At 47.9% G+C, this 71,903-nt stretch overlaps 3 protein-coding genes across 3 annotated transcripts; 2 read left to right on the forward strand and 1 right to left on the reverse strand.

The window, feature by feature from the left end:
* Positions 1-3,338: 3,338 nt before the first annotated feature.
* On the reverse strand, positions 3,339-14,051 carry LOC124700741 (actin-related protein 7-like). The gene is made up of 8 exons (XM_047232820.1): positions 13,974-14,051; positions 13,672-13,890; positions 8,036-8,177; positions 5,281-5,525; positions 4,887-5,070; positions 3,856-3,923; positions 3,599-3,768; positions 3,339-3,496 (listed from the first exon to the last, which is right to left on the reverse strand). Exons 1-7 carry the CDS (start codon positions 14,049-14,051, stop codon positions 3,616-3,618), a joined length of 1,089 nt encoding a protein of 362 aa, XP_047088776.1. The 3' UTR covers positions 3,339-3,496; positions 3,599-3,615.
* A 5,950-nt stretch (positions 14,052-20,001) lies between these two features.
* LOC124697604 (pentatricopeptide repeat-containing protein At5g14080-like) lies at positions 20,002-44,509 on the forward strand. The gene is made up of 3 exons (XM_047230170.1): positions 20,002-21,556; positions 21,643-22,037; positions 44,453-44,509. The coding sequence occupies exons 1-2, from the start codon at positions 20,002-20,004 to the stop codon at positions 21,948-21,950; spliced, it is 1,863 nt and encodes a 620-aa protein (XP_047086126.1). The 3' UTR covers positions 21,951-22,037; positions 44,453-44,509.
* Positions 25,424-44,508, forward strand: LOC124697605 (pentatricopeptide repeat-containing protein At5g14080-like). Its single transcript, XM_047230171.1, has 5 exons — positions 25,424-25,476; positions 25,858-26,069; positions 42,335-43,657; positions 43,745-44,139; positions 44,453-44,508. The coding sequence occupies exons 1-4, from the start codon at positions 25,424-25,426 to the stop codon at positions 44,050-44,052; spliced, it is 1,896 nt and encodes a 631-aa protein (XP_047086127.1). The 3' UTR covers positions 44,053-44,139; positions 44,453-44,508.
* Positions 44,510-71,903: the final 27,394 nt, after the last annotated feature.

The raw sequence follows: 71,903 nt of genomic DNA on the forward strand, positions 1-71,903 counted from the left end.
TCACATACAATGAAAATGGAGAAACAGAAAGAAAAAAATGGTTTTTGGAGTGTTACATTCGGCAAAGAGCCCAGCTTGAAACGAAACAAGGGCGAGAAAATGGTAGGAGGGAAAACAAGAAAAAAAGTTTCAAATCTTTGCCGATTGACCGTTCTGGGACACTCGACGAAGCCAACTCTCCGTCACACGGTGGCATTATCTGCGGCCACGGCGACCAGATGTCCATAAGGTTTGCCAAGTATTCAATTTGACCGAGTGTATTTTCATAGTTACCGTGTATTTTTTGTTTGCCCAGTGTTTTCGGAAAGTGTTGCCAAGTGTCTTATGTTTGCCGAGTATTATCTATAACTTCGCCAAATATGGATCGTTTGGTGAGTGTGTTCTATTTGACACTCGGCAAAGCAGTTGTTTGCTGAGTTTCTAACAAGCTGTTTGGCATGGTGATCCCCCTGACGCTATTAGAGCGGTTATTGCAAATGATGTAACGATTATGTAATGAACTGGCAGCAAGTTTTTTTCGCACTCTTTTTCTTTCCAGGGTACCTAAGGGGACTGGAAGGTTTTTAATGAGGCGGCTTGCTTGTCATATATATAATGAAAGTGTTAATTTCAAAAAAAAAAAACACTCGCCAAACAGCTGCATACCCAGCAAAAACCGTTTTTCGTGTAGTGTCGCATGTCAGGTAGTTGCACTCCACTCCAGAGAATAGGCACTTCAAGAATTATGGTTGACCAAAATTAATCCATGCAAAGAAATATTTAATATAAAATGTGTATGATTAGAACGTGTTTTTAAGGGCCTATTTGATTCGCGGGATAGGAAAAAACGTCGGAATGCAATGGCATGCCCACTAAAATCGTACGGAAATTCATAGGAACCAAAGTTCATTTAACTCCACCACAGTAAAGATATAGGATTCTCAGAAAAGATGTATGAGTGAATGAGTGCAAAGTATTGCTTAGGAGAAATTCCCACGGAATCAATTCTAGAAATGAAAAAACATCATAGGAAATTCTATAGGATTTAATCCTATAAATTTCTTATGCAAATTATTTGAATCAAACAGGCCTCAATATGAATCTAACAATGTCAACTGTGTCATGTCTAATCGAGATATTGATGCTCAGTCTTTTGGTCAAAGTTTGACATGAAATAAAGTGTATATTTTAGAGAATGAATGAAAACGATAAATCGTGTATGAGTATGTTAGCTTGCCGGTAGTACTGTCTGGATGTCCTCGTGCGCACTTAGCGTTAGCCCGACAACGACTAAGACAGGTCTGGTTGATAGGACAAAACCCCACATTAGTGGCCATTCTTACCACGACGGCGAGCTAGCTGGCCAGAGCCAGATCGAGCAGCCTAAACGTACCGCGAAACCGCGCTAGCAGCTCCCACCAGAGACAAGATCGACGACTTCCATTGGCCGCACCTCCCTAATCTGCAGCCGCGCGCATTAGCAGAGGAAGCCAATAATCTGGGTAGACCGCGTGCAGCTTTTGCTGGACAACAATGCCAGATCGGCCACTGTTTGTTCATGCAACCACGAGACCAAGATCAAATCCAGATGGCGATGGACATACATGGCGGCATGTCATGTCGCTGTCGGAGGTTCATCAGTGGATGGTTGGCATCAGGATTCAGGAACTGCTCATTATGGGGTTTAGCATAGTGTTAACTTCTTTCTTTCTAGAGTCGGACAGTCACACAGACAGACACTGGTGGGGTTCCAATTGATTGAAGCCACAGCACGTACGGTGCTGCCAGGTAAGTAAAACTGAATAATTTCCTCTCTTGTCTTGAGAGAGCTGCATCATTTGCTGACACGAAGCAGATCGATTGGTGAAGGCACTGTAGTAAAATTTGGCGCTTTTCCTTTGGACGGGGGAAGAGATAAAGGGGCGGCCAGTTTGAGCATGATACTGTAGGAAACATTTACTATAGCTTACGAATGGCAGAGGATGTCCGGGGGCCGGATGTCGTAGATCGGACCTGGATATCAATTGACAACAACTCCAGCACCAAGTAAAACATTGACCGTCCACCATGAACCACCTGGCTCCTGGGATCTCAGTCCTGCCAACGCCAATGCGCACGTCTAGAGACTCTCCGTTTCATCAAACTTGTCTAAGATTTGTTAGATATAGCTAGTTGTTATTTAATGTCTAGATACATTTGAATTTAGATAAATGTTAGACAATTTTCATAAGACAGAGGGAGTATATTGTAAAATTTGTTAAAATTTAGATGTATCTAGTTGTTATTTAATGTCTAGATACATCCAGAAAAATCTCAGAGAACTTTCATGAGACGGAGAAAGTACATGACTACATCGCTATTTGGTGTCTAGATATATCCGAATTTAGACAAATCTTAGACAATTTTTATGAGACAGAGAGAAGTACATCGAGGCAAACATCCGACACCCGTTGTGGTGCTGTTGTTTGAAACATGAGATGCGCGGTGTAGTCGTGTAAATACATGCAAATCTTTGAGTCACTTCTTTCTAGACAGATAAAGTACTGTAAACAGAACAGGCGTATTTTTCCACAGGCTTCATTGTAACGGATAAACAGCAGAACGTAGCTTACGCAACTTACCATTGAGATGCACCTCACTAACTTTTCTCTCCCCTTGTACGACAGGTACAAATTGGCCTAACAATAAATCGACGCCAATCTTAGATTCTACTGCAATCTGAATAGCTAGCTAGCTAGTTTTTTAGATAAAGGAGCAATAGCTCCAGCCTCTGCATCAATTGATGCACACGGCACTTTATTAAATATCACGAAGTATCGAGTATGAGAACAAAAATAAAAAAAGAGAAATTACATTCAAGGATCCGACAAGGTTGCGACATGAATCAACCAACGGAAACAACGACACCTAAATAGGCTAGCCATACTCTATCCTATTACTGTGTCGCCACCCAGTACCCCGGTAATAGAAATCCTGCGTAACCATCAGCAGCTTGTTGCAGCCAATATCCATATCCTTGCGCTGATCCTCCGGTAGCAGGAAAGCCCATAACTGTATCCAATGCACAGCTCGATGAATAACCTGCAAAAAGTTAGTATTCTTCGGATTATTAAAAATCATATCATTTCTAGTATTCCATACTGTCCAGCATATAGCAGAAATACCAATCCTAATTTTATTTTTATCTTTCTTCGGAACTCCATACAACCAGTTCCCAAACATATTATTGATACTCATTGGTGGCGGAATGTTATAAGCAAAGTAGATCATCCTCCAAATGATAGTAGTAAAAGGACAAAGAAGGAACAAATGCTCAACAGTTTCATTTGCATCACAGAAGCAACACTTTTGAATAGCTAGCTAGTAGCAACAACACATCTAAACCAGAGGCCATGAATAGCTCAGAGCCGCCCTCAGCACCAGAGGACGAAGGGCACCACTGCACCAGTATCGAGAGTTGGACTAAGCACAGGCCCCTACAGGGCAACCTGCAGATTCGAGCGTACGCAGCAGCAGCCTGCAGCAAAACCAACTTCATGTTTCAGTTGCCATCACGTACAATGTACACGGTACACACATCAGTCATCTGGTGGCTTCAGTAAAGAGCGTGGAAACCTACCTTGCGAGTTGCGGCTCTCAGAAGCACTTTTTGTGGACGATGGATGGACCTGTCTCGTCGTAGTCGCCCTTGGTGATGTGCTGGTTCTGGGGGAAGACGACCTTGGCAAGTATCGCGCCGCCCAGCCAGGCCGAGTGCCTTGGTAGGTTCTCAGGCATGTATTCTGGGGGCTGGATGAGTGCAGATCGGGTTAGTAACGGACACGCAGATCGTTAGTGACACTAGGAGCGAACACTGGAGTGTAGGGAGGGAGTTACCTTTACAAGAGATGGGCGGATTGCTGAAGCAGACAAATTTGCCTCTCTCTGAAACCTGTCCTCGAAACCTTGAGAAAAGAAAGCAAAGTGCTTAGTTGTCCACTGTGAACATTGGTTATTAATCTCAAAAGGTTTTAGCTAGTAATTGATGGATTTCAAATGGTTAGAAACATGTTAAATGAGAAACTTCGTTACAATAAATAAATGTGTATGCGTGTAAGCAATGCAAAATAATGCAAGGCAGCAGTTGTCCCATTCAGCGAAGCTGTGTTTGCAAGTAACAATTACCTGAACTTCTGAGTGTCTAGCCATAAATTCTGGAAAAAAAGAACCTAACTGTAACCAGTTTGCGACATTCTAAGTATTCTAACCAACACCACACATACAGCACAATATTGATTGCGTTATCTGCTTGTCAGCTTATCCTCAGGGAGGTAACTAACAGGAGTACATGATATTCTCAAGACTTGGATAAGATTCTGATTCCCATCCAACAAAATGAAATTCTCAGGTCCCAAAGACATGGCCCCATTTCTTTTGTCCTGGCATATAGCATAGAAGCAAACAAGACTGCTGCTGCATAGGTCATACACCACTAGCATTTAGGTAATCACTTCATATAGCATGCAATTTTCATAACGGTGGTCAATATTTTTTTAATACAGGATGTAATTCCTCAATTGGGATGATGCCATGTTCCACAGGAAGCATATATTATCATCCATGACCCAATGACATAGCCCTGTTTCTTCCATTCTGGCATATAGCATAGAAGCAAACTACACTGCTGCTGCAATGGCCATACACCACTAGAATTCAGATTAATCGCTTCATGCACCACACTTTTCATGACTGGAGTTAATATCGGTTTTATACAGAATGTATTTTGTGGATGATGCCATGTTCCACAGGAATTTCGCATTATCATTCATGAACAGTAAAGAGTGGCAGTTACTAGTATTTATAGCCATCATACACCAAGAGTTCTAACAGAGAAAAAAGACATCTAGCAGAGGAAAACGAGAACTAACCAGTCATAGATGCAGTACCACCGCATAACATGGTGTTTTCAAGCAGTTGCCTATGGTACTCTGTTGCGACGTTTGAAACACTGGTAACTAACTGATGAACAATGCCATAATCTTCTAGGCCCAAAATACTTGGTTGAAACAAAGCTTCACCAACAATATAACGCTCTTTTTCAATTGTTATAACCTGGAGGAAAAAAGAAGAAGTGTTTAGAGAAAACCAGTTGCATAGATTCAGGATAATAAATAGACACCAATGCCTTTAATCAATCTAATGAGGTTCATAATCATCAAGAATTTAAGAAGATAGAAATTGCACATTAAGATACATGTAACAGGAACAAGGTGAGTGCTTGGGGAACATTTGCACCAAAGCTAACATAAGTGAATAACCAACCTGTCCATCTGGAAGAGTGTGCTTTTCTGGCTGGCATGAGGTCCCTATATCTTCAAAGGCCAACTGGTCTTCTGTGCAGCATGCATACTGCTCTTTCAGCCTTTCGACATCAGAAATATCAATGTTTACTGATGGGTTGGACTTCTTTAGTTCTTGGGCAAACAGGTTTGTCAAGTCAGTTCCTCCTATCTCAAATCTCTTTGATGCTACATGTTGAACAGCACCTTCACAAACTGGAGCAATATCTGGTAACATACAAGTGTCAGTACACCTGAAGCTCTGATTGCAATCATGTTTGACCACCAGTACACACAGAAATAATACTTGTTCCAGTTAATGTAGTAAAACATGCACTGGGCGGTCAATATTATGCCTTACATCTCGATTGCTGAATAAATAAACTATAGGTGGATTTTTTTTTAATAAAAATAGCTATCAGATTCAGAGCACTACTATTCACTCACAGGCCCATGAGTAATTCCAACTTTTTTCTCCTGGAGTAAGCTCTTGGTTAATGAAGTTATTTTGTTCTTACTGATGGCAAAGAAAAAAAATTACTTCAGTTCCCACTTTGTGAAAACCCTACTTGGTTACAAGAACAGAAGAAGATGAACACATTGTTCGAGTAAACAAAGATTATTCCTAAACAGCACATTTGCAGAAAAATGGTAAATAATCTGAAGAGGAATGAAACATGACACGATATGTACAACATACAGAACAGAAGATAACACTGAATGTTTATGTATACTATATTAATAATTTACAAGCGGCATGGTCATAAGGAAAGAATACTTTTTAACATAAGAATCATTGGAGTTCAATTTTCAAGAATTTGTGTCATCCTTATATGATGTTCTTGCATGTGCTTAAAGATCACTAGGTGAAAATTGTGTTGGACAATCACTAGGTGACATCAAACCTGCAAGCCTTCGATATGTGCTGGTTTGCATCATGGCTAGTCTAGAATCTTTACCTACTAATAAAGGAAGTAAGGTTTCTCCCCAAAATTTTCGTCCGTTTTTTATTTACCCATATTTTGCACATGAATTTACAACCAATACCACCGCTTAGTCACGAGAACTGTTCGGTTCGATCGATATGTTCAGGCTGCCTACATCGGAAGAACCTTCTTCGTACTCAGGCCACACACGGGCCTTCCTCTTGGGCCTAACCGACAGTACTTGCAGGCAAAGAGCACATAGCTTCGATTTTCTGAGTAGAATAGTCCCACATCGTTTCCTTATAATAACTTCCACCGATTTATATACTTTCGAATTTCGCTGGAATATCAGCAAGGTGAATCCAACAAAAAGTAGCTCCATTGATTAGTCTGAGATTCGCTTCATGTATGAACAAAAGGAGGGTGTTGCCTGCATCAAATGCAATTGTGGACATAACCGGAAAAAATAAGCGCTTGGCCGCCTGGATGCCGAAATGAGTTTGCCTGGAGCTGCTCGCGCTCACACCACGCTGATGAAGAGAGGATGTCGGGGGGACGAGGTCGCGCGGAGGGGCCGAGACAGAGGCAGCGCTCCGGGGTAGGAGAGAAGGCCGGGTGAGGAGATCGATTAATGGAGATGGTCGGGTGACCGACTGACCGCGGACAGGCTAGGGTTGGTGGCCGGCTGGGCTTTTTTTGTGTGGCTTGCCCGGTTGCTGGGCTGCTCTCTCTCACGCACTAAACAAGTCTTTTTCTTTTCAACGGAATTATGAGCTTCATTGCCTGCCAGCATAGTACACATAAAAGAAGCACGTGAGTAGACTACTGTTTCATCACAAAATTGAAATACATGTTATGGCACGCTAAAATCAAATAATATTTTTAAAAAAATTCCTTTTCAAAATATAAGAGTGACCACGAGGAGATGAGGGGAGGTGCAGAACCGGCTATGGTCGGTATAGATGAATGATAATGAAACACTCAAAAACAAATAATACCCAAATGCTGCCCATGTTGGGGTTGTAGGATGCGGACAAAGAAGGGAGGGCGGGCAGGGCGACAGCCGGAGAAGGAAGGGTCGGGGCGACGGCCAGAGAGAGGGAGGGCTGGGGCGGCCACCGGTGGCCGGTGGTGGTTGCTGCCTACTAGAGTTGCGTGCGAGAAAAAGATGGAGAATTAGCAGGAAAAAACAGAAAAAAAAAACACAAGGAAAAAAATAAAATACACTGTCATGTGGCAAAAATTTGTGTGTCATTTTTCCGAGTATTCACTGTGTAAAGATGCCCTATTTTTACCTATCTCCTAGAGACCATCTTATGGCTCCCATATCTTCTTCACAATAAAATATAAACATGCATGCATATACATGCAAAGAAATTGAACTGCTTCACTTAGCCTATCTAAACTTTTAATTCGTACAAAAAAAACTTCGTATATTGCAAGCTATATATCTTCAAGCATAGGGGTACCATGTGTAAAGACCTGCGCTAACTAGCACATGTTTATGAAGAATATATCCGTTCCTCGTTGATGTATCGGAACTTGGCGACATTTGTGTATGCAACATGCTCAATTTAAACCAAAATTATTGTTGACTACATGGAACGGTATTTATCCAAGTATGTTTCGTATTTTACTCCGCCGCAACGCGCGGGCATTGTGCTAGTGAATACATAAATCAGAAAACTAACAGAAAATAACGTCTACCGCTTCAGAACAACTATCACATCAAACAGACATTGCACAAAGGCCACATGTAGAATCAACAAGGTTGCAATTGAAGCCAAGGTACAACTGATTTGGTGATATTACCTATTTTTCCATGCCCAATGTCAACCGTACAGCCTGAAATGCGACCAACAGCATAAAGTGACAATACCGCCTGTTCAGAGTCGTAAAAGCCTGACACGTTGAATTTCTCGAACATAAGCTGGACCAATTGCTCCCGGAGAGCCTGCACAGAGCATGAAAGATTTAAAAAATTAGAACAAAGTGCAAGACAACAAAAAGATTGGTACGGCAATGCATTAGGTGCACCAAGAAAATGGACAAAATCAAATGGGAAAGGCTTAGCAAACAAGGGAGCAATCTTATCATGACATTGCCTAGGCTCGCTATTTCATCACTAAGACATCAGGCGGTGTGAGGGGAACACCTTGGAGCAATGCTCGGGAATTCATAGCTAGAAGGACACCCAGAAATTATTGGCAACGCTCAGGCAACCTTGGTGTCACCGTGAGCTGCTTATGTCACTCGCCTAGGGTGGAGTTGCTGGGTGCGACAGAAGACTGAGTCCACTGCAGAAGGGGGTGGGAGGTGCCACAGCCACTCAGAGCATGCCATCACTGCCAAGCTTCAACGCTGCCGCCACTTTGGTGAGCCACCACTTCTTCTCTTCCGCTGCTCCACATATACCTCCACTTTGTCCTCTCTTAACCGCAGAAATTAGGAAAGAGATGCGAAACTACTTAAATAGAGGAAGTTTATTGCCATGCATTGAGATATAGAAGAGGAGGCTGCCGCTGAAGTTTAAAGACGTTGTTCCATCATGCATACAAAATGATTTTATGCCTAAGGATGTGTGTTGGAGTTATGGCATCATCTACCATTGTATTAGTTCACTGTTCTATCGTCCTATGATATATGGACTTGTTAGATGCTACTTGATGCAATGTTATGGAACTTGAGGTGAAGTTATGTTAAAGTTAGCTCAATTTAAGACACAAAATCTACTAATTTGCTACCACATGAGGTGTAACTTCATTTTTTCTGACACATCAAATTTTTTTTGCCCACCGCCTAATTACAACCAAGGCCACCGCCATGTTGCCCCAGGCACGACTCAACCCAGGGATATGAAAACTGTGCAAGCAAGAGAAATTGTATTACAGCTTCAGAATGATGAAAACTTACCTAGGCTCCAGTTGGCATTGCGAAGGTCTGTCAAAAACACTTACAGTTTCTACTAACATCCTCTCATAGCACAAGTAGAATTGGTAAAGACTCCCGTAAACAAATTCCATGGCGCAGCACAACATCCAAAAGCTGGACCTTATGACCTATCATTCAACATCTGCTATGACTACCTCCCATTCTTACAATATTAGTACATGAAAAACAATGGCTCACAATGACCAGTAGGCACTATATATTGGTAATTTCCAAATTATAAAGCTCATAATATGTTGAATCTCTAGTCTAGGCCTGTAAGGGGTATTTCATTTCATGCTTTACCGTGCCAAATCTAACTCTAGTGTGCAGCAGTTTCTTAGGCATGAGTTTGGTTCAAAAACTCAACTGTGGCTTACTGTACTTTTTTAGTACCCCTTGCCCGTGTGTATTAGACTCAATTCCAGGTGTAAGTGTGTAACTTTGCCTAACTTGTGGTGGCCACATTGCCAGCCAAACTTTGTATGGCCAGGTTGGCAACTAACAAAACTTACTTTAAGATTTATAATGCAAATCAGTATTGATCCAAAGATAGAAATGTCTAGTGAGTAGTTCAGCACCAGGATTTGCACTAAAATTCACAAATGGATATGTTCGTCAACTTTCAGAGTGCCTGATCTCAGCACAGATAAGATAAATCCAAGCACACCCATAACATATTTAATCCACTACTCGAACAACAAAAAGTATTTGACACATATTCACCACGTCATCAACCAAAACAGTAGACAGATAACAAAGAGAAGTATGGCACAGACTGAATATTTACAGCTCAGTGTGGTTTAAGTTTAACCAAGACTTTACCAGTCCGGTCAACATAACTGATTTGTTTTAATGGTGTGGCATGCACGTCAGAACAAAGCACTTGTTATGCCATCGAAGGTTGTAAAGGGCCAGGATTGTAACTCCCAACAGTTTAAGAGTTCATGGTTGAGGAGTGGCTTTTTGCATTGACCCACTTTCTTGATAGTTTATAATTTCTTCATTTCGCTTTGTCAATGTCAGGCCCTCTGAAATTTGTAATGGCATGATAGCCTATGCATAAAAGTGATAGCCAATGTCCTTCAGGCTGGTGAAAATTTAGAAGTACATATGCCATCTTAAGGATCAGCTTTTTTGAGGACTCGTACGGATTAGCGATCCGCCTTTCGTCTAAAAATTACATGGATTAGGTTGCTTTGTTCAACATTAATGACCACATTCCAGACAGAGTCCAGACATGGTTAATACAGACACCCAGTATAATTGAACCCCTATTTTTAATTTTGTTTCCCCGCAAAAAAAAAAAAAACCTATTTGTAATCCAGAACATCGAAGTCCAAAATGATTCGAGGCTTGAGGATGTGTGTTGAGTCATGGCATCATCTACCACCATATTAGTTTGCTGTTGTATCCTCGTATGCTAAATGGACTTGCTAGATGCTAATTGCCGTTATGTTTTGTACTTGTGGTGAAGTTATCTTGCTAAATCTCCTGGTTTGCTGTCACATGAGGTATAATTACATATTTCCTGACACAAGATATATTATTTACTACCCCCTCCGATCCATATTACTTGTTGCTGATTTAGTACAAGTGACATGCCTATCTATTTTTGCCCAATGCCTAATTATTGTCATGCCACCCCAGGATTGACTCAAGTAGACTCAGTGACATGCCGACATGAAAACTTTGCGGGAAAGATAGATTGTATTACTCCCTCTGTCCCTATTTACATAGCGCCCTCGTTTTCCCTGATTTAATTTTGACCATCAATTTGACCAATAATACATGAGTGTCACAAAAATTATAGCATTCAATTAGGAATTCAATGTTATAGTTTTTGTAGCATATTACCTATATTTTCTTGGATAAATTGATGACCAAAGTTGAATATTGAAATTCGCGTGCACAATGTAAATGGGGATGGAGGGAGTATAGTTTAATGGAAAACTTTCTTAAGCTCCAGTTGGCATTGTGGGGTGCTTTTCAAAAGCAATTACAAACTCTACTTTTTTGTAAAATAACCATTTCAACCATCCCCTTCTGATAGAACAGGTAGAATTGGTTAAGACTTCTGTAACTGACCAGTTTTTATGGTGCGGTACAACATCCAAAAGCTGGACCTTAAGGGCTATAGAATGCAATATGCTACAAGTTCGTCAAATTCCTACAATAATGAACATATGGAAGAATGGAAAACATTGGACCAGCATGACCACTGCGCACAAAATATTGGTAATTTCCAAATGATACAGCTTATAACATGTTCAAATTCGGATCTAAGGAGGTGTTTGATTTCATATTTAACCGTGCCACGCCTAACTCTAGCTGTGCAACAGTTTCTCAGGTGTGAGTGCGGTTCATCAACACAACTGTGGCTTACTGCACGTTTTAGCCCCCTTGCCAGGGTGTCATAAACTAGATTCTAGCTGCAACTTTGCCTAATTCTAGTGGTCACTTTGTTGATGAAACCTTGTATGGCTAGGTTGGACACAAACTAAACTTCCCGTAAGATTTATAATGCACATCAAAATTGAGGCAAAGTTAGAATTTCCTAGCAAGTAATACAGCATTAGGATTTGCAGTACGTTTTACATGCTGGATATGTTGGGTCACAGTAACCAGAAATTTTTGGTTTTGGAGTCCATGATATCAACGCAGGTAAGATAAATACAACACTTTAGATCAACACAATTAACCCACTAAATACGGAACAATAAAAGGATTTAACGCATACTCACCAAGTAATCACACAGATCAGGTAGAGGTCCGTGTTGTTTTGAACTAGATTCCAGGTGAAACTTTACCTAACTTGTGGTGGCCACTTTGTTTGCCAAACTTTTTATTGCAAGGTTGGCCACTAACTGAACTTCCCATAAGGTATATAATGCACATCAAAACTGAGGCAAAGTTAGAATCGCCTAGTAAGTAATACAGCAATAGGGTTTGCATATTGGATATGTTGGTGACAGCAACCATATAATTTTTTTGAGTCCATGATCTCAACAGAGAAAAGATAAACCCGACCATACAGATAACATATTTGATCCATTAACTACAAAGCAATAAAAGGATATGACACGTACTAAAAATCACCATGTCATCAAACAAATCAGTAGCTCTGGCATTGATCTAAATATGACACGGGATGAATACCTCAGTGTGGTTTTAACTCAAACAAACCAGTCCGGTCAACATAACTGGTTTGTTTGATGACATGGCATGCACAACAGGCCAAAGGACTTGTTAAACCAGGCGAGGTTGTGAAGAAGTGGGATTGTAACTCGAACAGTTTTAGAATTCAGGGTTGAGGGACTTTTTGCACAGCCAACCTTGTTGATATCACGGAAGTAACGCAGAAGATTTGAGCCTATCAACATACCTAGTGTCCTTTTGGCTGGTGGAAATGTAGAATTAGACATGCCATTATGTAGATTTGCTCTTGTTTCATCTAAAATTCATGTGGGCTATTAGTTTGTGGTGTTTGGGACTCAAAATCGCGCCAGACTCGTTCAATACTTACACGCAGTATAATCGAGTCCCCATTTCTAATCCAGCACATTCAAACCCAACCTCCAACATACTCCGACATTACAACCCAACAAGTCCACTAGGCACCACATTCAAATGAGCTTCAGATCAAGCACAGAGCGTAACATCACCTTGGGTGATGGCATTGTTCAGACCGACCCTCTAGATTCGGTAATGGCATTGCTCAGACTGCGCCCCACTCCTGGTAGGGCAAATGAGTGTATCGTGTGGACATATAATGCATAGGATTTGAGCCTATCCACAAAAGGGATAGCTAATGTCCTTCTTTTAGGCTGGTGGAAACGTGGAATTACATACGCCATCATGTGGATTAGGTTGCTTAGCAATCGTTACTATGTTCAGCACTCTAGCTACACTCCCACATCACCCAGATGCAGATAATACTAACATCCAGTAAAACCGAATCCCCATTTCTAATCCAGCACATTCAAACCCAGCCTTGAGCCTGCTCTAAGGGGCTGTTTGATATCATCCTTAGCCGTCCCACAGCTAACTCTAGTTGTGCAACAATTTATCAGGTGTGAGTGTGGTTCATCGACGCAACTGTGGCTTACTGCACTTTTTAGCCCCCTTGCCAGAATGTCGCAAAATTAGATTCCAGCTGCAACTTAGCCTAACTGTGGTGGCGACTTTGTTGGTCAAACTTTCTATGGCAAGGTTGGACACTAACTAAACTTCCTATATTATAATAAACATCAGAACTGAGGCAGATTTAGCACTCAGTATAACCTAATCCCCATTTCTAATCCAGCACATTCAAACCCAACCACGAACCTGCTCCTAAGTCCACTAACTAGGCATCACATTACTATGGTTGCTGTGTTCGACACTCATGGCCACATTACCACGGCGCCCAGTAAAATGGATCCCCAATTTCTAAACCCAACCATGAACCTGCTCTCCTAAGAGTCCACTAACTAGGCAGCACAAACCAAGCATAGAGAGAGGGGCGTACACATCATCACCTTGGGCGTGAACAGCGGCTGGGTGAAGAGGATCTGTCCCTCGTCCCCCATCTCCCACCCGATGTTGCGGTAGAGCACGTAGCTGAGCAGGTCCTCCATGGCGTCCCAGTCCTTGACGAAGCCGCGCACGACGGGGTGCACCTCCTCCACCACGGCCGCGCCGTCGGGCGCCTGGCCCTCCTCCTCCGCCGCCTCGAATTTCATCTTCGAGGGCATCACCTGGAGCGGACCAAAAACGCATCGAATGTTAGAGCGGATCGGCGGGGCGGCGCGGCGCGGCGCGAGGGGATCTGGGTCCTCACCAGCCCGGGCGCCTGGTCGGGCAGCGCGATGCCCGCCTTGAGCAGCTTGGAGCCCGCGTCGACGACCACCGCCTCCATGGCCGGCGCCGGCGGGTGCGGCCCTGCAGGGGGGAAGCTCCGGCTCTGCGGCGGCGGTGCGGGGCGGGGCGGGGCGAGGCTGTAGGGTTTGAGGCGAGAGGAGGGCGGGGGAGAGGGATTTTTGAAGTTTTTTGAGGAGTCGCGGGAAAGGGGAGAGAGGTTTTGGAGGATTTGGAGGGAGGGAGACTGGAGGAAGAAGCTCTGGCGGTAGGATCTTGGAGCAGCGCCGCGGTGCGGAGCGGGTGACTCGTGGGGAGCCGGGAGCGGCGAGAGGTCAATTGCATACTCTTAGATTCCGCCTTCAGTCTGTGAATGTGTACAGTGCTCTGCCTAGGAGGAAATTGCACAACCCAGTAAGTGCATCTCCAGCGGGCCGACGCAAACGGAGGTGAAGCAATGGTTTGCGTTCGCGCGGTCGAAAAATAGGTCTGCACCTTGGCCCAACACCCCGGCGCAAAATAACCGGCATGTCCGCGGGGAGGCAAACGTAGCCCAAATTTGTGCGCGGACGTGTTTCGTGACCGTGTATTCCTTGCCAGTCCCGCACGCCAGAGACAGAAAAATCAAAGAGTGTTCGCTCGCATCACGAGTCGTCCCTTCTATGCAACCCTAGGACGCCTCCGCCACCCCACCGCTGCCGCGTCACATCGCCATTGTCGACCAGGTCTCTTTCTGCCACGCCTCCTCCTCGTTCCAGGCTCTGAGTTACTGTAGTGGAGAGGTCATGCCTGCATCACTCCCGTCCTTGTAGGTTGTGCATCTGCAGGAAACACATGCCGGCCTCGACGCCAAGACATGTTCGATAAATAGCCCTAACTGTTCGCCAAGCCGTGAATGGGGTTTTCAGCAAACTGTACTTGAGAGCCACAACTGTTCAGCACGCTGGACGGTTGTTATCGATCAATGAGGCTAGAGGGTTCCTGGGCATGATGCGGGCGGCACAATGCTACCCACATCATGCTCGGGAACCCTCTAGCCGAGGAGTGCCTTCTCATCCCCATCCCCATTTAACAATCGGGGAGATTTTTCTCCCATCCCCACCCCATCGGGTTCAGGGCAGAGATCGGGTTCCCCATCAAAGGGCAAAAATTCAAATGATCATCTTATAATTTCATGATCTTATATTTTGTACACACAAAAACAAGAAACTTTTTTAATATGTAGTTGGTAAAATGATAAAAAAATTAGTGTCATATATTATATACTACTGAAATATACTACACCAAACACGATATTTCAACGTATTTCATATAAAAATATAGCACCTCATATGCATATACAATTATCGCGGGGAACGGGGATGGGAGGCCTTTTAATCCCATCTTAGATAACGGGATCAAAGTTCCCCATAACCATCCCCTAATACTTCCTATGTTTTTAGAAAAGCTTCCCAATTTTATCTAGATACGGTTATATAAACATATTTTAGCTATAAATTCATCCATATCTAAAAAAAAGTTGCGAAGCTTTTTAAAAAACGGATGGAGTAGATGAATTTCCATGGATTTATGGGGAACGGAACCCCATTGACACCCCTACTAGAGCTCGAGCTAACGACACTTTCGTACCTAGAGTCACTAGTTTTTAGAATTAAACTAGGAAATTTGCGGCGCGGCGCACGCCGCGCCCGTGCTGTCTACGGTGCAGGAGATGTAGTTTACCATGCAGTAAGTTCATTACCAATTGGAGGGATGTTGCAGTTTCAGTAGAGTGGGTTTGTCAGATTCAACTGTGAATTCCTTTCCACCAATATTTATCAACTCTATGCATTTGCCATTCATGCCAAGCCCTAATGGCATCTCAAACATATAATATAGAATTATTCACTTAGTACCATGAAGTGGAAGACATTCAGAAAAGGGCCAATGAGCCTTACCCCACAATAGTGAACACCCACAGATATTCTGCATCAGTGCACCTGACCCGAGATTTAAGAGGAATCTGTTAACAGTATCTGAAAGAAACAAAACTCAGCATTTGGTTAGAAGGGATTTTATAAACTAAAGCCACCTGGATCTAAATGGAATAAATTAAATAGGACTCAATTAATGAGTAAGTAATACGGTGTATATGTGACGTAATGAAGGAAGCGATCATTATGAATGGCGTGGTAAGTAAGCAACTGTTGCAGACACCCGGCTCTTAGTTCAGGTGTAGGGACATATACACAGGCGAACTTCTTTTCTTTAAGTGCCAAAATGAAAAATGAGGTCACTATTACTGCTGCTATTTTTTAACTGATGTTGAAGCCTGTAGTTCCCTTTTTGGTAGCTAAATTTTACAACCATGCTTCAGATATTAGACAATTGTTAATAGCTGACAGTGCATGTAAGAGGCAGAAAATTCAACCATGTCCAACCTCTCAACTGTCTGAACACTACAATGCAAATGTAGTGACAGATCAGGCCTACTCTATTGCTTATCAAAGAAGATGTAAGAGGCAGAAACTTCAAGCATGTCCAGTGGTAGATAAACAGTAAGGCTGATGTTCAGCAAAAACTGTGGGCTCGAATACATTTGCATAGGGGTAGACAAATCTGGAAATCACTATTATCCTATGCCTACAACCATATTTACAGTAAATTTTGGAACCAACACTTGCATTGTTACTTGCGGAAGTAATCAATTAAAATTTTGACCCTTGCAAGGATCTTAGCCTTAAATAAGTTGGCCTCTTGACTGAGGCATAACAGTAGCCATTACCCAGGTTTACACTACTTTACTTTAGCTGATTGATGAGGTAATTATCTTCATCCACAATTTATGAGCCAAAAGTAATAGAAGAAATAACATTACGAATTGGAAGAGTTAACTAATGAATAATGACATTTGCTAAAAAAATGCATGATATCACACAAATTTAGACCAAGTCCACTGCACAGTCTTTTTGAATATGGCTTCCCACCTTAATATCTGATTACCATGTGAAGCATTGCACACTTATGGAGAAGCATGGCTCAAGTAGTACCTCAGAAAAACAGTTAGCCTCTAACTGATCCAGAAAAAAAGAACCACCACTAACTAACAGCATTCGCTGGAAAGCCATAGCATCAGCCACTTTTTTGTTACCACTGAACTGAAACATCAAATACGTACTGGGAGATGAACTTATCGGGGCCACAAGTACCCATAGAATGACGCCCTATTTAACCACACACACTGTCACTCCTCAAATGTAGACTACCAACAGTCGAACACACCAAGAAAAAAGAGGGCAGGGGCACGAAGTGTACATGAGGAAGATGAGAGCAAATACTTTACCAGTAAAACGATGAGGAAAAACCCTATCATACCAAGGGAATATGAAGAGAAGTTCCAATTTTTGCTCCGATTTTGACAGAAGGTAACTACCATGCTACAATGCAATTAAGCCAAAATAAAATCAGTTAGTACACAGTAAGAAGTAAGAACACATCACAACATATGATAATGATAATCCGAGCAAGAAAATATAACTTTGTATTGGAAGTTCCAGTAAGAAGCTTTGCATGTTCACACATTTCTGCTCGCTTTTTGAAGTGATAATTCAGGACGTGCAGCACATCACTGAGACGCATCACATTGCACAAAATGTGCCGGGCTCATCCTGTGGAAACATGGATGTCCACCAATTAAATGTCTGCATTACCACCATAATCTAATGCGAATTATCACTAATTAAAAGTCTCACCAACAGAGACATACCACGTGTGGTTTACAACTTGTATCTGGCTGACCATCTAATGCAGGCATACATTCTGAAGTCTTACCCTTCCTCATTCATGAATCATGATTGACCACAGAAGTTGATGGCAGAGAATGGCAAATCGGTTTAGTGTGCGGCACACATTTAGAGCCAACCCAATATACTGTTAGTAGGCATTTGGTCAAACACATGGCATGCACATACAGAAAAACATCCAGATTGAATAAGCAAACATGGAACGATGTACATCAACAGAGAGAGAGGGGGGGAGAGGGAAACTACAACTCATGGAGGTTCTTGACGTTGCCTGCGGTGTTTATGGCTGGCGCGGAACTTGCGCTAATGTCAAGCCCGACGCATTGCCCATGCCCCATGGACACTGCATCTTTTTGCAGGATGGGCTGTGGTGAAGAGGGAGCAGCACGGGGCAGAAGGAGTGTGGTGCTTGGGCACCTGCTGCGCACGGTCGCAGGGCAGACCCTCACGCGTCGGGCGTGGGGCGACGTGTTGCTCGGTCTCGTCGGCCATTCCGCCGGAGACCCGCAAGAGGTTGGCCCCGCTCGGCGGATCTCACACCATCTTCTCGCTGGAGCGGTCCTCCCAACGGAGCAGGGGACAGCGCCCAGTTCCTCTTCCACCTCGCAGAGCAGCCCAAGGAGGAGAGGAGAGCGGCGAGCTCCTTCATTGCCAGCAGCCGCGTCAATGGCGGCCACACCGGCTGACTCGGCGCCTCTCATAACCGTCCTGCCTCGAGAGGGAGAGGAGGGAGCTGATGACTTTCTCCACGCCGCCGCTTGGGATGGAGAGGAGGTGCCAAATTCCTCCATGCCTGTAGGCATGTCGGGGGGAGAGAAAATTTCCCCGCTCCAAGGGCTGCCTTGGTATATGCGATTAGGGGAGAAAGAAAGTTTGTTGTGCTCCTCGCGTTCTCTCTTGACTCTTCGGTTAAAGCGGCAGGACTAAAAAAGTGTACGTGGCAAATAGCGATTGGGTGGAAAGGAACGTGAACAGTGAACAGTGACCAAAGTAATCTCCTTTCAGCAGATGGGGTCAGCTTTTATATATAGTATATATTAGGGCATGAGCAATGGAGGCAGCTGTCCAACTAGGCTTGGATAAAACTTTTGACATATGCATGCCATGTTATGGTCCCATTAATATGTCTTTCTCTCAAAAGCTGATTTGGTTTTTCTCTTTCTCTCTCACATTTTTCACTTTATGGTCGAAGAGGTTGCCTCACGATGAAGAGGCTACCTCCTCATCCGAACCTACTTTGGACCACCCGAACCTAGATAAAGGTGTGAGGCAACACCCCTAGGGCTATGCATTGGGCATGCCCTTAGAGTGCTTCTTAGGGCAAGGCGTTTTTCACCAGGGAATAGATGCTTCTGTTTTATAAAATGAGTTTTAAACATATTTTAAAATGTTAAAAAAATGGCAAAAAATGTCACATTACATCTCAATGTTCTATATGTTCAAAAATTTGTTTCACAGAAAAATAATATTATTTGTATCATGCGTAAAAAATAAAATCCGGTGCTAAATATCTTTTTTACATAGGACAAAAAACAATGTGGGTTTCCCACTAAATTGGCCGTGCACACCTAAAATATCGACATGTATGCGCAAAATTTTTGTTTGATTTTTAAAAATATTTTAAAATGCTTTTTCGAGTGGCAGGAGCATATGTATCTGAGATCAGAAGTGTATTTCGGCTTATTCAAAAAAAAGTATATTTCTTAGTTGTGCAATAGATAGGGACAGATATTTGGTGCATATGGACACCATTGATCTCGTCTTTTAAATAAATCAAAAATCATATTTTTGAGTTTTAAAAAATTCTGAAAAAAAATCTGCATATAGCCAATAATGTATCCCACAAACATGTAAAATATTAATTTCAAATACTTTATATTTTAAACTACACAAAAAAGATAAAAGTGCAGCTCTGAGTAGTTATTTTCGAATCTCCAAAACATTTCATATTTTGTTATTTTTGTGTAGCAAAAAGTAAAAATAATTTTGGGTTGAGACTTTCCATGATTGCGAGATGTATCACTGATAATCTAGAGAATTATTTTTCATATTTTTTAATAATTAATAAAAAAATTAAAAATTACGAGAACACTGGAGCTCGGAAGGTCAAAAGCACTTTTCGAATAGAGAGTTGCTGTTTTGTGCAGTTTCCTCTCTGCCTTCAGACGATTACTGTGGGTCAGTGAGCCAGCCAGCCGTCGTTCCCGCCATCCCGCCGTCGCTGAAACCATGGCCCCGCCGCCGTCAGCCCCGCGCCTCCTCCTCGCCCGCCTCGCCCGCCTCGCCGCCACGCGCGGCATCTCTGGCCGTGCCCGCCCGCCGCCCTCCGCCCACGCCGCCGCCGCGCCCACCTCCACTCCAGAGGCCTTCCACGCGCACCTCGCGTCGCTCGCCGCGCCCTCCCGCGCCAGCCACCCGGCCACGCTCCCCTCCCTCCTGGCCGCGCTCTCCCGCGCCCGCGCCGCGCGGCTGCCGCTTCTCCCCGCCACCCGCGCGCTCGCGGCCTCCGCTCTCCTCCGCCACGGCCGCCTCCCCGACGCGCTCGCGCACTTCGGCCTCCTCCCGGGCTCCGCCCCGCTCCCCGCGCCGCTCTGCAACTCCCTGCTCGCCGCGCTCGCCTCGACCGGGTCACTCGCCGCCGCGCGCAAGGTGTTCGACAGAATGCTGGTTACCGCCACCGAGCTGGACACAGTCGGCTTCGGGGTGTTCGTCAAGAACGTGGGCAGGAGGGACGGGCTGGACGAGGTCCTGCGGCTGGTGGACACGGTGCACTATCAGGGGGACTCGATCATCAACAGGTCTCTTGTCGCAGCGATGGTCGTCGACGGTTTGTGTCGGGAGGGGAGGATAGAGGATGCTTGGCGGGCTTTAGAGGATATGAGGTTACGTGGATGGAAGCCCGATTTTGTCGCGTACAGGATCGTGTCTGAGGGGTTCAGGATAGCGGAAAGAGCAGAGGAGGAAGGGAGGATTTTGAAGCAGAAGAGGAAGCTCGGCGTCGCGCCAAGGAAGGTGGACTACAGAGAGCTTTTGCTCGCGTTGGTGTCCAACAGGCAGATCTCTGAGGCGAAGGAGATGGCGGAGGCCATTGTATCAGGCGATTTCCCCATTGATGACGATGTGTTGAATGTCTTGGTCTGTTCGGTGTCTGAGGTTGATGCTGATGCTGCCATTATGTTCTGCAAGTTCATGATAGGGCAGGGAAGATTGCCAAGTACCGAGGTGATAGTACAGCTTTGCGAGAGCCTTTGCAGGAATAAGAAGGGTGATGAGATGTGGGAAATGTTTAAGGTGCTTTTGGATAGGGGGTGTTGGACGAGCGAGAAGGACTACCATCTGGTGGTGTCATTCTTGGGCAAGGCAGGAAAGGTGAGAGAGGCGTATGATGTGATCAAGGAGATAAAAAGAAAGAGGCTGGATCCTGGCATTTCGTCATACAATTCTCTCATGGTAACACTCTGTAGAAATGACCTCCTTAGACCAGCTAAGAAGTTGTGGGATGAGATGTTCACCAGTGGGTGTAGTCCAAATCTGCAGACCTACAATATACTTATAACAAAATTTGCAGAGATTGGTGAAACTGGAGAAGTCCAACAGCTGTTCGATCACATGCTCCAGAAAGGAGTGGCCCCTGATGGCGCAACATACACTTCAGTCATTACTATGCTGTGCCAAGAAAACAAATATGAACAGGCTGAGGAAATCTTTAACAAGTCTGTAGTGCAGGATCCTAAACTAGCTAGTTCAGTGTTAACTGTACTTATCCTTGCACTCTGTAAACAAGGTATTTCTTTCCCCGTATTAGTTTCTCTTGCTCTTGTAGTTATTCAAGTAGCTCCTTGTTAATAGTTGTCCTCCAAATATTTTCAGGTAGCTTTAAAGCAGCATTGAGTGTAATGTTCAGTGTTCCATCCAATATTGAGACCTCGAATTCACATGTCATTTTGTTGAAGTTCCTAACAGATGCCGGGGAAATAGAAATGGCCCTTGAACACATAAAATGGATTAAGCGCTGCTGCAGCTCTACGTTTCAGGGCATAATGAACGAACTAATGGCTTCTCTTTCGACTTCTGCTAGTCTTCAACCTGTCACAAAGTTGGTTCGTTATTTACATTCTCAGGGGCTTGTTGACGAAGTTGGCCCATGGATGAAGATGATAGAGAATGTTTATGCTTGAATAACAATTTCAATGGTTACCATATCATGACATCGTATGAGTTATCCATTTTGCTAATCAGGCCAGAAGTGTCTGGGATCATTGGAGGTTAGGCTTCTGTGCATTACTTCTGAAAGAAAAAGTGGTACTCCTTGTGATACATTTACCAAAACATTGCTGAGATCTTTTACAAAGATCTGAGATCGTTGGTGATCTAGTCCGATCACTGTATAAACCTTAAGGCGTCTTTTCTGTAGATCGTTGGCATCCATGTTCTTATGATTATGTGAACTCCTTCATTTTGTTCCATTTTTCGCTTAGAAGTATCAGTATGGCAACTAATCTAATTTTCGGTTCTGCACCACATACTACGGAGAAACGATTAATCTCGGCTTTTTTTATTCGGGTTGCAGGTTTTGTGCTGCTACTCTATGTATATGCTCCTATTCCAACAGAAACCTAGAAACCTGGTGTTATGCTTGGCTGATATGATGTGGCCATGGCTCGGGATGACATTCAGCGAGTGTAATGAATTTACCTTTATCCAGTGAGAACTCATAATAATGATACCGCCGCTATAGGCATAACAGTGACAGGGATGGCAGGTCAGAATGAGTTATATGGCGCTGTAGTGGATTCTCATGCTGACCAGGTCCATTGTGTTATAGAAAGTGAAGGCAATTCTTGTTCATCTCATCTCCTGATCTAGAGGATAAATGAAGTTCTTTGAGGGATGCAGCACTGATCACTGCAATATTTGTCTGGGTGACATTTTCAAGCTTGCGTCCTACATACATTGTATCTAAGGTCCCTGCTGCGGATTCAGCTTGATTTACGTCATGAAGACAAGGGCTTATGCTGCACTCCATTTCAGAATTGTGCGTCAAGTTTCTTTGGTTGGGCGAGATATTCTCTGATCTGATTATGTGTGTTTTTCAATATTTTAGATGGCTCGGTAGTTTGTCCATAAATACTCATAGGTGTGGTTCATGATACCACCCCATCTGTTGTATTCTGGCCCTGATTTTTTTTTGATACTTCTCATGTATCTTTATAGACACAGAATGATAAGAAAGCAGGGTCAATAATTGTAATTCCTACTTACCTTGTACCCTTCTTGCATTACAAATGGCAAAAATTACAGAGAACATCAGAAAAAGGACAGTCATGAGATTATTAAGATGAAGCGTACGGAGTATGAACAAAAACACAGTGCATTTGAGGTGCAGCATATCCCTTGTTTGTACAGGTGCAATTTCCATCAGTTTCAGATGAACACAGTGTTGTCTGACATATACTGGACACAAGATCTGTAAAGTGGCAGTGTATCTATCTATCTAAAATCTAGTCAGAACGAAAACAGCAAATCGCCATGTATTGTGTATCTTCAACGCAGTGGTGATATCAGGTAGAGACTAAGCTCTTCAGACGTCAGGAAGAAGTGACAGAGACAACGAGGTAACTGCTGAAATTTTCACTCTCGAGGAGTTCTGCAAACTCCACCAGAGATTCAGTCAAGGATTCGGAGGAGGCGTTGAGCTCGGTGCCTGCGCTTGAGCGTGAATCTCACGCTCGAGGAACTCTGCAAACGATTCCATAGATTCATCGTCGGAGGTGGCGTCAGCCTTGGCACCTGATGAGGTAGAAGTGTCTGTAGCATCAGATGAGCTAGGAACCTGGGGTTGAGCATCCATGTCCTCCATGTCCATCTCAAGCTCGAGGCGGTTTACAAAGGATCCCATGGAGGAGGAGTCCGAGGCGGCAGCGTCGGCCTTGGCACCTGATGAGGTAGAAGTGTCTGCGGCATCAGATGAGCTAGGAACCTGGGGTTGAGCATCCATGTCCTCCATGTACATCTCAAGCTCGAGGCGGTCTACAAAAGATCCCATGGAAGAGTCGTCGGAGGCGGCGGCGGCCTTGGCACCTGATGAGGTTGAAGTGTCTGCGGCATCAGAAGAGGTCGGAAACTGCGCTTGAGCATCCATGTCCTCCATCACTGGAATCTCAAGCTCGAGGCGGTCTACAAAGGATCTCATGGAAGAGTCGTCGGAGGCGGCGGCCTTGGCACCTGATGACGTAGAAGTGTCTGCAGCATCAGAAGAGCTCGAAACCTGCGCTTGAGCACCCATGTCCTCCATCTTCACCGTGTCGGAGGAGGTGGTGGCGTTGGTACCTGATGAGCTCGTGCCATCACCGGAGGAGCTGGTCTCGGAGGAGTCTTCGCCGGACTGCGACGGTCCGCCTTGACTGGAAGAACCTGAAGAGCCTGTGATATCAACCATGGCATCCTCATCGTCGTCGTCGACGGCGACTGCAGCGCCGTTGGCGGGAGGGGCCTGGGGATGCTCGCGGTCAGAGTCGCCGTTGGCGGCGAAGCTGCTGGCGGGAGAGGCTTGATTGGGCGGCTCGTCAGCAGAATCTGCATTGCTCGAGCCGTAGGACAGTGGAGGTCCGTGGCAATTCGCGGCAGCGGCGGCATTGCCCCGCCGGAGATTCCGGAGACTCTTGCCGTCGGAGCCGGCGATGCTTGAGCCGTTCACGGACGGTGCTCCATTCTCTTCGAAGGATTCGTCGTTGTTCGAGCTGGAGGACGGGATTGGCCCGTTGCCGCCATTGGCCCCGACATCGGAAGCTTCGCCTTGATCGCCTTCGCCGGAAGGTTCTTCTCCCGATCCGTGGTCGATCTCCATAGAATCCCCACCGTGCTCGCTCGAGTCCTGCTCCATCGGATCATCGCTCACAGTGCGGTGATCGGTCGAACCACCGCCATGGCTGCCGTCTCCTGTTGACGCGTAGTCTTCGCTGGAGCCATGGTCCGCTGGACCGCCTCCGTGCTCCCCGGCACCGGTGAGGTCGTCGTCGCTCGAGCCTTGCTCCATCTGATCACCGCCCGTGCTCAGCAGGGTCGCAGCTCGAGCCCTTCTTCGTCGGCGGAGCCTCCTCCCGATACGCGCGGCTCCCAGAATTGCGTTCAGGATCGATTTCGAAATTTTCTTGATTTCTTGCTGCGGGCTTTCTTGGTTTCTTGCAGGTTCCTGGGGACTTTGGTGGGAGGCGATGAAACAGACGAAGAGGAAGAGGAAAACAGACGGGGAAGTTTCAGGAGTTTCAAACGGCCAAACGGGAACGTATGGCTTTACGATTCGTGCGCTGGATGAATCCACGAGAGTGGTTTGGGGGCAGCGCTAGATGGTCCACCTTGTCAGTCAAAGAGGGGCTGCTGCTGTACGGCTAGCAGCAACATTTAACTAGACGCGCACGATTAGAGTCGCACAAACATCCACCGGACTTTTCTTTCCCTCTCGACTCTCTTCCCCAGCCAGCCGCCTCACTCCTGTACAACGACTTTTCCCCACCCAAACCATGGACTCTGTTCCCCAACCCAACACTAAAAACGACCCAGGCACGAGGAGATCCCCCACTTTCGCCGCCACCGCGTCGTCTCGCCGGAGCCAGGGATCCGTGCCAGGCGCTCCGTCGACCTCCGGGACCAGATGGCCGCCAAATTCCTGCCGCAGCGACATCCACGGAATCCCCGCGCCCGACGGTGAGCCACCCCTCCTCTCCAACTCCATCCTTCCCGGAGACCGCAGCAAATCGCCACTTTTTTCTACTGCTCTGCTTTTCGATCCTGGGAGCCAGCCCGCCTTTCTTCGCCATCCTGGGAAATCCCGCAGTAAAGTAGCATCACGATGATTTTTTTCTTCTTATTACTGCACTCCGAGTCTTCAATCCTGTGTACTAGATTCTTTACTGCCTCTACATCTGCTGCAACCGAATGGTTCACAATCTCCCCTACCTATACAGCCCCTAACAATCATCATGTACCAACTGCTTCTATGCCTGTATATATTCAGATTCAGGTCACAAATCACCAAGCTTTTCACGCTACTGCAATTAGTACAAGCTTTTCACCCTGTATCTGCAGGATGCTCCTGCTGCTCCCAGCGTCCGTGTCGCACAACTGCCCCTGCTTTCTTCGACTGTCGCAGATAGGCCGCGACCAGGACGAGATGGCGGCCAAGTTCTCGCCACCACCGGATGCAGCGACCTTCCCCGCGCCCAACGGCCCTGCCCGGAGGGCGCCGCACATCGCCATCTTTTTTACTGCTCTGCTTTCGATCCTGGGAGCCTGCACGCGTTTCTACATTCATTTCCACCGCACTAACATGCTAGCCACTCAACTCCTTAATAAAAATGGTTCAGAATGTCCCCTACTGTATAAAGCTTGTGACAATCAGCCCAAGCAACTACAGCTACGCTTGTTCCGATTTGACCTCACAAATCACCAAGCTTTTCACGCTAGCTACAGCTATGCTTTTTTCAGAATGTCCTGGCTAATTTGGTTACCACCTGAGCTATGTTTTTTTTTCAGAATGTCCTGGCTAATTTGGTTACCACCTGAGCTATGTTTTTTTTTCAGAATGTCCTGGCTAATTTGGTTCTACCACCTGTTGTTGCAGTTTACTACTAGCAACTTCCTGCTCAGTTTTCCTCTACTTGACTTGATCATTACATGCTCTCTCAAGTCTATTGCCTACTGTCTTGCTTTTATCTATAATACATCAAAATCGTTGCTAGGTTGAACCCATATCAGTTGGTAGCATAATATTTTGTTTATTTGCTCAGAGACTAGTAATGGGTTGGTCTTTATTTAGTTGACGGTCATTTCGACTCCATTTGCTTGACTATATGGCTCTGTTTAGTATGCTACTAGCTAGACGTCGTCTATTTGGACTTTCTTCTGAATATTATTGTTTTCTTTTGCTGACCATGTTCTGCTCTTTTTTTGAGGATAACGAGGGGGGCTAAGCGGCAGCGGTGACCTCCTTCTTCGGCTCCATGTGCTTAGGTAATTTTTCTGGTTCCAATCAACCCGATGACGTTACTGTGTTTAGATCCAGCTATATATGGTGGCTGTTTAATTACTACTTGGTCATGTCACTAATAACTTCTGCTGTAATCAGTTCTTTGCTTCATGTTTCAGGTTAATAAGGACTTAAATCAAATCACAGCCTGTTCATGTCAGTTACTTTGATGTAAGGATCAGATTTACATGTCCATGTCCATGTTAATTTCTAGCATTTGTATGCATGCGATTCCTATTCTTGCAAAGATTGGTTAGAACTATATATCATCCATCTTGCTAGCTTTGAACTCGCTTTGCACTTGGGATAAATTCCTTCCCTCTACTGATTTCTTATGTTTTTCACAATGCAAGTCCTACAAGGCTGGGAGGACAGAAGGCTTCTGTCTGATGCAGGACCGGAGGGTGGAAGAACAACAAGGGAAAGCTCAACTCCTCTTTTTTGTGAAACCAGATTTTGAATGGCTGGGTTGTAATTCTTGTGGACTTTTATTTGTCACTCCAAATCTGGAATTTTGGGTGCTAGCTTGTAATACTTCATTCTAACGTCTGTTTGGTTATTTGATTGTGCTGCTGCACTTGTTTTGATTGTTTGAATTGTGATTTGATTATCTTGAAAATCAGGTAGCTCATGTCGATTTTTTTTTTTTGTTGAAAACGTTAACTTCTACTTTCTCACCAAATAGGTCAGAATCGATCGGGGTAGTAGGCCGAGCATGAAGTGGCATAAGTTGGACCTCCTCAAGTACGTTCTTGATGCAGCTAGCTAGCTCACGAGAAGAAAGATAAGATGAAGCTAGCTAGCTCGCCTGCGACTAAGATGGTCTCTGAGTCGCGAGTAGATTGTTGCAGTAGCTCGTACTACTACACTAGCTCTTTCGCCAAGATGCATCGAGGTACTAGCTCTCTCCCGCCAAAGCACTAAAAAACTTGTCCTTCATCAGCTGTCTTCACGTGCGAGAACGGAATCGAGTTCCAGCCACCAAAACCAGGTTACACATATGTACATGGAAGCCCCAGCTGATCCTCCAATAATCTTCTACTTTATTGTGTGTAAAGGCTACACAGATGTACATGGGAGCCCACACGACGCGGATAAGCAGCCGATCTTTTCCCATCTTTTTTTAATTAGGTAAGAGCATCTCCACCCGCGGCTTCCAAAACGTTCCCAAAGAGATTTGGGACGCATCTTCTGCATATGAGCTTCAATGAAGGCAAATACAGAGACATTAGACAACTCGGGGGGGGGGGGTATGTTCTGGTGTTCGCCCACCTATTTTTCGGGGATATGTAGAACACATGTTTGGCATTTTAATGCATGATTTTCCCGCCCAACTTTTCATCCTCGCTGAGACATCATTTCCCGTTCCGGCATGATTTTGTTCTTCGGTTGTTTCCAATATGTTTTTGACAAGATCTATAACATGCCCACTCTCCGGGATTTCCCGCCAAATTTTCGTAGGTGTGCCATTTTTCGAAATGCGATTTACGAGCTGCCAAAGCTGAAGCGCCACCAACACCCGGATCTCCCATCATCCGCTCCTCTCCATCCACATGACCGAAGAGGGAGGGAGAGAGAGAGACCACCTTCCAAGACTGCCGCTCGGCATCTGAGATGTTTCCCACGATGCGCAATGCACCACAACGGCAAGTCAAACAAAGCGGATATGAAAGTTCTCCGCCAACCAACCAGCACTTTGGGCTAGGCGGTGTGCGACCCCGTGGGCCAACGTGATTGTCGGAGCGGCGGCTCCGTTGTTTTGCATTGAGGTGTTAGAGTGTAGGCTTTGGTTGCTCTGGCAATTTGGCCATCGACTTGTGTGTGTTGATGTCGGAGCGGCCGCTCCGAATGTTCGCCTCCGCCGTGTTGCGTCTAGGTGTTTAGGTGTTAGCTTTGGTCGCAAGTGACTTGGTCGTCGACTCAAGTGGGGGCGCGACCTTGGGGCCGGTGTGGTGCATTCTGTGTTGTATGGTTTTTGGCCGGTTTTCCTTAGGGCATCTCCAATGGGGGGCGACGCAAATGGACGCTGAGCGACCGTTTGCGTCTGTCGGGCCGAAAAATGCATCTGGTACCACCTCCAGCAGGGCGACGCAAACCTGGCCCAAATATGCGCCTCGGATGCGTCTCTGTGGATGCTGCGCGGACGCGCAAAGTGTCCGCTCGCGTCTGGCGGACGTTTTGCCTGGCCCGCCTGGCAGTGACCCATCGTCGATGCGTCTTCTCAGCGGCGCCAATTCTGGTGCCGAGGCGTCGCTTCGGCAGTCTGCATCCGCGTAAATGGCGATGCCTCGCGTGGCACGCGACCGTTTCCTACCTCTGCACACGAAGTAATGGTGATGCCACGCGTGCCTCCGACCTATATAAAGGGGTTGAGCATCTCATCTCCTCCCCACTAAACCCTAGCCACCGCACAACCTCCACCGTAGCGCCGCTGCCGCTCAGCCTCCACCAGAGCAAGCATGAGCAGCGCCGGCCGCGGCCAGGCTGCCGCGCCTCCACCTCCCACTCCACCTCCCCCTACCTTGAGCTCCGACGAGTAGTTCAACGATGACGACATCACCGACGACCTCCTCGACCCGATTAGGGACGCCGAGGCCTTGGCTCTCGCGGAGGAGGAAGCAGAGGAGGAGCGGGCGGCCCATGCGGCTTTCGACGCTGAGATGGAACAGCGCAGGGTGGCGGCCGCCGCAGCCGCAGAGGACGACGACTCCGACATCTCATGGTCTTCCGATGACCCCTATGAGCCTACCCCGGAGGAGAAAGCGGCAGAGCAGAGGGCGTTAGTCGAGTCCTTCGAGACGCTCAAGGATGACGCCGCCAACGCGAGGCTGCGCGGCAGTGCCTGCTAGAGGACGCGGCGGTGCACAGAGCCCTAGCGGCCGCACGGGAGGCGGCGGAGAAGCAGACGAGGGAGCGACAAACGACGAGGCCGGCCCATCAGGCAGCAAGTAGTCTAGGCTTCTAGAACTACATTGTATAGTTTGAATGTACTACTTTCTATGCTTTCTAAATATGTTGCAAATCTAAAAATGGATCGCCCCGCTGGGAGCACACCCAGACGCAAACGGACGCGCGGAAAAAATATGTCCACGGGGCGACGGAAACGGACGCTCGCGACCACTTTTAGGCATCCGATATGCGTCGCCCAGCCCTTATAATTTGTCCAAAAGAGACTTAATCAATCAAAGGCATCGCCTAGGTTTTAAAAGTGATGCACCATGCAATACCGTGACGAATATGCACCACGTGGCATGCATACACGTGAGTGTTATTCCTTTAGAAATTAAATGTGCATGTAAAAATTTAACTGATTATCATTACATTTAGGATACTAAAGTTAACATTCATATTGAAAAATATAGAACATAAGAATGAACTCTCATCTGGCATACGCACCCGGGAGTCGAATTGAATTTCCGCTCTCATATACACTACATACAATAAAACTATGCATAAATGTTAACCCCAGGCATCCACGTGAGATGCTTGGCTAGCATGCATCAACATTCAGTGAGGAGAAAACGGCCATGCAAACATAACAAAACAATTATATTTAGTTATATTTATTAGACCACACTATATTTATTTGAACAAAGAAATATACCTCTTGTTTTTTTTTTGCGGTGAAAGAAACTGATATTAACTTGGCAATATTACAGAAAGGTCCACAAAGACAAAAAATACAACCAAGCCCTTCTGCAAGTCGACCACGCCGGCACCACGAAGCCGTCGGTGGCGCGCCTTCGCAGCTGCTTTTCTTGTCGCCTTGGAACGGAAGCAGACCCCCAGCGAACGGGAAGTCGCCGAGCGCCGGTCCCAGAGGACGTACCCCGGAAGCCGCCGTCGTCAACGAGCCAAGAAACACCATCTTCTTCCTCATCTTCATATGCCGGATCCGTCGCCCCAAATCCGGCCAGGGGAGAGCGCGCCCCGGCAGCTCCAGGGAGCTGCGGACATGGGGAGAGCGGCCGCTCCACGTCGGAGCTCCAGAGAACGCCGCCGTCGAAGGGGCTGAGCGCCGCCACCAAACACCACACCGGCCACGCCACCGCTTCCAAAGCGCCGCCGACAGAGGTCCTAACAAACCCTACACTATATACACACAGAGATCCGGCGTTCCCCCACCCTCCCGCTGCCGGAGCAGCTGGCGGAGGAGGAGGAACCACCGGATCTACGGCGGCGAGGTGGGTTGGCTGGGGAGGTTTCAGAAAATCGCCATGTCCTCTAGACGAAGGAGAGGGAACGGTCCAAGGTCTGTCTACTACGGTCAAGAAGCTAAAATTGATCGACCTTGAAATATACCTCGCGTTAATAATCTGAAACTAATCCCGCAATCATTTACCTAGTTATTTAGTGTGCAGCCACAACAAAAGGAAAAATTATGTGAAAACAACATGATGAGTAAACATGATTTCTCCGCGCCACCAACGGACACGATGTTCTAGCTGTCAGCGATCGCTTTTCAGGTGTAGTATTAGACACAATACCGCGAGAAAGTGAAACCCCTCAAGTTTTCCTGCCACCGCCTCGACGTTGGTCCACTCGAAGCAGGAGCACATCTCGCATGTTGACGACGACATATACATCGATGAATGACACCATGATGAGTCTGCGAGCCGGAGTATAGTTCTTATTAGCGTTTATGACATAGTGTCCTGTTTTGGTTCATCTTTTAAGACACTTTCATGCAGCGAGCCCATCATCTTTTAAGACACACTCGGGCGCAGCAGATGAGATGCACATAGCGTACAACTGATACCTATCGTATGCCCATGTATGTAGTATTAATAGAGCATGCAATTAATTATGTAGTACCGGTGAACATACACCGAAGGCAAAACAGGCCACCAACAAGGCCCACATACGATGAAGGCGCCAGCGCCGCCGAGCTCAGCCGCCTCCACCACGAGGAAACGCCTCATTCGTGGTCTGCCGGCCCACCGTGTGAGGAGCCCTCGGTCCATTGTCTTAGTTCTCCACCGTCAGATAGGTATTGCTCGCGCCTCCATCCTCAGGAGGAGGGCTAGGAACTAGGGTTTGGGAGTCCCCCACGCGGAGCGCCAAGACAGAACGAAGAAGTTATCATCGGAGATGCCCCTTCAATTGTTGTGCACCCTTGTAAGCGGCAAGGAACCCGACGAAGATGGGACCCGTGAGGTTTTGATGAGGCCATTGAAGGTGGAACTCCTTCTTGTGGCCGACAACATCCTTGGTAGGTAAAATACCGTTTGGAGGCCATCAACGTGGGTCGAGATGAATGCAAGAAATACTAAGAGATATGATGAATGCAAAAAATACTAAGAGATATGATAACCCATATAAGTTTATCATAGATATAACCATGTATATATATGCGCAAGAATTTAACTGATTATCATTACAAAACAATAATATTTAGTTATATTTATAGACCGCTCTATATTTGTTTGCATCAAATGGTAGAGAGCAGAGAAATATACCTCTCGTTAATAATCTAAAACCAATCCCTCAATCATTCTCAGGAACGAGCGTCTGACGTAGTGATGAAAACTGCAGAGGGACGTAGAGTCTGTAGTCCGTCCGTTTTGGATCTGATGGCAGCAGGTTGAAGGAAAAAACTCACGTCTAAAATTCACTTTTACTCTCCATGGCCGTTCACCGAAGCTTGCCGGCACGCCCAGCTTTGAGCCATGCCAACGCCGCTCTCGACTAGTGCTTAACATCTCCATCCGCGACCCTTAAAGCAGCATTTAAAGAGATTTAGGCGCGTCGGACAAAATTTCATTCCCAACCACGCGGCCTAAAAGCCTTTTCCATCCGGCGCGGTCCAATACGGTGTCCGGCGTGCCCGGAGTGTCCCCTGAGGAGCGGGGATGGGCTCGGGGCACGCCAGACACAACGAAATGCGAGAGATAAGAAGCGGGCCCGACGCGTCAGCGACTCACGAACAAAGTATCGCAACTTTGCCCTAATGGCGACGGAGGGGCAGGCGAGACGTCTCGTTGGCGCCGCGCTGCCTCCACGCGTCGCCGACGTTCGCACGCCACCGCGCGTTCCCGCGCTTTCTTTCCGCGGCTTCTAACCTCTTCACGCGCTATCTTCCCGCCTCTTCTAGCGACACCGACATCTATAAAAGACCTCCCCGCTCAATGGTAGCCACCACAATCGCCGGCAGCCCTTTCTCCGCCTCAAGCACAACCCTCGTCGTATAAACACCACCTGCGTAATAACGAACCGCCCCGGTGCCGGCCAGTTCCCTCCACTACAGTCTCCAGCACCGCAGTTCGACATCGACCCGGAAGCTGCGGAGAGCGAAGCGTGGGAAGAGGTGGCGCTGGCGGACACCATCGCCGGTGTTCGACGCCGCCACGACGGAAGAGGCGCGGCGGCGCCGAGTGGAGGAGATGGGCAAGCGGTGGAGTGCAAATGGAGAAGGACGAGGACAAGGACGAGGACGAGACAGAGGAGGAGGACGACGACGAGGCGGAGGCGGTGGAGGAGGGAGGACAGCGACGACGACTTCGACTGGTCCGACGATGACAAGCCGCACGCGAACGAGGCGACGAATCAACAACAAGCACTTGTCGAGTCTTTCGAGTCGCAGAAGAAGCTGCAGAACGACGGCCATGCCAGCAAAGACGAGCAGATTCGCCGCGCCATCGAACTCTCCCTGAGCAGCACTGAATTTTTTTTGGCAAAACACTGAAATTTTTGATAAAATAGATATTTTTTTAGCAAAAATTACAAGAATTTGGCAAAATGAATACCCAATGAATACCCTAGCATATAATCCTAGCGCCGCCATGGCAAGCTTCCGTGAACGGCCATGGAGAGCGAAAGTGAATCTTAGACGTGAGTTTTTCCCTGAGCAGCAGCGCCGTGTTTTTAGGTGATTCAACCTGCTGCCATCGGATCCAAAACGGACGGACTACAGACTCTACGTCCCTCTGCAGTTTTCATCACTACGTCAGACGATCTCGTTCCCATTCTCAGCACACTTAAAAATAAGCACACCATGTAGCGAGTTATTTTGTGTGCAGCTGCCTGCAAATAAAAAGAGAGATGTTGCAATGTGAAATCAATTCGCATGGTGAATAAACATAGTTTTTTCGTGCCACCAGTGGAGAGTCGGCAAAACATACATTGATGGCACAACAGTTCACCAACTAGGCCTACGGAACAACATGCATCATTGGGTTGGGCCGAATAAGCTAGCCCAAATAAACTACCCAAACTGACTGGACATAAGTTGTAGCATTGCATTGGAATGTTTAGTCCCACCTTGCTACTTTGGAGAGGTGGAGACTAACTTATAAGGAGTGCTCTTCATTGTCTACTAGTTGGTAGTAGCACTAGATGAAGCATGGCTTAATAGCGCGTGCGCTCGCGTGAATATTCGTGACTTAAGACTTTGGACGCTTGGCGACGGTGCTAGCCTACCACAAACTATCTTTTTCTATACAACTTTTTTTTTTGCACGGTAACAAAATGCATTGCTACAATTGCCTGTACTGTGACTTGACATCCAGTGAAGTCTTCAGGGCATAATGAACGAACTAATGACTTCTCTTTCGACTTCTGCTAGTCTTCAACCTGTCACAAAGTATTATGTGTGAACGCGAGTATTAAATTCTAAACTGTGAAATTTGATAGAATGAATAACTTTCATTTTCATGTGAAATCTAGCTGAACATAAACATTGGAAATATTATCATTTAGAATAAAAAGCGTTTGGCTCCTATTCCAACAGAAACCTAGAAACCTGGTGTTATGCTTGGCTAGGCCTAAGCTGGCACATTGAGAACAAATTATTTCTAACATATTTGTCCTAATCAACTTCTGCCATAAATTTTCTGAAATTTCTAGTTTCCACAAACATGAGCATATTCATAAGTTCAAACAGCGAGAGCATATAAATAAGTGGACATGTCTTAATAAAAGTATCATTACCCATCAAAGGCCAAAAATATTGATAAATATTGGTACGTTTCATCTGGGATAAATTAGTTTTGGTTTCCTCTACTGAAAAAGGTTGCCCTAACATGTCTCTATCATTGTCATCTAATAGACAAGGAACTAAATCATCAAAACTAATATTAACATTATTGTCACCTGGATGAAATAAGTTTTTATAAAAGGATGTAGCATCCTAGCCATGAAATAATCACTACAAATCCCATTCCAGAAGATCTTTTTTCTTTAGCCCGCTGAAACCATTTCATCTCTTCCTCTTTATAGATTTTATGCAATAGATTATAGATCATAATATTGCTTCATTAAATATAACTATCTACAGATAAACCAACCACTTCACTAATTTTATCTTCTATTTCTTATGTAGCAAAAAAAAATTGAAATTCCAACCTTAACTGTTTTCCTAATACCTGTGGCTATATTGTGGCACTTAGTTAAGAAATCTTTACCAAAATAAACTATGTTCCATACTTTACAAACCACAAAGTCTAAATCCTCCCTTAAGAACCAGCATAAATCAAATTAAAAAGGCTTCTGTGTTTTAACTAAATCCAGACCCAAATCAAGAACTATATCGGATTTATTAGATATTACTCTATGCAAAGTTTTAATATTTGATAAAGGAAATAAATTTTCAAAACTCATGGACATCAAAAATTCTATCCAATCTGCACAAAGTCGGATCTTTCTTGTTATTAGACCAAGTAAAAATCCTAACATCACTCTCTTCTTCTTTTAAATACCAATTCTCAATAATGGCATTGAATATATGATCCCATTTAGGCAACCTCCTTTTTTATTACAATCACTAGATTTTCTAATTATATTGAAATCGCCACCAACAACAAAAGGGAAAACATTACTACAAAAAACATGAACAAGTTCAATCAGGAAGTCTTGCTTATCCCTAACATGAGCAGCACCGTAAACATTAACAATATTAACCAAAGCATACTTTTCAATATCTTTAACTAGGATTCTCATATGAAACTTCTGTTGACTGCCAAAACCCACCGGCGGGCAGCGGCCTTGTCAACACTGTAGAGCCGGGGGGAGCCTAGAGCTGCGGCTGGCTGAGACCCCTCCGAGCGACGGCCCGCAATGCTCTTACGGTCACACGCGGCGTTGCGAAGTGCAAGGGCGTGCCACCCGACCTATACCCGGTCGGGAAGGTGATGAGGTTGCCTCGCTTAGTTTCTGCGCGGGCATACATGTAAACATTAAATACGAGCCTCGATCGGCTCTCAGGTTATCCCGTGAATCGGCTCAAAGAGCCGATCCACCCATGATCCGTGCGGGGTGCACGAATACTTGGTGGTCCTGCTTGATCAAGATGAAGCTAATGAGATCTACAACGATTTAGGGTTTTCACCGCATAACCGGATCATCCTACTCCAGGTTGGGCCTTGCGGCCACGCCCGGTGCTCGTAAGCCGATCCTAAACAAGGCCAAAAAACCAACATGAAGTTGATCCTAGGAACATCCCGTTTAGGACTTGCGAACGCCACCCTACGTGCCACTGGATCCTCCCCCCCATTGTAAGGCCAAACTATTGCAGATATTAAACTAACCCTTGTAGAACAAGGAGCAATCGTAACGGATCAGATCTACTAAATAATGATCAAGCGGGGTGCCGCCCCCACACCTGAGATAGGCGTGAGGACGGCTAGATATGCAAGGGTTGCACTACGTAAGCATGCTTAAACGAAGAACAATGCTAACCCTAACACATCTAATGATAACTACGTTGCTCGCCATCAAAAACGCTTCGATACGAGCAGCGCATGAACAACGTGGGGCTTGTGCTGCCTAGATCGCAAGATGCGATCTAGGCGACATGTCGCTACCTGATAGAAACCCTCGAGATGAAGGAGTTGGCGATGCGCCGAGATTGGTTTGTTTTTGGGGTTGAACGTGAGTTGTTGTTTATTCCATAAACCCTAGGTACATATTTATAGTCCAGCGGACTTTCTAATGTGGGCGTGCACTAAACCGTGCACGAGATAAAATCTAACTTCTAAACCGATATACAATCTATTATATTAAGATACACGGGCTAACTAGCCCAAATTCTCCGTGCGAGGCCGCTTCATAGTTCTTCCATATGTAATCTCCCAAGCCCATCTTGATCGCGGCCCACCTCCCGTTTTAGCCAAAATCTGGTGATAACACATGCCCCCTGGTTTTGGTAATGATAATTTCAAAACCACTCGTTTTTTCCTCGGAGGGGTCGTGTCACGGCGAGAGCGGAACTGTCGCAGCACGCCTCATCATGACGACTTGCCTTCCCAACTTCTCTCGCACGATTTGACGGTTTTGGCACCATGTCCTCGAGAACTGCTCGGAAATTAAAAACCCCCACCTCCTTTTATTTAGCCGCAACGAACAGTTCTCTTCTTTACCCCTTCCACGGTAGCGCTCCAAAAACCCTCCCCTGCAACCATGTCCTCTTCCCCTTCCTCTTCTTCTTCGTCGGATCCTTCCCACGTGTCTTCTCCCATCCGAGAGTCGACGCCCTCGTGGGGTACACAAGCGGCGTACGACATCCTTGCCCCGACAAAGTGGGACAAAGAGGACCATGACTCCTCCGTCTGGTCCGAGGATGACAAATCCCAAACCGACGGGGAGAGCGACCTCCGCTTCCTTGCTGACGAGGAAGTAGTGGAGGAGAGCGAAGACGACCGCCTCTCTTGGGCGGACTTCACCACCTCCGAGGAGGTGAAGGAGGAGGGAGAGGAGGAGGAGGATGAAGACAGCTCCTCCGACGAGCCGCCGGCCAAACGCCGCCACCTGCGGCCCGGGAACTTCGGCGACGTCGACGGTGACGACGACGCCGACGAAGAGGACGAAGACGACGAGGGTCCTATCGGCGGCCGCCGGAGCGGCGACGACGAGCCGGCGGGGAGCAGCACCGGCGGTGGCGGCGACGGCGGCGACGACGACGACGAGGGCGGCAGCGGCCCCTAGATAGGGTCTTAGCATAGGGCTAGCGATAGCGAGACGGGGCAATGTATCCCCCTGGTCTTCCCTTTTGAGAGCAATCAGCTCTTCTATGTAAGAAATCGGCTTATTAATGAAGAAATTCCCCAACTCGATTTTGCCGATTCTCTTTATGATAATTTAGCCGATTGTCTTTCCTTCTGATTCTGCCGATTGCCAAACTGGACAATGCCCAACAAGCCGATGGTATCGCACCGGTCTCCCACACCAAATTTCAAGATAGATCCACCCAGACCCAAACTCCTTGCCACGCAAGGCCAAGCCTTTACTCGCGCAAATCCGCAGATCTCTCAAGATGGCATGTTGAACCTAATGGCAGAACTCCTGAAATAATGTCAGGTCTTCTTTTCATTTATCCTCTCCGAATTCTGCTCGTTTAGCTCCGGCAGCTTCCTTCTACAATAATCACTGTCTTTTGAACGAGCCGTCACAAAGAGTGGGCCCACTTCGACAGAGTTGGTTAAACTTCGAGGGCGAGCTGCCCCCCGAGCCTCAGCCAAAGCGAGGATAAAGGACAGATCATCACCATTGAGATTTCGGGGCGGGCTCAACCTCGTCCAAGAGAGCTATCCCGCAGGGCCACCAGCCGATCACCTCCCTTCCGTTGAGGGTCCATACAGCCGATCCATCAGGCTATGATAGTTTTGCACCATAAGCACCATTCTCCAGGTAACTTGTGGTGCAGAGTTCAGCCGATCCCAACGAAATCGGCTCCCCGGAGCAGAGACCTTCACGGCGAGCTGCCCCCCGGGCCTTCAAGGTGAGAATAGCAGCGAGCTGATCACGTCAATCATCCTTGATTTCCAACTCGCAACGCCGTATCAACCGATTCAGAACAAATCGGCTCTTCAGAGTGAGGGAATTTCAGGGCGAGCCGCCCTCCCCCGAGCTTCTTTAGTTCAAACCTTGCGCCTTGCTGATCAGATCAGCTCATCATCTTCGGCAGGCTGAAGTAACTTCCGGTGAGAACGTCTTCGTATTTCTGACCTTAAGTCGATATCTGTGCATCGGCTATTCCCGAAAATTTTCGAATTTTTTGGCCGACCTGTGTATCGGCCCCCATACTCCAATATCCACCATTAAAGGATGAGACTCTTCTACTGCATACCCTCGTGTTTCATCCACTTGGCGCCCCCGAGCCGATTCGTCGAGAGATTCGATGACATCGGCTCCGATGGACCGTGAATGTGTTGAACCCGGGCGGTATGGATGGTGAGGATATTCGCGGCCGATTATCGGAATCGGCCTCCACGCTGTTTGCTCGGTGAAGGTTTTGTACTTGCTCCTTCATAGACCCTTGGGACCGATCACAAGGATCGGCCTCGGCAACTTGCACATCGCTTGGCTTCAACTACATGGTCGGGCCGGTGGATAAAACTAGCTTAACCCTTCCCTTTGTCACATCGATGCGCTCGCGATCGTCCAATTTGATGCCTGAGAGGGGTTCTTGGCTCGCTTGCTTCCCATGCGTTCATGCCGGCCGTTGAGACTTCGGCCGAGTCGTCGGCTTGGACGACCTCTACCTCATCACCATCCCACTTGTATTATGCATTGGTGCATCGTGGAGGGAATGCAGCGGTTGGCGTGGATCCAATCTCTTCCTAGCAAAACGAGCATAGCTGCTCGTGCTATCAACGATAAAGAACGCCGTGGGGATGGTTTTTCTTCCTACGGTCGGATCCACATTCAGAACTCCTTGTGCTTCGGACGCTTGGCCGTTGAAGTCGCTCAACGTTACGTTGGTCTTGATTAGATCCGAACTCGAGCGTCCCAGCCGACGTAGCATAGAGTACGGCATGATGTTAATCGCCGCTCCGGTGTCCACCAGCATCCTGTTTACAGGCCTCCCATCAATATACCCTCGTAAGTACAGGGCCTTCAGATGCCTGTAACTCCTGTCTCGTGGCTTCTCAAAGATAACCGGCCGTGGGCCGCAGTCAAGTTGTGCCACGGAGGTCTCGTCTAATCCTGGGGCATTGAACTCCGAAGGGAGGATAAACACCATATTTGTGCCAGCCGATGTTTCATCATCGGCTTTTCTCTGTTCGGGGCGCCACTCTTTTCTTTGTGGCTGACCTTCCTCGTCCGGGGTTCGCAGAATTTTGGCGGCCGGATCAGGCCGTGCCTTCCTTAGCGTGCGCGAGTATAATCTTTCGGTTTCTTCCAACCCTCGCGGACGCTGGCCTCTTTGCTTCGGGAACGGCTGAGCCCATCGGGGCCCCATCCGGGCTGATGATATTTGCACTCTTCGCCACTCGTCCTCCAGCTCCTCGAGATCTTCCATCCGAGGGGACTCGGCCTGCTTGTTCCGATGCGGGAAAGGCCCTAGCCGGCTGAACACGGACACGTTAGCGGCACCCTTCTTCCTTTGTTTGCATTACGGGCAGTCCTCGATTGTTGGCAATCGGCTCATCCTTGAGTCCCAGCAATGTTTGAAGAACGGGCAGTCCCAGTGCCTATCCATGTCACTCAGCCCCCTTGGCTTCCCCTCGGCGCGACGATCGTACCCGCTGTTGCTTCTACCATGTTGGCGGTACCCTCCGACCTCGGCATCAGACCGGAAATTCCTCTCACCGTCGGCGTCGTAGCGCCGACGTCGGTCGTGGTGTTGTTCGTATTTGTTGAGAGGGTGCTTGGAGTGTGGGCGTTGATACCGCATGTTCCCTATTCCCCCTCTTGCCAGGTACCGCCTGTCCTCACTTCGGGGTTGGTCGCGCGGATCGGCTCCCTTTTCATCCTTGCCACGGGAGTGGCTGCTTTCTGTTTCCTCTTTGTCATGGTGGCTTGCAGATCCTGCCACATTGACACCAAAGGAAAACTTTGGCCGATCTATGGGGTGGCTGAGATCCACCGTGTCGACACCGGGACCCGGACGTGGGTTTCTACCAAGCCCGATACCGTGCGGCCGAGTCTTCTCAGCGGAGCCGATGAGTTCGGTTCCAAGGGTTGCCTTGATCCCGTCATGTTCCCTTCTGAGCTCCTTGGGCAGATCCCCATGCTTCAGAGACTTGGTGCGCTCCTCCAACGGGGTGGAGAGATCTCTCTCATCAAGTGCGCCTTCGGGCGTGGAGCCCCTCCCCCTGACGCCATGGGAGTGGGTTCGGTGGGAGGAGCCGAAGAGTGCGGCTTCGAGGATGGCTTTGATCTCGTCGCATGTGACTGGCGTGCCGTCCGCCATCTCGGATGCAGATGGCGATGTGGTTGATGTAGACGATGGTCCCACCGGGCGTGCCGAGAATGTGTTGATCGCCAAAACCCACCGGCGGGCAGCGGCCTTGTCAACACCGTAGAGCCGGGGGAGCCTAGAGCTGCGGCTGGCCGAGACCCCTCCGAGCGACGGCCCGCAATGCTCTTCGGTCACACGCGGCGTTGCGAAGTGCAAGGGCGTGCCACCTGACCTATACCCGGTCGGGGAAGGTGATGAGGTTGCCTCGCTTAGTTTCTGCGGGGCATACATGTAAACGTTAAATACGAGCCTCGATCGGCTCTCGGGTTATCTCGTGAATCGGCTCAAAGAGCCGATCCACCCATGATCCGTGCGGGGTGCACGAATACTTGGTGGTCCTGCTTGATCAAGATGAAGCTAATGAGATCTACAACGATTTAGGGTTTTCACCGCATAACCGGATCATCCTACTCCAGGTTGGGCCTTGCGGCCACGCCCGGTGCTCGTAAGCCGATCCTAAACACGGCCAAAAACCAACATGAAGTTGCTCCTAGGAACATCCCGTTTAGGACTTGCGCACGCCACCCTACGTGCCACCGGATCCTCCCCCCATTGTAAGGCCAAACTATTGCGGATATTAAACTAACCCTTGTAGAACAAGGAGCAATCGTAACGGATCGGATCTACTAAATAATGATCAAGCGGGTGCCGCCCCCACACCTGAGATAGGCGTGAGGACGGCTAGATATGCAAGGGTTGCACTACGTAAGCATGCTTAAACGAAGAACAATGCTAACCCTAACACATCTAATGATAACTACGTTGCTCGCCATCAAAAGCGCTTCAGTACGAGCAGCGCATGAACAACGTGGGGCTTGTGCTGCCTAGATCGCAAGATGCGATCTAGGCAGCATGTCGCGTACCTGATAGAAACCCTCGAGATGAAGGAGTTGGCGATGCGCCGAGATTGGTTTGTTTTTGGGGTTGAACGTGAGTTGTTGTTTATTCCATAAACCCTAGGTACATATTTATAGTCCAGGCGGACTTTCTAATGTGGGCGTGCACTAAACCGTGCACGAGATAAAATCTAACTTCTAAACCGATATACAATCTATTATATTAAGATACACGGGCTAACTAGCCCAAATTCTCCGTGCGAGGCCGCTTCATAGTTCTTCCATATGTAATCTCCCAAGCCCATCTTGATCGTGGCCCACCTCCTGATTTAGCCAAAATCTGGTGATAACAACTTCCCTATTTCAGAATCAATTATTCATAAAAATCATTATGTACACCTAATAGTATACCACCAAACATACAAATTGAATTAGCTATTACCCATGAAAAACTATGTCTACCACTTAAACTATTAAGCAAGTCCATACTAGCATCTCTCAACTTAGTTTTCTGTAAGCCAGTAAGGTGTCCTCCGCTCTCCGACGCCACCCGCGCGCTCGCGGCCTCCGCTCTCCTCCGCCACGGCCGCCTCCCCGACGCGCTCGCGCACTTCGGCCTCCTCCCGGGCTCCGCCCCGCTCCCCGCGGCGCTCTGCAACTCCCTGCTCGCCGCGCTAGCGTCCACCGGGTCACTCGCCGCCGCGCGCAAGGTGTTCGACAGAATGCTGGTTACCGCCACTGAGCTGGACACTGTCGGCTTCGGGGTGTTCGTCAAGAACGTGGGCAGGAGGGACGGGTTGGACGAGGTCCTGCGGCTGGTGGACGCGGTGCACCATCAGGGGGACTCGATCATCAACAGGTCTCTTGTCGCAGCGATGGTCGTCGATGGTTTGTGTCGGGAGGGGAGGATAGAGGATGCTTGGCGGGCTTTGGAGGATATGAGGTTACGCGGATGGAAGCCCGATTTTGTAGCGTACAGGATCGTGTCTGAGGGGTTTAGGATAGCGGAAAGGGCAGACGAGGAAGGGAGGATCTTGAAGCAGAAGAGGAAGCTCGGTGTTGCCCCAAGGAAGGTGGACTACAGAGAGCTTTTGCTTGCGTTGGTGTCCAACAGGCAGATCTCTGAGGCGAAGGAGATGGCGGAGGCCATTGTATCAGGCGATTTCCCCATTGATGACGATGTGTTGAATGTCCTCGTCTGTTCGGTGTCTGAGATTGATGCTGATGCTGCCATTATGTTCTGCAAGTTCATGATAGGGCAGGGGAGATTGCCAAGTACCGAGGTGCTTGTACAGCTTTGCGAGAGCCTTTGCAGGAATAAGAAGGGTGATGAGATGTGGGAAATGTTTAAGGTGCTTTTGGATAGGGGGTGTTGGACGAGTGAGAAGGACTACCATCTGGTGGTGTCATTCTTGGGCAAGGCAGGAAAGGTGAGAGAGGCATATGATGTGATCAAGGAGATAAAAAGAAAGAGGCTAGATCCTGGCATTTCGTCATACAATTCTCTCATGGTAACACTCTGTAGAAATGACCTCCTTAGACCAGCTAAGAAGTTGTGGGATGAGATGTTCACCAGTGGGTGTAGTCCAAATCTGCAGACCTACAATATACTTATAACAAAATTTGCAGAGATTGGTGAAACTGGAGAAGTCCAGCAGCTGTTTGATCACATGCTCCAGAAAGGAGTGGCCCCAGATGGTGCAACATACACTTCAGTCATTACTATGCTGTGCCAAGAAAACAAATATGAACAGGCTGAGGAAATCTTCAACAAGTCTGTAGTGCAGGATCCTAAACTAGCTAGTTCAGTGCTAACTGTACTTATCCTTGCACTCTGTAAACAAGGTATTTCTTTCCCAGTAATTAGTTTCTCTTGCTGTTGTAGTTATTCAAGTATCTCCTTGTTAATAGTTGTCCTCCAAATATTTTCAGGTAGCTTTAAAGCAGCATTGAATGTAATGTTCAGTGTTCCATCCAATATTGAGAGCTCGAATTCACATGTCATTTTGTTGAAGTTCCTAACAGATGCCGAGGAAATAGAAATGGCCCTTGAACACATAAAATGGATTAAGCGCTGCTGCAGCTCTACGTTTAAGGGCATAATGAACGAACTAATGGCTTCTCTTTCGACTTCTGCTAGTCTTCAACCTGTCACAAAGTTGGTTCGCTATTTACATTCTCAGGGGCTTGTTGACGAAGTTGGCCCATGGATGAAGATGATAGAGAATGTTTATGCTTGAATAACAACTTCAACGGTTACCATATCATGACATCATATCAGTTATCCATTTTGCATATCAGGCCAGAAGTGTCTGGGATCATTGGAGGTTAGGCTTCTATGCATTACTTCTGAAAGAAAAAGTGGTATTCCTTGTGATACATTTACCAAAACATTGCTGAGATCTTTTACAAAGATCTGAGATCGTTGGTGATCTACTCCGATCACTGTATAAACCTTAAGGCGTCTTTTCTGTACATCGTTGGCATCCATGTTCTTATGATTATGTGAATTCATTCATTTTGTTACATGTGTTCCATTTTTCGCTTAGAAGTATCAGTATGGCAACTAATCTAATTTTCGGTTGTGCACCATACTACGGAGAAACGATTAATCTCGGCTCCTTTTTCTTCCGGTTGCAGGTTTTGTGCTGCTGCTCTATGTCTATGCTCCTATTCCAACAGAAACCTAGAAACCTGGTGTTTGCTTGGCTGATATGATGTGGCAATGGCTCGGGATGACATTCAGCGAGTGTAATGAATTTACCTTTATCCAATGAGCAACTCATAATAATGATACTGCCGCTGTAGTTGATATAACAGTGGCAGGGATGGCAGGTCAGAATGAGTTCCATGGCGCTGTAGTGGATTGTCATGCTGACCAGGTCCATTGTGTTATAGAAATTGAAGGCAATTCTTGTTCATCTCATCTCCTGATCTAGAGGATAAATGAAGTTCTTTCAGGGATGCAGAACTGACCAGTTCAATATTTGTGTCTGGGTGACATTTTCAAGTTTGTGTCCTACATGGCATCTAAGGTCCCTGCTGTGGATTCAGCTTGATTTACGACATGAAGACAAGGGCTTATGCTGCACTCCATTTCAGAATTGTGCGTCAAGTTTCTTTGGTTGGGCCAGATATTCTCTGATCTGATTATGTGTTTTTCAATATTTTAGATGGATTGGTAGATTGTCCATAAATACTCATAGGTGTGGTTCATGATACCACCCCATCTGTTGTATTCTGGCCCTGCTTTTTTTTTTTTCATACTTCCCATGTATCTTTATAGACACAGAATGATAAGAAAGCAGGGTCAATTATTGTAATTCCTACTTACCCTGTACCCTTCTTGCATTGCAAATGGCAAAAATTACAGAGAACATCAGAAAAAAGGACAGTCATGTGATTATTAAGATGAAGCATACAGACTATGAACAAAAACACAGTGCATTTGAGGTGCAGCATATCCCTTGTTTGTACAGGTGCAATTTCCATCAGTTTCAGATGAACACAGTGTTCTCTGACATATACTGCACACAAGATATGTAAACTGGCAGTGTATCTATCTATCTAAAATCTAGTCAGAACGAAACAGCAAATCGCCATGTATTGTGTATCTTCAACGCAGTGGTGATATCAGGTAGAGACTAAGCTCTTGAGTCGTCAGGAAGAAGCGACAGAGATAACGAGGTAACTGCAACCAAACTCCCTGTGCTAGTCTTACATTGCTGAAATTTTCACTCTCGAGGAGTTCTGCAAACTCCACCAGAGATTCAGTCAAGGATTCGGAGGAGGCGTCGAGCTCGGTGCCTGCGCTTGAGCGTGAATCTCACGCTCGAGGAACTCTGCAAACGATTCCATAGATTCATCGTCGGAGGTTGCGGCGGCCTTGGCACCTGATGAGGTTGAAGTGTCTGCGGCATCAGATGAGCTAGGAACCTGGGGTTGAGCATCCATGTCCTCCATGTCCATCTCAAGCTCGAGGTGGTCTACAAAGGATCCCATGGAGGAGTCGTCGGAGGCGGCAGCGTCGGCCTTGGCACCTGATGAGGTAGAAGTGTCTGCGGCATCAGATGAGCTAGGAACCTGGGGTTGAGCATCCATGTCCTCCATGTCCATCTCAAGCTCGAGGCGGTCTACAAAGGATCCCATGGAGGAGTCGTCAGAGGCGGCGGCGGCCTTGGCACCTGATGAGGTTGAAGTGTCTGCGGCATCAGAAGGGGTCGGAAACTGCGCTTGAGCACCCATGTCCTCCTTCGCTGGAATCTCAAGCTCGAGGCGGTCTACAAAGGATCCCATGGAAGAGTCGTCGGAGGCGTCGGCCTTGTCACCTGATGAGGTAGAAGTGTCTGCAGCATCAGAAGAGCTCGAAACCTGCGCTTGAGCACCCATGTCCTCCATCTTCACCGTGTCGGAGGAGGTGGTGGCGTTGGTACCCGATGAGCTCGTGCCATCACCGGAGGAGCTGGTCTCGGAGGAGTCTTTGCCGGACTGCGACGATCCGCCCTGACTGGAAGAACCTGAAGAGCCTGTGATATCAACCATGACATCCTCATCGTCGTCGCCGATGGCGACTGGAGCGCCGTTGGCGGGAGGGGCTTGTGGATGCTCGCGGCCAGAGTCGCCGTTGGCGGCGAAGCTTCTGGCAGGAGAGGCTTGATTGGGCGGCTCGTCAGCAGAATCTGCATTGCTCGAGCCGTTGGACAGGGGAGGCCCGTGGCAATTCGCGGCAGCGGCATTGCCCCGGAGATTCCGGCGATTCTTGCCGTTGGAGCCGGCGATGCTTGAGCCTTTCGCGGACGGTGCTCCATTCTCTTCGAAGGATTCCTCGTTGTTCGAGCTGGAGGACGCAATTGGTCCGTTGCCGCCATTGGCCCCGACATCGGAAGCTTCTTCCCCCGATCCGTGGTCGATCTCCATAGAATCCCCACCGTGCTTGCTCGAGTCCTGCTCCATCGGATCATCGCTCGCAGTGCGGTGATCGGTCGAACCACCGCCATGGCTGCCGTTGCCTGTGGACGCGTAGTCGTCTCTGGAGCCACTGTCCGCTGGACCGCCTCCGTGCTCCCCGGCGCCGGTGAGGTCGTCGTCGCTCGAGCCTTGCTCCATCTGATCACCGCCCGTGCTCAGCAGGGTCGCGGCTCGAGCCCTTCTCCGCCGGTGGAGCCTCCTCCCGTTACGCGCGGCTCCCAGAAATGCGTTCAGGATCGATTTCGGATTTTCTTGATTTCCTGCTGCGGGCTTTCTTGGTTTCTTGCAGGTTCTTGGGACTTTGGTGGGAGGCGATGAAACAGACGAAGAGGAAGAGGAAAACAGACGGGGAAGTTTCAGGAGTTTCAAACGGCCAAACGGGAACGTATGGCTTTACGATTCGTGCGCTGGATGAATCCACGAGAGTGGTTTGGGGTCAGCCGTAGATGGTCCACCATGTCAGTCAAAGAGGGGCTGCTGCTGTACAAGTTTTGTTGTTCTTTTTTCATTTGAGTTTTTTTCCTAATACATGTGGCTATATTGTGGCACTTAGTTAAGAAATCTTTACCAAAATAAACTATGTCCCATACTTTACAAACCACAAAGTCTAAATCCTCCCTTAAGAACCAGCATAAATCAAACTAAAAAGGCTTCTGTGTTTTAACTAAAGCCAGACCCAAATCAAGAACTATAGCAGATTGATTAGATATTACTCTATGCAAAGTTTTAATATCTGATAAAGGAAATAAATTGTCAAAACTCATGGACATCAAAAATTCTATCCAATCTGCACAAAGTCGGATCTTCATTTTTATTAGACCAAGTAAAAATCCTAACATCACTCTCTTCTTCTTTTAAATACCAATTCTCAATAATGGCATTGAATATATGATCCCATTTAGGCAACCTCCTTTTTTTATTACAATCACTAGATTTTCTAATTATATTGAAATCGCCACCAACAACAAAAGGGAAAACATTACTACTAAAAACATGAACAAGTTCAATCAGGAAGTCTTGCTTATCCCTAACATGAGCAGCACCGTAAACATTAACAACATTAACCAAAGCATCCTTTCCAATATCTTTATCTAGGATTCTCATATGAAACTTCCCTATTTCAGAATCAATTATTCATAAAAATCATTACGTACACCTAATAGCATACCACCAAACATACCAATTGAATTAGCTATTACCCAAGAAAAACTATGTCTACCACTTAAACTATTAAGCCAGTCCATACTAGCATCTCTCAACTTAGTTTTCTGTAAGTCAGTAAACCTTAGATTGTGATCATTAACAACATTCACGGATAATATCTTTTTTCTAGCTCTCCTAAAGCCCTATGATTCCAAACATACCAGCCATAAAATTCAACACATCATTTTTTTGCCCTAAATTACTACCTCTACCTCTTCCTCTCATAAAACCTCTACCTCTACCTTCGATAGCAGATCTACATCTGGCCTACTATACGAGCTAGACTTCTAACACAGGCATCCAACTCACGGTCATCATCATTTACTTGTTCTTGCTCACCACTACTAGATTCAAAAAAATCATCATTAACATCATTTAAATCTAAATAATCTACTTTACTTTTACCCTTCTCAACAAACTCATCATTTCTTTAGTTTGTATTACCGTGTTGATGGCCATGTCCCTATTTCAGTTTTCCTGGTTTCTAATGCTCTGAAGGAGAACATCCAGAAGCTTCTGCAAGAAGCCACTGTTAGATGACCTTACCAGGGTGATTGACAGACAGTCTCATAATGTACCGCCACCTGAAGGTGGATTCTGTATGCAAGCAAGGAAGACAGATCAGTAGTTGTTGTATGTAATTCGGATGCAGAGCATTGGCGTGCCATGTTAATTCAGAACCTTGAAAGTTTCAGATACATGTCAACGTGTATAAGAGAGTACATCGTTTTTTTTTTTAAGAGAAGGCCGTAGCCCTGCCTTAAATTAATAAGGCCGTTGCCGGCAAGTGTTACAGGATGCTGAAGAACAGCTTACAAACATCGATGAACAAGCAAACGAAAGATTACAAAGAAAACAACTTGTCATCAAGGTCATCATCTCAAGGAAGAACCAGAGCGGAGGAGAAACAACGCCATGAAGCTCGCCACCGGGAATCCTGCCACCGTCAAGTCCTGTCGCATCGCAGCCGGAATGCCATCCGCCTCCACCTCCGAAGAAGGTCCCAACCTTCTCGCCCTGGATCGTAGGGCGCCGGACCGTCGGCAAGCGGAGCAGCTCTCCCTAGAGCACGGATGAGCACCAGGGGCATCAAACCAAGGACAAGAACCAGACACGACCACCACACGCGACAGACCACAGGCCTCGCCGCCGGCCAACGCACCGGCCACCCAAAAGACTTCAGCATCAGGACGGAGATCGCCAGAGAAGACACGGCAAGCGCCGCAACCGCAGACCAGGACACCCACGCAGCACGGACACCTTCCGCCGACCCAAGGCGGCGCCTTCAAGAAGAAACACGACGCCAGAGCGCCGTCGCCGCCCAATCCAGAGATTTGGGTTTTCACCCGGGTGCCAAAGGAAGGAGGGAGGGGGATATACCTCAGCATCGCCTCCAAGGAGGAAGACGGCGTCCAGGACGTCGCCGACGCTGTGACCGCCACCGCCGGCCAAGGATTTCTCCCGGCCAGAGCCCCCTGCCCTGCCACCCCAACCACACCGACGAGAACGCCGGAAGTCATGGCCTTGGGGTGGGTACCACATGAAATCCGGCCTCCGTCTTCAGATCTGCCACGAGGTCGACGGGGCAACCACCGCGGCCCGAGCACCCTCCACCGCCTCCACGCCGCCCACGCGACCGAGGAGACGGTCCTCAGCATCAGCAAGCGCTCCCCGCCGCCAGGGACCGCGCCGCCCTCACCTCGCAGAGGCCGCCGCCTCCGGTGCCCAAGCCCCCACCGGGAGGAGCGCAGGTCGACCACGCCCTGACCCACGGCTGCTCCGGCAGGAGCAAGACGCAGCAGGGGCACCGACGTCGCGCCCGCTCTGGCACCAGCAGATCCCGCGCGGCGTTCCTCCTCCTATCGTCGCGCGCGGAGCCGGGAGCCCAGATCCCCGCCGCCCCCTTCCTGGGCGTCGCGGCCTTCGACCGGCGGCGCCTCCGGGGGCGACGAGGAGGGGAGATCGAGGCGGGGGGAGCTGGCGGCGGCGGCCTAGGGTTTCGTCCCCCGGTCGCCAGGAGGAGGCGACGCGGGGGAGCGAAACGGTTTCCTACACCAGAGAGTACATCATTTGAGATACGTGTCAACATATGTAAGAGGGTGCATTATCTCAAAATCTTGTTCTGAGAATTAGACAACAAGTTAATTCTCATAGAACAATGCATTTGGTTGTCATTTTCGTCCGTCTGTTTGCTACTAGCCTGCCTTGTTGGTACTGTCGTTGGAGCAGCTGCAGCAGATTGTTCAACCATTAGCACACTAGTAGGAAAAGCCTCATCAGTGGCGCACGAAAATTCGATTCTGTGGCGCATGGAGGGTGCGCCACAGAAACCTCGCCACAAAAATAAGCTTTCTGTGGCGCATCTGGCCGTGCGCCACAGAATTAAGGTTTTTGTGGCGCACTCGGGCCGGTGCGCCACAGAAATAAGTAGTTCTGTGGCGCATGTGATATAGCTGCGCCACAGAAATAGGTGCGCCACAGAATTATTTTTTGGTGCGCCACAGAACTATCTACAGGTATACTCGATTTTGTGCTCCCTGGTGTATTATACAGGTTTTATACTGGTTTTATACACAGTATACGGGAAATGCACTTTGGCTCATAGGAGCATATGCTCCCATTATGTGAATCCATATTTCAAAGTGTCAAAAAATTCTAAACTAAATTTTTACATGTACATCTAGACATTTTATGTTGGTACACAAGTTTTTAAAAAAAACTAAAAACAATTGTGGCTCCTGTAAAAAAGACAAGTTTTGATGCTATAACACGACTACGTACAGGATATTTTTTTGCATTTTTTGTACACGCCATACAAAATGTTGTTTCTCCACAAAAATTTGTGCACTAACATAGAATATCAAGATGTACACCAACAAATTTATATCAGAATTTTTTAACATTTTTATAATTATTTTTTAATTATTTTATATAATGAGAGCATTTGCTCCTATGAGCCAAATTGCCACCTCCCACAGTATACAGGTTATATACTGATATAATATAGACAGATATAATATGGACATATATAATCATCACATCATCATCACATTACTTAGAGCCCGATCGAGTTATACATATAGCTCCATACAACTCATAATCCATGCAAATTAAGAAAGTTCTCATCATCTCTAGATACAAACGAAGTGACACCGGCCGCCGCCTACACTAGGATGAAATAGAGTACCGCCGCGACGATGGTGAGCAAGAGCGAGAGCACAAGGAAGGCCTTCATCTTGCTCTTGTTCGCTTGGTGCGCCCTCCACTTGGCAACCGCCTCGTGTCTAGTCGGGTACCCTTTGTAGCCGTTGCCGCTGAACTTGTGCACCTGTTTCTTGCACTCCTCCCACTCCTCGTACACTCCTGGAACCCGCCCCTCGAACACGACGTAGTACGTCATCTCTATGGACACAAGGCATATTAGTATATAACGCAATGGAAAGAGTTAGAGGGTTCACATGCATACATATTCACAAGAATTAAAGCAAGGAAATAATAATAAACCTAAAAGAAATATAGCATCGGTATCACATAAGTAATATGGTTCAACGATAACGACTACAATAGAAATTGAAGTCCAACAACGACGACCACCGTTTCGAGCAAATTAAGCAAGTTTAGTTTACAACACGGTACAAATTGTCTATCGATTCAAAGTAATGCTAGCTAGGCACACCGGCCTCGGTCAACGAGACGTCTTCTTGAGCGGCTCCGGGAACGGCTTGTACAAGTCCTTCGTCGTCCACGTCCTTCCATCACCCTGCCTATGTAGGCGTTCTTCGATATCCCTCTTAGGCAACGCTCTGGCTGCGTGTAAGAGCCCCGATCCGTTGGATACATCTTGTAAGATAATTTCCGAGAGCTTTACTTGGATGCGATGGAAGTCTTCTCTAAGATCATCATCACTGATTTCCCCGACATTTTAATGGGGTCTCGCTTACTAGGTGGCGGAGACATCATCTCTGCATCCTCGACAAACCCTTTAAGGTGATGGAGGACATAGAAGGCCTCCTTAATGCTGCCAGCTGGCTGCTTGATACAAGGGAAGTTGATCACGTGCTTGAACCCGATCTTTTTAGTGTCCGGCCCGATATATTGCCCATTCTTGTCGAAGGTGCCTCCACTTTTGGAGTAGCCAAGGATAGCCTCATCGAGAACACCCCTTATTCTCGTGTAGTCTTTCTTCGTCGTCGTACTCGACGAGTCGAAATACTCGGGCTAGTGACCACTTTGGATCTAGGATGATGAGTGTGCAGTATTTGTCCCTGCTCAACACATGCAATTGAAATGGAATGTTGGAAATGATCGGCAATGGAAGAAATATATAAGAAAGCATAAGTTACGACGGCCGTGAGCGGATGTGTACTTACTCGGGAAAGACAAGCAGAAGAATGGTGTTGCTCTCTTTGTGCATGAGCATGAAGTTCTGGAGGTACCGCACCGCCTTGGTCCGTGTCCTTGAGCCGTCCTGGAGCTGGCTATCGCGCATGTAGTAGGGATCCGCTACCGCGATGTGGCGGGGTCTCTCTCTGTTGATCTTCATCCGGAGATTGATCGCGTATAGGCGCACCAAGTTATAGTCGAGCCGTTTCGAGTGAAATAGATTGAAGACGTCCTCGAACGCTATGAAGAAGATATCCGCGGGGTCTTCATTGACGAAGCTCTGGTCGGACGGCACCTTGACCGAGAACACCGGGTAATTTGGATCCTTTTCTTTAAGAAGGACGCTCTCTTGATAATGAATAGAGTGCTGCAAAGGGAGCATTTGTCCACTTGCGAGGTGTTCCATGTCCGGAGGCGGTATAGGTTTACCAGCCTCATGACACCGGGGCAAGCCATCCGGGGTAGGTGGTACCATGTCGTCGGCCCGGATCCTCTTAGGAGCGAGGCTGGCTCGAAGATGCGCCCTTCTTGGGTCCTCTCTTCCTTCCCTTCTTCACCCGACCTACCGGGGGTGCTTGTGGTGCCGATGGTGGTGCTTCGGGTGCTTGGTGGTGCTTCCGAGGTTGCTGGGGTTGATTTGGGTGGCTCCCCGATGATCGTCTTACGCAGCGTGTTAGGGCTGAAAACGGTAGCAGGCTTGACTTGAGCTGGATTGCCAGCCTCCGGAGGAGTGTCTTGAGAAAGACCCGTGAAGACCGGGCGCCGCTCGTGACCGTAGGGGGACGAGTAAGTTGATCGCCGTGTGTGCGGAAGGCTTGTTCATCCATAGGAGGCATGTACATATCTTGGCTGCAGGCGCCAGTGTTGATGTAGGCATCGATGTCATCATCATCATCTACATCGTTGCCATCAAGTGGCGCCATGTCCTGGACCTTAGGTGGTGGCGGTTGCGATGCCGCCGCTTGGCGTACCGCGTGTCTAGTAGACGGTCGTTGCGGTAGCGCTCCCAACAACTGTTTGTGGCGTCTGGTGGTGACGGCGATCGTCGGTTCCTTCCGGGTGGCGGCGGCGACCGCCGGTTCCTTCAGGGTAGTGGGGCGGCGACCGCCGGTTCCTTCGAGGTAGTGGGGGCGGCGACCGCCGTTTCCTTAAGGGTGTCGTCGGCGCTGGCGATCTTGGGCCGGATGATAGGGGAGGTGGCGCCGGTGCTTTTCTTACCACTCGGAAGACCCCCCCCAGACGAATCTGGTTCTTCGGCCATGTCATAAGCCATGAGGTGCAATCCCCAAGGGGGAAAACGTCGCCTTCGTCTGTGCCCGGAGGTTGAAAGGGGGGGAGGGCGTAGCGGTACTCCGGCACTACCATTACCAACTTGACCTTCGCCACGTCTTTCGCCAATGTAGTGCCGTGCATAACGCGGGAAGCCATGACATAGCCGCTAGCAACTTCCACCAACTCGCCGCCGGGCTCCACCGTTTGCGTAAGTATGCATTGTTCATCCCGAGTCGTGGGCGCCATGTTGGGCATCGTGAGATGGCGAGTCACGAAAGGCATATATAGTTAAAGAAGATGACGCGAAGGAGTAACTAATGAGTTTACCTCCTTGATGGCGTCGATCTCGGATACTGTCGATACAAGGGCGGCGGTTGGGGGCGTCGATGCGACCAGTTGGAGCTGCGCCGGCGGTTGGAGCTGCGCCGGCGTCGGGTGGAGCGGCACCGTCGGCGACACGTGGAAGCTTGAGTTGCTGCCGCTAATGTTGGGCACATGTATCGGCCCCACTTGACCTCCCGCATTCCAAGCAGCTAACCCCTCCATCAACCCAGGGGGGATGATCTGCCGGATCTTCTCGTCCAATAACTTGTTCATCATCTCCGTGTTCTCCGGAGGCTTTTCGGCCACCAGCTTCTCTAGTGACTCCACCTTCTTCTTCAGCTCCCGAACCTCGGATTTATCCTTTGCCGATGACCTCCTCTCCAGCTTTCTCGTCTTGGCATCCGATCCGTAGTACTCGGATAGCTTCATACTTGTGCCAAAGCCGGACACACGGCCACCCGACGTCGGTGGCTTGTCTAGCTCCCTCTCCTTGTATTTGTTCATCGCCCTGTTGAAAGGCGTGTCCCACGGTTCCATCGACCCCTGGGACGACGGGCCAGCCTTCGTCAACTCTTCATCCTTCAGACAAAGGAACTTAAGGTTAGCCCATTTGGCTTCATTGCCTAATAAGATGAGCGAAATAATATAGAACTATCCTTACCAGGTACTTCTCGAAATCCTTCACGTCTTCGTGATCCGTAATAAATTCCCCGTCTTCCGAGTCTAAGTAGTAGCGGGACCGGACAAAGTTCCTAGCCTCGTTCATCCCGGATTTTGTGCCGGGGGTTTTCTTTCCCCAGACGTACCATCTCGGCATCCTCCTTGTCCCAAGTGGGCTGTTTTCCTCGGTAACCGCCGCTTCCGCAATGGTGGGTCCCTAAGTTCAAATCCCGCATTTTCTTCCCCCAGGCGGTCCATTTTTTAACATCGTCACTCTCTAAGTAAGACTTGAATGCATTAAAGTCTTGTAAGGAGAGCGACGGTTCTTTGGTACTTATCCTCTCCCAGCTTTCACCGGCGTCGATCTTTTTCTTCAGCCGGTTCTTCCAGCTGCTCAAGGCGGTGCTCATCTTCGTGAGAGCTAAAGAGTCCACCTTCTTATTGAACGGCTCCGGGAACGTGTATCGTTGGTGAAGCTTCCGGAGGAGGGATTGGACGATAGCCTCGTTCTCCTTGCTTCTGAGGTCATGAGTTAGGATCGGCACGGTTTCACGGACGATGCACCCTAGTTGCATGCCGTACCCTTTGGCAACCCACGAAGGCTCCATCGGTTGGCCACTTGGGGCGACTACCGTGACAACATCGGTGACGTTGGCGAGCACTTGCGGCCTCCGATCCCTCCTCGCCCTCCTCGCCGTCCTCTTCTTCTTACCCTCCTGAGGGTTGCCGCCGCTATCACCTTCCGTGCGGTTGGCCGCGTTCTCTTCACCGGTCGTCTCTTCACCGGTCTGGGCGGCGTCGTCCCAGGTATCTTCATCGTCGCCGGTGTCGGCGGCGGCCCCCGGCCCTCTCCCTCGGAGGCGGTGTCCCGGCCCTCTTCCTCATCGTCGGGCGACTCGGCGGCGGCCTTCCGGGGCTGCTCGTAGTCCTCCCGAAGTCCTTGTTGGCCTCTCTCGCTTCTTCGTTCGGCTCCTGGGCTTAGAAGTGTTGCCCGACATGTTTATTTTTGCACTTCATTAAAAAGAGGCAACAAGTTAGTACAAAAGTGAACCAAAAAATTCGGCATGACCTTTGCTATTTTTTCTACGTAGGAGTGCCCATTTCTCAACCGAAACGGAAGTTAATCAACGCTTCGGGAGAAATGGGCAACTCAATGAAATCCCTGCAAAAATATCCACCATATACACCATATATCCACCATATACACCATATATCCACCATATCCACCATATCAGTTTGTACTACAAACCAGAAACCTGGAGCACTACAACAAATTAACCTGGAGTACTACAAACCAGAAACACGGAGCACTACAACACCATATAGTTCCTATTTTTTTTAACCCGGAGCACTACAACAAATTAACCCTGAAGCATCTACAATACATCAAACAAAACCTGGAGCATCAGTACAGGAGGCATTATTAACCTAGAGCATCAATACAACAGATATTATTAACCTGGAGCATCTACAACAAATTAACCTGGAGAATCTACAATACATCAAACAAAACCTGGAGCAATCACCTGGAGCACTACAACAAACCTGGAGCATCTTTTTAACCAACTGTTAGCATATTTAGTGCAGCCAAGGCAGTAGCTAATGACTTAGAAAAATGACTTCAATAGTAGGCAGTAGCATTTCATTCAAAATCAACTAGGCAGTATCATTTCATCATTAGCTTGTTCATTTTTTCATTTGTATTAAAAAACCTATTGCATTGTATTAAAAAACCTACTGCATTGTTCATTTTATTGAACCATGTACATCAACAGAGTAGTAGCAGCTTCATTTTAATTTTCATTTAAACAAACTTCATTCTTTTTCGAGAGAGAACTTCAAGAACTTTATTAGCTCTACTGCATTTTCTCAACGAACACAGTTCATATATACTATATATATACTGTATATATACTGCAACCATCTATGCATTTAATCATGTATTTAATTAGTGGTCATATGTGAACTAAAACCATCTATTTAATCAGTGGCCAAAGGTGAACTAAAACCATCTACATTCAAAACATTACCTAGCAGTAGTAAATTTGTATCTACATTCACTAACTACATTCAAAACCTAAATCAACCAATTCACTAACTGCATTCACTAACCAATTTGTATCTGCCAATTCACTAACTACATTCAAAACCTAAATCAACCAATTATTTGTATCTACATTTCTCTGCCAATTCGAATTTAGAAAATGAGCATGAGCTATTGCTAACATAGCATTACCTACCAATAGCTAGCATAGCATTACCCAGCAGTAGCAAATTTAAATCACCAAATTATATCAACTAAATAAACCTACTGCTAGCTACTCGCTGCTACTTTATCAACTAATTAAAATTGTCCTAAAATTGTATAATTGTTTACCTGCAAAACACAAGAGACCAATTAATTGTTTACTGCAAAACCAATTAGCTCTAGTGCAAGCAATGAATTAAAAAAAACAGCAACCAATGAATTAAAAAAATAGCAAGAACTTTCTACATCTAGCTATGGAGCCCCTGAATTTCATCACATAGAAAGAATATAATGCCATAACCAAGAAATTAGCTACTGTTAGGATCATGGCAATTCTTTGATGGCTTGGATGGCTTGGATCATGGCAATGCAAACAACAAGAACATGAGACAATACAAAATCTGACCAATGTTGCCCTTCTTCTCCGAAATTCGGGCACAAGACAGTGGGGAGGGGGACAAGGGAGTGGGGAGGGGGAGAGGGACTCTCACCGAACGGCGGCGGTGGCAGGGCGCGGTGGTGATGGCGTTGTACGTCCTCCTCCTCTGCGGCGGCGGCTCGGGCTGCGCGTCCTCCTCCTCGATCTGCGGTGGCGGCTCGGGCTTGGGCGTCCTGCTCGGCGGTGGCGTGCCCGTCCTCCTCCTCCTCCTCCTCGGCGGCAGCAGCGCTAGGTGGCGGCGTGGCGGTCCTCCTCCCTCCTCCTCTGCGGCGGCGGCTCGGGCTCGCGCGTCCTCCTCCTCGATCTGCGGTGGCGGCTCGGGCTTGGGCGTCCTGCTCGGCGGTGGCGTGGCCGTCCTCCTCCTCCTCCTCCTCCTCGGCGGCAGCAGCGCTAGGTGGCGGCGCTTGGCGGTGGTGGTGGTTGCAGTGGCGCTAGGGTTGTCGGGGAAGGAAACTGCTGTTGTGAGTGTGGGGAAGAAAGGGTCGATCGATATTTCACCAAGTGTCTAAATTCTGTGGCGCACCCCTCCACGTGCGCCACAGAATTAAGCATTCTGTGGCGCACCAGCTCTGACATGCGCCACAGAATCCCTTAATTCTGTGGCGCACCTAAAGGGGCGTGCGCCACAGAATTTAGGCACTTAGCAAAACAAAATGGTTTACTTGCTGTGTACCGACGGTTACTTAGCACTAGCCCGGTGGTTAAGGTCAATGTTAGCCCATTAGTACCCAGGTTCGAACCCCGGCTGCCACACAATTTTTCTTCCTTTTTTTCACATTTTAGTTACATTTCAATAAATAACACAACATTATTTAGTAATTAGTAGAGTATTATAAATTAATTGTCTCATACAAACATGTACGTTCTTGTTTCTCTCACACACACATGGATGTACTTGTCTAACACACACTCACACACACATGTGATAGACCAAAAAAAGATCTTCTTCGTCCCGGCTTCGAGCTCTAGCTAGCGTCTCTTCGCAATCTTCTTGCCCTTTCGGTTGTTGGCGGTTGAATACTTTATGCCGGCCACCTTGAGATTTCTTCGCGTGAACGGACAACCTTTAGAGGGTAGGGAGGTCTTCCTTCTTACTTTACTAGTAGTAGGCATGTCGAAGTGCCTGTCGAATTCCTCCTCCATGTTCGGGTCACTGTTCTTGTCCAAGTCTTCCTCGTTGGCGTCTCCTTGCATTCCTATGATGCTCCTCTTGCCTCGACGGATCGGTGATGAAGAAGCATTGGTCAACTTGGCTACCGAGTACCCATGGCTCATTTTTCGCGGATGCGTTCTTCGATTTTGCATCGGGTATAACCATGGTTGTGAAATATCGGCCTTCTTTTTCGACCTTCTTGGCCCATCTCACACGAAACATTGGCACCGTCTCTCCACGAGTAATTGAGCTCCCATATCTCCTCGATCCTTCCAAAAAATCTTTCATTGACATTAGTCTCGTCATCGGCGTATGACAGCATAGTTACTCCTGAGTTTTGATTTTCACTATTTCTGTCCTTCTCCTCGGTGTAGAATCTGTAACCGTTGATGTCGTACCCACGATAGGTCCTTACGTTATGCGCGGGTCCCTGTGATAAGGTGTATATGAGTTTTTCATCTTCGGTAGAAGGCGTATTTCTCCGTGCTTCAAGCGAGTTGTGTTTGCTTGAACCAACGCGTGAAGCTGGAGTTGTGCTCTTTGGTTACGTCTCCCATCTTCCTCGGCCGGCCCATATCGATGTAATTCTGCTCGACCATGCTTTTGTGCTCTTGCACGAAAGGTTCGATCAGTTTTAAGTGTTGTAGCGCGACCCGGTGAGCCCTGTCAAAGTCGTCGCGTCGATTTTCAATGCCGACATGGACTGAGCGGTAGCCCTCGCGGTGACCGACTCTAGCGAGCCTCCCGAGGTGTGTCCTGGGGGGTAGACCAACATGATCCTCGTCGTCCTCGGTGCTTAGATAATTCGGCGAAGGAGATGCACTCGTAGGTTAGAAACCCCTTGGCCATGCTTGCGTCCGGACGGGCCCTATTGCGAACGTATCCTTTCATGACACCGTTCGCCTTTCGAAAGGCATCATGTTGTGGAGGAACGTTGGGCCGAGCTGCTTGATGTCTTCAACGACATGGAGAAGGAGATGGACGCATATATCACGGAATGCAGGCGGGAAGTAAATCTCGAGCTCACATAGTATCACCACGATCTCATCCTGTAGCATCTTGAGCTGCCTCACGCCGATCGACTTCCTGGTGATAACGTCAAAAAAGTTGCATAGACCAAACAGCGTATCACGGACGTGCTCGTCCATTATGCCTCGGATCGCAACGGGAAGTATCTGCGTCATTAGCACGTGGCAATCGTGAGACTTCATCCCGGTGAACCTCTTCTTCGCTACGTCCAGATATCTGCTTATATTCCCCGAGTAACCGTGAGGAACTTTCACTCCTAGGAGGCACCTGAAAAACTGCTCGAGCTCCTCCGGACTCGTTGTGAAGCAGACAGCGGGAAGCTGCACCACGTTCTTCTTAGCCCTTTTACGGAGACGTTGAGTCCCTTCCGTCTGATCATCATCATCATCATCATCGTCAGTATCGGGGCTTGAAGATCTTTCCTGATGCCAAAATGTTTAAGATCGTATCTTGCTTTCGGTCCATCCTTGGACTTTTCTGAGTTGCAAAGAGTGCCAAGCAGACTCTCGGTAACGTTCTTCGTAATGTGCATGACATCGAGGCTGTGGGGCGTGTGGAGGACCTTCCAGTACTCCAAGTCGTGGAAAACGAGACCTCGCTTTCCATACACCGAGCAGCGGCTCGGCTTCGGTCGCTTCTTTCCCGGCGCTGGGCACTCCTTCCAATTTTTCAGAAGATCATCGATTTCTGCGCCGCTCCTCGGGCGTGGGGGTCCATCGGGCTCATCTTTACCATTGAACATATCACCGCGTTTTCTCCACGGGTGATCCAAGCGAAGCCACCTTCGAGCACCTGGGTAGACGGTTTTCGAGGACCCGGGATCCCTTGGTAGTTGTAGATGCGGGGTATCGTCCATGCACTTCACACAGCCGTTGAATCCGTGGCCCACCCGGCGGATACATATGCGTAACCGGGATAGTCCGTGACCGTCGTGATCAACGCGGCTCTCATATCGAAATAAGTTCTAGTGTAGGCGTCCCACGTACGGGGTGGCGTCTTCCACAACGTGTCTAACTCCTCTTTCAGCAGCCCGAGATACAAATGCATGTCGATGCCTGGTTGTTTCGGCCCCTGAATGAGAATACTCAGGTGTATGTACCTTTGCTTGGTGCACAGCCACGGGGTAGGTTGTAAGGCCATACAAACACGAGGCCGGGTGCTATGCGTGCTACTCGGTTGCCGAACGGATTGAGTCCATCGGTGCTCATACCCAGCCTGATGTTCCTTGCGTCGCCCCGAACCTAGGGAAGGCGATGTCCAATGTTTGCCACCGTTCGGCGTCCGAAGGGTGTGTCGACATATAGCCCATCTCCGGATCTTCTTCGGGCTTCGCCTTTCCGCGTGCCATTGCATGAGCTTTGTTTCCTTAGGGTCCACGAAATACCGCTGCGGACGGGGAGTGATAGGAAAGTACCATACCACCTTTCGAGGTACCTTCTTGTTCCCAACCTTGTACCGTCCGTGGCCACACACCGGACACGTGGTTCTGTCCTTGTACTCGCACCTATAAATCACACAATCATTAATGCGGGCGTGGTATTTTTCGTGCGGTAGGTCAAGGGGACACACGACTTTCTTGGCCTCCTCGGTACTACTTGGCAATGTGTTCCCCTCCGGGAGACGATCGTGCCAGAATTTTAAGTTCTTGCTTGAAGCTGGAATCGGTCCACTTGTTCTGCGTCTTCATCCGCAGGTAATCAAGCGTTACATGCAAGCGCGTATCCTGCGGACGACACCCGGGAAAGATCGGAGTCATCCCGTCTTTCTCCATTTGCGACAGCTTGGCTCTCTCTCTAGCTGCAACTCTATCGTTGCTCGTCTCTCGGAGGAGAAGATCTTGAACATGAGAGTCCCGCAAGGCCGAAATTAGCGGGGTCGCGCCGGAATCTTCTTCTTCATCATGATGATGTTCTCCGCCGGCATCTTCTTCTTCATGATGATCTTCTCCGCCGACTTCTTCTTCATGATGATAGTCCCCGTCGGCATGATGATAGTCTTCTTCATGAAGATAGTCATCTCGCTCGACATGGTCTTCATGCGCACCATTTGATGGGGCCGGCCGCGCCTGGTTGTCTTGCATGAAACCGCGCCTCGGCAGGTGCTCCTCCGGTTGTCCGGAATCAGGGTTGATCCAGCGCTCGAGTTTGCATGATCGACACGGACATCTTATCTGGCGCCTATTGTTCCGAATCATGTCCTCCTTCGCGTCTATCTTGTATCTAGAGATTCGAGCGGAACTCATCGAGAGGACCATGCTTGCCTGCAAATGGTATACATAGAACAGGAAATTAGAACCGCACCAAATGCACACACATGCATGGGCCGTACCTCTCCTCAAGGTATTACATGGAGCGGAAAAATTCGGCATGACCTCTCCTCAAAGTAGGACATATGGGTAGTGCAAAACTTGCCGAAACGGAAATGAATCAACATTTCGGCAAACATCCATGCACCACACCGACACACACAAGCGCTTCACCTGCAACAAGCATCCATACACACGACGGCCACACAAGATCAACAAGCATATGCATGTCTCCTCCAAGCATATGTATGTCTCCTCCAACTACTCACCTTCTAGATTCGATACCGAGACGAGACCGCGATCGATGAGTTCGAGAGGAGGAGAGAGTATGGAGAGCCTTCTCCTCAACTCCAATTAAGTATCAACCAAAGTAAGTGCAATAAATACCCAAGCAAGTGAAAAGTAGAGTCAAAATGGTATGAGAGAGAAGGGGGGACGAGCTAGATGGAGGAAGAAGAATGACTTGTGTAGTGTGGTAGGTGGGAGGTTGGCTCACTTTTGTAGATCTGGTTCGCTAATTCTGTGGCGCACCGAACAAATGCGCCACAGAATACCTTATTTCTGTGGCGCACGAGCCAAGCTGCGCCACAGAATAGCTTATTTTTGTGGCGCACCGTGGCTGTGCGCCACAGAATAGCTTATTTTTGTGGCGCACCGTGGCCGTGCGCCACAGAATATCTTATTTTTGTGGCGCACTGCGGTATACGCGCCATAGAAATAGTAAAACCAATGATTGGGGGTGTCAGCTGGTGGGGCCCACCAAGTTTTTGTGGCGCAGGGTTCTTTGGTGCGCCACAAAATTAAGCTATTTTTGTGGCGGACCTTGCCTGGTGCGCCACAAAAAAAGTTTCTGTGACGCATATTTAGTGGTGCGCCACAGAACTAAGCTTTTGCCTATAAGGGTTTTCCTACTAGTGGCAGCAGCTTATTTCTTCTCAACCTCACCCGATGGCAGTGCAACCATCTTCCCTTTTCTCCTGTACAACTCAAAATAGTCAGAATTTCGAATTTTCAGATATTTATGATATAGTATGGTTAACTCCACATATTTACAACAGATTTGCAGATCAAATTATATAATGCCAGTTAGTTGGGTTACGGGCCGGTACCTCAGTAATAACCATCGAGCGATGCCGTTACAGGCGGAGGAAGTGTGCAGGCTGAGGCAGTAGCCGAAGAGTACCGCCAAGCCGAGAACGCAGATCCACAATACAACAGTCACCTCACCGGCGAGGAGAAAGGAAAAGTTGAAGAGCATGAATGTCGAGAAGTAGCTCCAGACATGGACATCTCCACTAGGACAATCCAGCCCAAGGACGACCACGCCTCCAGCCTGCCGCCGCGAGGGTTTGAGTGTGCAGATGATGATGACCGGGACATAGGAGCCGAGCAGCAATGGCAGGATTACCAAAACAAACTCTAGGGGAGACGTCTGGAAAAGAGCGCCATCGGCGGCCATGATGCAGAGCCGGCACATTCCACAGGCTGAAAACACGAGCGCGAGGAAGATGAGCAGACCCAGTTCACCAGCGAGCTTCTCCTGCGCCTCTTTGGAAGAGGGGGCGGCGGCTGCGGCCTTCTTAGATGAAGATGCCCCTTGCTTCCCAAGGGCGACATGGATGGTGACGGGTGCAAGGATGAGGAGTGCCATCATCAGGATGCCAACAGACTCTAAGCTGTAGCCCGCGACTAGAAAGACCAGCGGCAATGCGCTTGTGGAATACGCAAGCGCGAGGAGCATTATCGAACCCAATTCACGCGTGAGCTTCTTCCGCGCCTCTTGGACGGTCGCTGCAACCTTCTCAGAAGCCCTGTGGTCGGCGAGGGCGTGTCCGAACACGGCGGCAGTCCAAATAGAATCGAGGTACATGATGACTCTCCCGGTCGCGCGGCTCAGGAGAGCTTCCACGGCCATGGCCACGACGGCGGCGTAGGTTAAGCGGATGAAGAGGCGCGCCTTACGGTTGCGGGTGGCAGGGGAGAGGACGCAGACCGCGGAGTGGAAGTAGGCGGAGAACAGCAGCGAGAGCATCCGCATGTCACCGCCGGAGCACAGCAGAACGACGGGAAACAACGCCGCCAGACCCACCGATTGGAAGAAGAAAAGGTAGATCAGCGACATGGCGTTCTTTCTCTGCTCCGGGGCGTCGGTGGCCCGGATCTTGCCGGAGGCGTCCGCGTGTTCCACCATCGGGGCAAAACTGCTTGTATGTCAGATTTTGCTGAGATAGGAAATCAAAAGATAGGCGTAAGAAACCGGCCGGGACGTGTTGCGCGTGCGCGTGAGCGTGAGCGTGTCCACCACCGGGCGTTCAGCAGCCAGCGTTCTGACGGCTCCCACTCATCAACATTTAATTAGACGCATTCGCAAAAAGAAAAACATTTCATTAGGAGACGCGCACGATTAGAGTCGCACAGACATCCATCGATTGAGTTTTCTTTCCTTCTCACCTCTCCCCAACCAGCCGTCTCATTCCTCTACCCAAACCAAACCCTGAAAACGAGGAGATCCCCGTTCGCCGCCACCCAACCAAACCCACCCCAGGCACGGCGAGATCCGGCCGCGTCGTCTCGCCGGAGCATCCGTGCCAGGCGCTCCGTCCACCTCCCGGAGCAGATGGCCGCCAAATTTCTGCCGCAGATACATCCCAGGACGCCCCGCGCCCGACGGTAAGCCACCAATCCTCTCCAACTCCTTCCTGCCCGGAGAGCGCAGGAAATCGCCATTTTCTCCCTACTGCTCTGCTTTTCGATCCTAGGAGCCAGCCCGCGTTTCCCTTCGCCATCCTGGGAGCGCACGATTTTCTTCTTCTTCTTACTGCACTCGGAATCTTGAGTAATCCCGGGAGCCAGCCACCACCCGTATGTAGATTCATTACTGCCTCTACATCCACTGCAACCAAATGGTTCACAATCTCCCCTACCTATACAGCCCGTAACAATCATCATGTACCAACTGCTACTATGCTTGTATATATTCAGATTCAGGTCACAAATCACCAAGCTTCTCACCCAACTGCCCCTGCTCAGGTTGCTGCTGCTGCTCCCAGCGTCCGTGTCGCCCAACTGCCCCTGCTTTCTTCGATTGTCGCGGAGAGACCTAGCCCTCGGGCCACCGTCATCCGTCGACCTCGCCGGACCAGGAGAAGATGGCGCCAAGTTCCTGCCGCCGCCGGAGGCAGCGGCATCCATACCTTCCCCGCGCCCAACGGCCCTGCCCGGAGGGCGCCGCACATGGCCATCTTTTTACTGCTCTGCTTTCGATACTGGGAGCCTGCACGCGTTTGTACATTCATTTCCACCGCACTAACATGCTAGCCAGTCAACTCCTAAATCAAATGGTTCAGAATGTCCCCGACTGTATAAAGCTCGTGACAATCAGGCCAAGCAACTACAGGTATGCTTGTTCCGATTTGACCTCACAAATCACCAAGCTTTTCACGCTAGCTGCACCTATGCTTCTTCCAGAATGTCCTCGCTAATTTGGTTCTACCACCTGTTAGTTGCAGTTTACTAGTAGCAACTTCCTGCTCAGTTTTCCTCTACTTGACTTGATCATTAGATGCTCTCTCAAGTTGATTGCCTAATGTCTTGCTTTTATCTATAATACATCAAAATCATTGCTAGGTTGAACCCATATCAGTTGGTACCATAATATTGTTTATTTTGCTCAGAGACTAGTAATGGGTTGGTCTTTATTTACTAGACGGCCATCTCGACTCCATGTGCTTGACTATATGGCTCTGTTTAGTATGCTACTAGCTAGACGTCGTCTATTTGGACTTCCTTCTGAATATTATTGTTTTCTTTTGCTGACCATGTTCTGCTCTTTTTTTGAGGATAACGAGGGGGGCTAAGCGGCAGCGGTTACCTCCTTCTTCGGCTCCATGTGCTTAGGTAAACTTTCTGGTTCCAATCAACCCGATGACGTTACTGTGTTTAGATCCAACTATATATGGTGGCTGTTTAATTACTACTTGGTCATGTCACTAATAAGTTCTGCTGTAATTCGTTCTTTGCTTCATGCTTCAGGTCAATAAGGACTTCAATCAAATCACAGCCTCTTCGTTTACATTGTACATGTCCATCAGCATGTTCATGTTATTTACTTTGATGTAAGGATCAGATTTACATGTCCGTGTCCATGTTAATTTCTAGCAAATGTATGCATGCGATTCCTATTCTAGCAAAGATTGGTTACAACTATCATCTATCTTGCTAGCTTTCAACTTGCTTGCACTTGTGATAAATTCCTTTCCTGTACTGATTTTTGATGTTTTTTTCACAATGCAAGTTTTACAAGGCTGGGAGCATAGCAGAAGGCTTGTGTCTGATGCATGACCGGAGGGTGGAAGAACAACAAGGGAAAGCTGTACTCCTCTTTTTTTGTCCAACCAGAATTTGAATGGGTGGGTTGTAATTCTTGTGGCCTTTTATTTCTGACGCCAAATCTGGAATGGTGGGTGATAGCTTGTAATGCTTCAGACTAACGTCTGTTTGGTTCTTGGGTTGTGCTGTTGCACATCTTTTGACTGTTGTTTAAATTGTCATCTGATTGTCCAAAAATTCGGGTCTGGATCATTGTGAAATGTTCTGACAACGTTAACTGCTACTTTTTTCCCAAATAGGTCAGTGTCGATCGGAGTAGTGGGCCGAGCATGAAGTGGCATAAGTTGGATCTCCACATGAACGTACATGATTCAGCTAGCTAGGCTCACGAGAAGTAAAATAAAGTGAAGCTAGCTAGCTCGCCTGTACTGGATGGGCTCTGGGTCGCTAGTAGCTTGCTACTGTAAGTAGCTCTCTCGCCCAGATGTATCGCGGTACTAGCTCTCTCCCGCCAAAGCGTTTAATAAAAAGGGTATTCGTCAGCTGTCTCCGAGTGCGAGAACGGAAATTCGAGTTCCCAACACCAAGACCAGGCTAAACATGTACATGGAAGCCCCAGCTGATCCTCCAATAATCTTTTATTTATTGTGTAAGGCGTACTCCGGAGCACACACGGATAAACAGCCGATCTTCCCATCTTTCTTTTCATTTGGTAAGGTAGAATTAATCAATACACAAACACCCTATCATTCAAGCATACGAAAGATAATGTTCCAAAAAAAGAGCACCCCACAGAAATACACGCTCTTGAGTCATGGATCATTGCTAAGCAAGAACATTATTTGTCGACAACATATATATGGCTTGGAAGAAGATTGATGATTACTAAGGGTCGTGGTGCTGCCACAACCGCCACGGACCTCCTCACCGGCGAGCATTGATCAGCGGACACCTCTGTTATTTGGATTAATCTTGGTCTCCATGTCTAGGCGAGGTTGAGGATGGAGACGCACACAGAAAACACCCCTGACAACTTAGTTGCGATACGACGCACCCTTGAGGTGATCGGGGAGGCGCCACCATGTCCTTCCAAGGGCCGGCCTATGATAGCCTTACGAGGGCTATCGACCCATGAAATCGCTGGACGAGAAATTTGGGTGCCAGCACGATGAAAGTTTGTGTGTGCCGAAGAATGACCGGAAAAGCCGATGGGGCGGAGAACGGAGGAAAAGCCGTTGAAAGATAAATCGGGCAGGAAAACTCCCAAAACTTCGACGCGCGCCATAGCCTTACGTGAACGGGCACGTAGACCATGGACTTTTTGAACAACGTAGAACCCTAAAACGCCAGCAGAATGGCGAGACGACACATGAAATTCTATGCACGCGATATTGATATGCAGGACTTGACTTCATACACGAAATAAAGATGTGCTCTACTATAATAGCATATCCTATGATAGGTAGTTGCCGTCCCTAGGCACGAAATAAGGTGGCTATCATTTCATGTGTACAATAATGGCATCGACATCACAAAGCCACGCGGAATCACGAGGGATGCATAACGCGCGGCTACCAGATGTCATGTGTAATGATGTGCAATAACCTATTTTTCGGCCGCGTTTGGCACGTCTGGATTGCGCGGCCGTTTTTCGGCCCGCAACCAAAAACCCGCAAGCGCAGGGTTTATCCAAATCCTCTGATAATTCTCAAATGTCGCAACATAATCATGCAAAATAGATTGTTCAAAGTACTCAATCCTACATGCAACACGGCCTCAAAAGAAGATTGAACATCACCTCATGAAAGAGGGAAGTGATCAGCGGGTCATCAAGGGCGGGACTTTCGTCGACCACCTTGCGCGCATCAGCCTGCTCCGACGGCTTCGCAGCCTTCTTTGGAGCCGCGCGCCGGCGCCGCGGCCGACACCTTGCTGCTCGGCCGCTTCACCCGCTTGGCCGGAGCGGGAGGGGCAACTTCTACCACTTAAACTATTAAACAAGTCCATATATACTAGCATCTCTCAACTTAGTTTTCTGTAAGCTAGTAAACCTTAGATTGTGATCATTAAAAGCATTCACGAATAAAATCTTTTTTCTAGCTCTCCTAAACCCCTAGGATTCCAAACATACCCTCCATACAAATAAAAAATAGAAGCATAGTCATTACTTTTCTCTCCAGCTGAACCAAAAAAATAATATGGAAGGGGCTTTTTTAGGCCGAACATTTATTCAAACAAGCATAATACTCCATCCGTTTCATTCTATAGTGCCTATAGTTTTTTGGCTCGGAAATTAGCACAAGAGTGTTCTTTACACAAGACCCCATAGATTAACGAGATCAGAGTAAAATGAGGGAAATCGGTAACTTCCTTAATTAACATAACAAATCCCATAAATCTCTCTGGTTGACTCTCCATATATGTGCAGTCAAGTTATATTAAGGAAATAAAAATATTGCTTCCTAAATCTAAGGAATCGTTGGGATCATGTATTAGGAATCTCAATTAATTGTTTCCTTTTTGTATGGATTTTTTTCACGCATGTAGAGGGGGTAATTGAAAAAGAGCCAAGCTACAACCTTATATTTTGAAACAAATGCCAAAAATCTATAGGCATTATAGAAAGGAACGGAGGGAGTATAAATTTTAGATTCCTAGCACTATCAGAATTGTCCTGCGACTAAGAGCAAGTACAATAATGTACAGTCAGCAGGCTATAAGACTTAAAATAATATTGTTTTGCTGAGTTGGATGAGAGAGAAGAGGAGAGAGAAGAGAAGCAGGCTACAAGATAATAACCAGCTGCAGCGCGTGCTCCTAGGCACTTTGTGAGATTGCAAGGTGGGTCATATGCATACAAAGTAGTTAATACTTGTATCTAACTATTGTATGAGCTGACTACAAGTAGACTATAAATGACATGGCAAAAACATATAGCCAACTGCTGACTTTTCTATTGTTCTTGCTCTAAGATGGGCTCTGGGTCGCGAGTAGATTGTTGCAGTAGCTAGTACTACTACACTAGCTCTTTCGCCAAGATGCATCGAGGCACTAGCTCTCTCCCGCCAAAGCATTAAAAAACTGGGCATTCATCAGCTGTCTTCACGTGCGAGAACGGATTCGAGTTCCAGCCACCGAAACCAGGCTACACATATGTACATGGAAGCCCCAGCTGATCCTCCAATAATCTTCTACTTTATTGTGTAAAGGCTACACACATGTACATGGGAGCCCACACGGCGCAGATAAGCAACCGATCTTTTCCCATCTTTTTTTATTGGGTAGGAGCATCTCCAGCCGCGTCCCCCAAAGGAATTTGGGGCGCGTCGGACAAAAAAGCGTTCCCAGCCGCGTGTCCCAAAGCCTTTTTTTGTCCGACGTGGCCCAATACGGTGTCCGGCGCCCCGAGCCCGTCCCTGCTACACAGGGGACGCTCCGGGCACGCCGGACACAACGAAAAGCGATGCGAGGAGTGGTGGCACCTACGCGTCAGCGGCACATTGAAGTTTAACCTAACCGTCGCCTACCTCGCAATGGAAGTTATTGGCGCGCAGCGACGGTGCAGTTCCGACAGAGGTGCAGCGAAGCGTCTCATCACGCCTAGCTCTGCGTGCCAGCGTTAATGAGCGCCACTGCTCCCAGCCTCCCTCCGACCTATAAAAAGGGTCGCTCTCTCATCGTCCCTCACACACGCACTTCCCGCGCCTCTCTCCCCAACCCTAGCCACCACCATATCAAGAGCCGACGCCATGGCTAGTAGAGGCGGAGGCCGAGGTCGCGGCCGTGGTCGTGGTCGTGGTCGTGGCCGCGGCAGAGCTGCACGTTCGCCGTCGCCTGCGACGCCCTCGTCTTCATCGTCGGACCTTCAGGAGGAGGAGCGGGAAGTGCTGTTCGAGTTCGTTGGCGTCCTCAAGGGCGACCCACTCGGCATCCAGAGGTTGCCGGACAAGTTCGCCGACTTCGTTGCTGGCGGTGGATTGTGGACGTGATATTCGACGCGCGCGGCAAGATGTACCTCCACACCGGCTGGGATAAGTTCGTGCGCTACCACCACCTCGAAGCCAGCTTCGTGCTCACGTTCTCCTACCTTGGCGAGGCCGACATGAGCGTCAAGGTGTTCGACGAGACGCGCTGCCACCGGCACTACCACGGTGACATCACCAAGGAGGACGACGATGAGTGTTGTTTTTTCGCAGCGAAAATAGGCACGGAGTTTTCTGGATGTTCTTCCTCGAAAGGAGCAACATGGCTATCATCACCAACTAGATTTTCCAGTTTGGGTGACTGGGAGTGCCTGGGAGTGTTCTTTCTTGGCAGCGAACACACGAAATCTGCGATGCTAACACTAATTAGGTTTTCCTCATTTTCCAATGTTTTAAATTTGTGTCAACCATGGTTCAAACTATGTATTAGTTTGTGGAAACCGTTCCAAACTGTTAAAAATGTGCACCACTATAATGGCACATTCTATGATAGGTAGTTGCCGTCCCTAGGCACAAAATAAGGTGGCTATCATTTCATGTGTACAATAATGATGTCAACGTCACAAAGGCACACGGAATCACATGGGATGCATAACGCACGGCTACGAGATATCACAGTTCTCCATGTCCTCCTCGCCGCTCACCGTGGGGCTTGAAGGATACCTCTCCAGCGTGAATAACCAGTTCCACAATTATAGGCACTGTGTCTTGGGTGGGAAAATGTGCGACCGAATGGGAGAGCACGGCTGGAAACGGTGACGCGAGCGGGAAATGGTGCACGCGAGCGGGAGGGCCGAAACAACAGGTGCGGCAGGAAAATGGTAACGCGACCATTATGCTCCGATTAGTTACGTTGGTCGCTATTAAGCCACTGTTAAAGATGTGCACCACTATAATGGCACATTCTATTATAGGTAGTTGCCGTCCCTAGGCACGAAATAAGGTGGCTATCATTTCATGTGCATAATAATGACGTCAACGTCACAAAGGCACACGAAATCACAGGGGATGCATAAGACGCGGCTACGAGATATCGCGTGGAACGATGTGTATTTTTAAATCCTAAATTTTTCTTTAATAAAGTGTTCTTTTTTGCTCGATTTGAACCTGCGCCCCGGATCAAACACCAGATAATCTTATTGGGCCCAAAATTGTTTCTCGTGGTTCGAACCCTTTTCCTACACACGTACTACTGAAGAAAAGTACGTAGGAAAAAAAGACAACAATTGAAAACCTAAATTCTCGGTAGATTTTCGTCGACACCTTCTTCACGTCGATTAATTGGCACATGATGACTTGGATGTACCTAACCCATGCATGCGCGTATTAGAGCATCTCCAGTCGCGTCCCCCAAACCGTCCCCCAAACCGCGCCGGATTGAGCGTTTGGGGGACGTATTTTGCTCGTGCCGCGTTTGGGGGACGTCGCTCCCCAGCCGCGTCCCCCAAACGCCGCCCCCAAATGAATATTTGTGCAGGAAAATAAAGGTTTTCATTCAATTTTGATTATATATTACAAAGTTTGAATGAAAACGGCTAGATTTCATCTAAACCTAGGCTACTGACCGCCCGGCGGCGCGTTCGACGGCCCCGCCCCGTCGTCGCCTCCCCTACGCCACAGCTCCTCCTGCGCGCGCCTCCTCTCCTTGCGTTCGGCGGTGGCCAGACGGTGCCGCTCCCGCCGATAGTCCTCCTCCGCCCTCCCCTGCTGGGCCGGCAGGAGGGAGAGCTCGACGGCGCGACGAATCTGCGCCTCTTCGCGGGCACGGGCGTCGTCCTGGAGCTTCTTCTCCGAC

Source organism: Lolium rigidum, chromosome 3 (assembly GCF_022539505.1).
Source record: "Lolium rigidum isolate FL_2022 chromosome 3, APGP_CSIRO_Lrig_0.1, whole genome shotgun sequence".
Lineage (NCBI taxonomy): Eukaryota > Viridiplantae > Streptophyta > Magnoliopsida > Poales > Poaceae > Lolium > Lolium rigidum.

Coding starts and splice junctions, on each gene's coding strand:
- LOC124700741 (XM_047232820.1), bottom strand. CDS start 14,051: ATGGAGGCGGTGGTCGTCGACGCGGGCTCCAAGCTGCTCAAGGCGGGC. Junction 8,178..13,671: donor AGCCGCTGTTCACGCCCAAG/GTGATGATGTGT, acceptor TGCTCTGTGCAG/GCTCTCCGGGAGCAATTGGT. Junction 3,769..3,855: donor TCCGCCCATCTCTTGTAAAG/GTAACTCCCTCC, acceptor GCACTCATCCAG/CCCCCAGAATACATGCCTGA.
- LOC124697605 (XM_047230171.1), top strand. CDS start 25,424: ATGGCCGCCAAATTCCTGCCGCAGCGACATCCACGGAATCCCCGCGCC. Junction 25,477..25,857: donor CGGAATCCCCGCGCCCGACG/GTGAGCCACCCC, acceptor CTGTATCTGCAG/GATGCTCCTGCTGCTCCCAG. Junction 26,070..42,334: donor GATCCTGGGAGCCTGCACGC/GTTTCTACATTC, acceptor TCTGTAAGCCAG/TAAGGTGTCCTCCGCTCTCC.
- LOC124697604 (XM_047230170.1), top strand. CDS start 20,002: ATGGCCCCGCCGCCGTCAGCCCCGCGCCTCCTCCTCGCCCGCCTCGCC. Junction 21,557..21,642: donor CCTTGCACTCTGTAAACAAG/GTATTTCTTTCC, acceptor AAATATTTTCAG/GTAGCTTTAAAGCAGCATTG.